The following is a 60,948-nucleotide window of genomic DNA, read 5'->3' as shown; positions in this document are numbered from 1 at the left end:
CAGAGGTCACCTGACGCCTCTTGTGCCATATAGGGCTTTTGCCAACCACAACATGGCCGGCCAGCCAGCCGGCCGCCTGGTCACGTGACGGTACCTACCGCTATCTCAAAGTGATTTATATTACCTGCCACCATTCACAAGAGTGAATATAACTTATCCTCTGATGATGCTGAGACTATTTTGCGTCAATACGACGCTGCCCGCACTTTGCGGCTCAGGTCACACATATTTGACGTCATCAGCGTGAGGCGCGGAGTGTACGGCTTTCGGTACGCGGGGACATGGAGGATAAAGAAGCTTCGCGCGGTAGAAGCGAAGAAGGATAGAAGGGCCGGAAGTCGGGCACACGGTGCGGTTTCTATAGCGACAGGAGCGGGGCGTGCATGTACTTTACTGAGGCCGGCCAGCACCATGTGAGACTACTGCCGGGAGGAGGAGGAGGAGGGCTCAGCACCGCCATGGCTGCCGGCTGCAGGGCAGGAGCGGGGTGGAAGCTGCACATCTCCCGGGAGCTGCGGAGGAGGGACCGCGAGCAGCGGCAGGGCTACGAGGAGCTCATCCAGCAGTGTGAGTGCCGCTCTGGAGGGACTGGGGGGTATTATACCAGCACTGCTGCAGTGACCATCTCCTGGCTGTGCCCCCTGGAACTGGTGGTCTACCAGCACCGTCCCACCGCTGCGGGGCGAATACACGTGTGAGGCGACCGTCACGTGTTTACGATTTGCCTGGGTCATGTCGGTCGTGGATTCCTCATCTGACCTCCGTGCGGAAAATCCGTGGCGGTTATTGAAGCAGCAAAGTGGCTGAGATTCTCTGAATGTCCCCCGCACGGCGCAGAAATGGCGGTGTGGCGTGTAAGTCCGCGGCTCGTCCGTTGGAGCAGCAGATCTGCAGCTCCTGCGAATTCTGCACTAACTGGGGTGGGTTTTGCCCTGCGGATCTGCTGCAGGGACGCCCCGCGATCATTTCCGTCCGGTGTGAACGCGACCTAAGGGTATTTTCTGTGTAGGCCCCGCCTTTAAAAGCGCCAGCAGAATACGTGTCTTGTTTGCCACAAATCTAGGCGTGGCTTTACCCTGTCAGTGAGCAAAAGCCACGTGAAAGTGCGAATCGTCACGCATCGCCAACACGCGGTTTTCCCAGAGAATGCGAGCTTTCTTTATTCTTTCAAAACCGCCTTGCAGAAGTCGCGATCCTCCCGTTTGTGGAGGTCCTTTCATTGTTTTTAATGGGGGACTTCGTACCGCACCACAGGCACCTGGCGGCGCGATGCTGCCCCCGACTCCGCTGAAAACCGTGGGCGGTGCAATGCGAGAGGATGTGCTGCCGTTTTTTAATTTATTTATTTTTTCTGCCGCATCGCTCATGTGCGTGACCCCTTTCAAAGGAAATCTCGCGCAATTTTCTCTCCCGCATGTAGCCGGCCTAAGACCACCCCACACGTTGTGTCAGCAAAATGCTGCGATTTTATTGCCGTTTTCGGACACAGATTACTGCGTCGGGCGGTTCTACCCCATCGTTGTGACGATGTGCGCTTAAAAAGTGCGAAAATGCTGTAAAATAGATAAGGCAGTGCCTGAAAATCGCAGCGTTTTCTAACGTTTGCGCACAGGTCTGCGAGGCCCCGTTGAAATGAATGGGTGCGTTTTACCGGAATTACCGTGGCGTTTAAAACGGTGTGGTAAAAAGTGCATGTATGAGAGACGCCCACCGGTCCGTACCAACATCTGTAATATAGTGCTGCAGATTTTGCATCCGCCTGGTCGTGTGATGATTATTCTGCTGAGGCCATTGCCGTTAGGGAATATCGCTGCCCTGGAGAGGGGTACAGCGGGTAGGTAGGTGGTACATGTCGCATCCACAGGAATGCCGGCACCCAAAATTTCCCAGCAGAACATTGCCCAGAGCCTCCCACGGCCTCCGCCACTTATCCTCTTCCCATGGTGCATCCTGATGCCATCCCACCCACCATCCACATGTTGTGCAAGACAATATGGTTCATCAGACCAGGCACCTTCTTCCATTGCTTCATGGTCCAGTTCTGATGCCTTGTGCCCGTTGCAGGTTCTCTGGGCATGGGCACTCTGAGGGGTCTCTAGCTACACAGCCTGATGCACCGTACTCTGTGTATTCTGACTCCATTCTATCGTAGCCGGCAGTAAGGGACGTCCGTCAGCCAAATCTACCCCAGAACCAGGTAGGTGCCGAGGAGGCTCCATCATGCCTTATGTACCCCTGAAGGAGATGATGGCGTTTCCTGCACCGTACACTGCAATCTATCAGTGGGCGGCCTACAGCTTGGGGGGCTGCAGCCTGGATCGCTGCAAGTTGATAGCCCCCCACATCACATCCTTTACATAGTGGCGGTGGCCTGCGCACACGCGTGCTTCTTCAGGGGGACATGGGCGCTATGCAGCTGACCTAGTGATGGCCGTCTTTGGCTGACTTCCTTTAACTCTTTCAGCCTTTGGTACAGCAGCTCTTCTGTGGGATCGGACCGCACAGACTCGTTCTGACTCCCTATATGCAGCACTGTGCTTTGGGTGCCGGTGTACCGCTTGTCCTTCCTGGGACCACTCTAAGGCCTCTTGCACACCGGTGGATATCTGCTGCGGAATCCGGGGTCGGCGTCCGCACCGCGAATCCACAGCAAATACAACCCATTACTTCCTATGGAGATCCACGGCTTCTAATCAATGTGATCTCTGCTCACAGAGGAAAAATCGCAGGATGCTCCATTTTCGGGCAGGGGCGGCTTTCATTGAAGTCAGTGGAAGCCGTCCGACCTGCAGCCCGTCCGCAGTGAACACTGCAGATAGGTTGCAGTTTACGTCTAGCAACAGCATGGAGGAAAAGAATTTTTAAAAATCTGTACTGCGCATGTACAGAAAAGACGATGACAAAGCAGGTAGGCGCAAAATCGCGATCGCCCATGTGGAACTAGCCTGACTGTGCATGCGCCAGTCTTGGAAGTCACTGCGCACGTGCAAGAATGGAAGCTGATATACATGGAGAACTTCTTTACATCACTTGCAGATAGAGGGGCGGTGTTGGGGGGGAGAGGGGGGGTAAGCCATATGTGGAGGTCCAATCTGAGCAATAGTAGGAAAATAATCATGGGGTTCCGAAATACACTCTTTTCCATGCCAAACCATGCTGCAAATACAACATTGCCTCCTTACCTGCTATGGGCATAGGAGGATAACATCATGGCATGGCCACCATCCTCTCCTGAAAACCTATGGAGCATCCTTACTTTAGAGACATGAGGTATGGGCCTCTGTGTACCCCAAAACCTCAGCTTTCCCGAATACTGGCAGAAACTATGGATCAGAGTTGTCCAAGTCGTATGGTATAAGGGCTCATGTATCCATATGTAACTCCCTCTGAGAATATAAACCTTTGCTTTCCGGCCTCCCTCAGACAGGCGGTCAAAAATCGCAGTGCTGGAAAGTGCTGTAATCGAGCAGCTGTCTGAGCGGTCCAGCTGAAAACAATGGGAGCGTTATAACGCGCTTAGTACGGTTCTGAGAGCGCCATGCCAATCACGGGAAAAAATGTCTGTGTGAGGGTGGCCTTAGGCCGCCCGCGCACGGGCAGATTTCAATTTCGGAATCCGGAGTGGGCATCCACCTCAGTATTCCGCAGCACATACATTCCATAGCATGCTGTGGCAAAACGTGATTTCCTCTACACGAGCGACAATCTATTGTGATTTTTTTTTTTTCCACTTGCGGGGGAGAAATTGCAGCATGCTCCATTTCTGTGCGGACTCTGCACGGACGGAAGCCGTCCGATCCGCGGCCCTTCTGCAGTGACATTGTGGAAAGTTTGCGGATTCTGCCTCATTGCCAGGTGATGACGCGGGAAAAGTAGAGATTTTAAAAAAAATATATACCTGTACTGCGCATGTCTGACAGCTCGCCGCACGGATTGTCCGCTGTACAGACTTCAGGATGGGTACGCGCGGACGCTTGCTGGGCATAGGGTCGGATTCCGCTGCGAGATTCCACATGCAGAATCCGCCCCGCATGTGTGCAGCCGTCCTCAAAGGTGTGGTTTTTGCAGACTCCTCCGTGCCGCAGCAAGTAAGAGATTTACGGTGGGAATCCAATGAATGTCGTGTTCAGAAACTGAATTCACCGCCATTATCAGAGTGTGTAATAACACCCACATTGTAATAGAAGTGCTATGCATAAAATAGTAATCCCGCCACATACTGTCTGTCTTGGAAAAACAAGCACAAGTGGCATGTGCATGATCATGTGGAACCCGGGGGGCAGTACAAGTCAGGAGAGGATTACAAAAGTCTTCACATAGTGCAGCAAACCTTCTAAAGGATTCCACAGCGTTTCCGAAAAACCCTAATGATGCTAAATCCCCAGCACTTCTATTCATGCTGCTGAATTCGGCCTTTGCAATACAAGGGTTAAATTATGCAACTGATCCGTAATTAAAATCCTGGCCAAATCCGCACCACTTAGGGCTCCTGCACACTGGCAAAAGTGATATTGGGATGCGAATGACGCCCCCATATCGCTCTCGCAATCCTTTTTCTTCCATTGATTGCAATAGGACCAGCTGCAGCAGCACCAGCCCCATTGGAATCAATGGGAGCTGCTCGCCATCCTCTGCCACTGCTGTGACAGCAATGGCAGTGGACTTCTTATGGCAAGGATTTTAGGGGGGTGGGGTGGGGGCCTTGAAATATAAACCCTACCCATGAGAATAATCCATGACTAGAAAAAAAGAAAAACATCACCTTGGAAGCATTGTCGTCTCCAGCACTACTTCTAGCAGGTCCCCGGCACTCTTGTTCTCCTTCTCTTCTGTCCGGGATTGAAAAATCTCAGCTGAGCGCTGTGACCAATTGGAGGCAGGGGTTTTTCAATCCCCAGCCAGAAGAGAAGAAGAGTGCCGCGGGCCTGCTAGAGGACATGCTGGAGATGGCAGCGCTTCCAAGAAGATGATTTTTTTTGTTTTGTTTTTGCTTCTTTTTCAACCACCACCATCACTGAAAATCCTCGCTGCAGGGAGTCCCCTGCTATCGCTGTCACGGCAGTGGCAGAGGATTGCGATCATGTCCCATTGATTTCAATGGGGCTGGAACTCCTGCCGCTGGCCCCATTGTAAACAGGGCAAGATCACAAAAAGAATGGACATGCCGTGACTTTGTATTAACATTACATTGCAAGCATTAAAACATGGCACACGTCATGGAGCCTTGTCAAGTCGTTGGCTTCGTAATTTTGCGATTTCTCGCAGCGCTGGGATATCGTGCGATTTTATTGCCCGTGTGAAGGATTTCCAGTGGAATGCCTACATTGATTCGGCCACGTGTGAAGGTGGCGTTATTACCATAGCCCATCCCCGTTTACACGTTACACGGGAGATGTGCTGCTGATGAACAGGTTTTTTTTATTTTCTACTGGCCTATAAATGCTTCCTTGGCCATCTTAATGAGGATGTGTTGGCTGATTGTGGTAATATTCCCATGGGCCGATGATTGGGTACAAGCGCCCCCCTGTCTGCTCACTCATCTCGCTGTGTAATCGGACGGCTCAGCTGGCGTTCTCCTTGTATATAGACGGGGTGTGAGCCGCTGTCCCCGCTGTTATCAGGTAGGATCATTCTCGCTGACTGATGCATGTTTGCACAGCTACGGTTTCCTATTTGGCTTATTCAGCCAGCGCCTCACTTCCTGTGTAGAAGCTCCTCTATCCACAGACAGTGGATGACGCAAGAAGAGCTGCTGCTAGCTCACACCGATTTCATGTTGATGGTTTCTTTTTTTTACAATGATTTGTCTTTTTTTATACTATGTGCGGTTTATTTCACGGTTTTGTTAAAATCCCATCCACCTTGTTGCTCCTGTATTCCACTGCGGCTTTTCTGTGCGCAAATTTACATAGAAAAAACGCAGTATTTCCGTCCCATGCGGATGTACTCTTTGTACTCCTTGGAATCAATGTAGCAATCCCTTGGCAATTGTTCTAAATTGTCTTTCAATAATCTATTGAATCTCTGCACGGTCTGTAGCAGTTTGATCTCACCATATAGAAGTATCACATCCATCTCCTGATTGGTGAGGACCAGAGACTAGTAGAGAGTATATTGCTATTGTTCAGGCAGAGAATCGCCTATATACACTACCCTGCCAAAAGTCATTGGACGCCTCAGCAAGAATCACTCATTTTGGCCCAAATGACATTGGATATTCTCCATGGTGCTCTTCAGCAGGTATTTCCCTTCATTCCTCCTGCAAACATCTGGCAAATTCTTTCAGATATGATGCAGCAGCCCATCTACAATGGGGCAAGGAGTGCTGTCATTGCAGTTAGGCAAAGTAAGAACGTTCTATGGAGTGACAATTCACGCTACTCCATCTTTAGATCAGATGTACGTACCTGAATGTGGAGGTACCTGGGGAATGCCAACCGTTAAGTACAGTGGAGGTTCCGTTATGGTCTGGGCATGTGTTACATGGAACGGTCCCGGTCTATTGGTTTCAGTGACAAGCACCATGACCACGGAGGTGTACATTGACATTCTAGACAATAATGTGCTGCTGACAATGTGGTAATACTCTGGGAATGGTCAGCCATACTTCCAACAAGACAACAAGCCTTGTCACTAACGCGGTTTATGATGGTTTGAGGCTATGGATGTTCCACGATTGGACTGACTACACAGAGTCCCAACCTGAACCTTACTGACCATCTTTGTGATGAACTGCAACATTGGAGCAGGAAATATGAACAGCATCCATCTTCTTTGAGAGAGCTCTCCAGATATTTTCAGGATGAATGGAGGGAAATACCAGCGGAAGTGTATCGGACGTTAGTAGGAAGTATGCCAAGGAGGGGATCTGATGTTATTAGGTCCAAAGGAGCCCCACTAAGCATTAACAGATGGAAATAAATACTACTTTTAATTCTTGCTCGGGTGTTTAATTACTTTTGGTAGGATATGTACCTTATAGCATCACAAGAAACATGGTTCCGCTTGATGGATATATATATAGTGTGTGATATATATCACACACTATATGTTCATCAAGCGGAACCATGTTTCCGTGTGTGTGTGTGTGTGTGTGTGTGTGTGTATATATATATATGTATGTATGTATATATATATATATACATATACATACTCAGAATATCAACTGTTGATGTTATTTCCAGGAGGAGGCAGCAGATATGTGAGCATATAAACTGTTACACCGCTTGGTATTGTGGATGCTATTGACTTGTGGCAGTGAGCATAGGTCAAGGGCATAGAGTTGCCATTTATGCCTTGCTGCTCCCTCAGGCGGAGAGGATTCCTCTTTTACTAATTGCCTTTTGCATTCTCTTCACAGATAACAGGTTGCTTGAAAAGTCCGACCTCCAATCTGTGTTGGCTGAAAAGCTGCAAGCGGAGAAGTATGAGCAGAGCCGCCATGACATCAGGTACAACAAGGGACAAGTGCCGTAAACTTGTGCATGTTGACCATATACACACAAATTGACAATCAGAAGACTGTTAACGATTATCAAAAAGTTTTACCAAAAGATCAGATTGAAATTCTTGTCATTGGTTCCAACAATTTAAGGAATTTTGTAATTTTTTTTTCCACTCCTTACCAAGTAAACTTTATTATATGACAAATATACATACAGCGATGCTTATTGAGGGACGTTCATAAAAGATTTACCAGCGTAATGGAAGCCGTAGATTTTTGTGAAAATGCGAATTTCTGCAAAAATGTTGTTAACGTACAAGCAGTAGATTAGTGAAACGTAGGAGACGGATGGAAGGGCATAGACTGCAGAGTCGGTACTACGCGGGGTTAGTCTATGGCCATGGAGGCGCATAGAGGATGTAGACACACAACTGTTTTTGCATATTGTAGATACATTGCTGCAAAAGAACTAATATGTTTAGTTGCAGAAGCGAAGAAACCTGTACAGCGTGTAGCTCCGGGTTACGTTAGATTAAACCTGTACAGCGTGTAGCTCCGGGTTACATTAGATTAAACCTGTACAGCGTGTAGCTCCGGGTTACATTAGATTAAACCTGTACAGCGTGTAGCTCCGGGTTACATTAGATTAGGAGTCTGATTTAAACCAATTGAATCACAGAAAACACTTGTTTGTAGGGGGGGAAAAAAACCTCTTTTGTAAAACCTGCACCCTGTGTTGTCTTCCTTATAGCCCAGGCCCAGAAGGGATACGACATGAGGCTCTACTCCAGGACATGGCGCAGATGAGGATAAAGCACCAGGAGGAGCTGACCGATCTTCATAAGAAGCGTGGAGAGGTCTTAGAAACTACTTTTTTTTTTTTTTCTTTCTTTTGCTCTGTTTCTATTCATAAATTTGATATGCCGGGCGATTCAGAAAGAATGGTGCAAAAGTAAAACGATTTCTTCATACATGAATTGCCATACAACAGCCAGAATGACATGAGAGGGATATAGAGCCTTTCATATTTTGAATACACCTTGCAGATGTCCAATGTGAGCGCTTTGGTGACACACTACCTAATACAACATATCTTCGCTGCCGTGGAATCGATAACTGAGGATATGTTCGGGGGCATCTGGGCTACTAACTTGACATCTGCCGTGTTACCAGCGGCGCCCAAACACTTGTAAGGTGCAATGAAAACTTGAAGTCCTTCTGTCTTTTCAGGTCATGAAAAACCAGCTTTCCTTTTATCCAATCTTTTTGAATCACCCCATAACATTTTAGACTAAATATCCACAATTTAATCTGCTCTGATTAATGGTTAGTGACTTTTTTCATATGCCAGAATGTATTAAGCACAAAGTCTTCTATTTTCGTATACTGTTGCAAAAAGTATTCAGTATTACATAACCTGCTTTTTAGGAAGCAGTACAGTATATTTATTACATGTGTAGTTCTTCCACAACCTGGGTCTGAGCTATATTTTGTCCGTATAGAAATAGAAATGCTTTCCCATTAATTTTCCTGTTCCCAAGTCGGCTTTGAGCTAAATCCTGTTTTAGAGTTAGTAGTCGCACCAATAAACACATATTGGACTTGTTTAACTATAATAGTTCTGTGTAGCTGCAGGGTGAATGACTATTCCAGCTATTGTTTTCGATCCATTTTCCACGTGCTGTCAGTAATCTCTGTGTTGTTCCTCCCTCTCAGCTAGCTCAGACAGTGATAGAACTAAACAATCTGATGCAGCAGAAGGACAAAGAAATCCAAGCCAACAAGGAAACGTGAGTAAAAGCCTCTCTGACCTTCATTCTTGACATATTTTTTCTAATTTGATGGTGTTTTGAATGCAATAGACATATATGTGTGAATATATAATGCACCTTCCTCTCCATCCTGAGAACCATGTGGGCACCCTCGCCCTTAAATAGGGTATTCCAGTGAAATACTATTGCTCACCTATCATCGGGATAGGTCACCAATAGCTGATCAGCTGGAGTCCGCCGCCCGGTCCCCCAACTGATTAGCTGAGCTGTCAGTGCTGCAATAACAGAGGTTGGAATGGAAGCCTACACGACGACTTCCGTGTAGTGGCCAGCACTTGTAACTGCAGGCACGGCTCTCATTGATTTCAATAAGAGCCATGCCTGCAGTTACAAGCAGCGGCCACTACACAAAGGTTGGCGCATAGGCTTGCACTCCAACCTCTGTTTTGTTGTGGCGCTGATAATATGCGCCCGGTCAGCTGATCAGTCGAGCTCCTGAGCTGCGGACCCCAGCCAATCGACTATTGATGACCTGTCCTGATTATAGGTCATCAGTAGTATTTCACTGGAAAAGCCCTTTAATACACACTAGAAAAGAATTGTCTGCACACAATGACTGTCGCACGCCTAACTACCATATGTATATGCAACCCTCTATCTGTTCCCTAACAGATGATGCCAAAGAAAATGAGTATTGGGCATGTTGAGTTTCAACTGCTGCTCCCTTTGTTCACCCTGGTGATGAGCCCCTGCCATGGGGGTGTCTTGCAACATTTTACTCCCCTCTGCCCATTGAAAACATATAGTACTTTGCCTAATAACATTGAAAATCATTACTTTTACAGGATCGAGGAATATCAGCGCACAATTGCTGAACTCCAGACAGAGTGTCAGGATCTACGGAATAAACTGCAGGAACTTGAGCGTGTCAACCAAACCCTCAAGGACGAGTACGACGCTCTGCAGATCACCTTTAACGCACTGGAAGAGAAGCTGCGGAAAACTACAGAGGATAACCAGGAGCTGGTGACTCGCTGGATGGCAGAGAAAGCTCAGGAAGCCAATAAACTCAATGCTGAAAATGAGAAAGACTCAAAGTAAGGTTATATGAATTTCATGGGCCTTTTGTCTAATGAATTGCTTGTGTGACATGTTACACGGGTTGTCACCTCCTTAAGGTGCTTTTACACAGAACAGTTATCGTTCAGATTCCTGTGAGAATCTGAATGATTATTCAGTGTAAATGCATGCAGCGACTGGACAACGTATGAGAAGTCTATCTCTTCTCGCTCGTCGTTTACCTTCTGCATGTAGAAGGCTGAATGACACATAGTTCAGTGTAAACAGGCAGTTCACTTATGAACGACTGCCTGTTTCCTGTGAATGGAGGTGGCTGGGCCAGAACAATCCCTGGTCCGCTCCATCTCCATTCGTTAATAATGCTCGTTTCTGATTATCGCTATGATGACCTGTCGGCCATCTTTGGCCTGACAGATCAGCCATTGTAAAAGCACTTTTAGCCTTACTCTTCACCTCTGCTTCTTGCCCTGCTGGTAAGTAAGTTCATGCATTTGAATGAGGTTCTCTGAGGATAGAGAGTCCCCGGCTGAGGCCAGTGACTTAGCTGCAGTAGTCCCATATTACAGATGTGGTGTCATCACTGCAGGTAAACAAAGCCTTGCACTGTAATACCCGGGGATTCAATAGCTCAGTATATAGCCTTATTTTAATTATCCTATTCCCACCACCCTTTGAGCAAACTTTGTCCAGTCCCAGCAAACCACTTTAGGACTCAAACTGGCCTCGTCATTAAAAAATTAAATGAACATTAAACGGGTGATGAATATCCCTCCGTTGTTTGGCAGTCTGTCTTTTATGCCTGTTCCGGATGCAAATAGTCTTGTAGAAGAGAACAGAGGGGTTAAAGGGGTTGTCCGAGGAGTAATAAGACCAGTGACCTGTAAAGCAATCTGATTATACTCCCTTGTTTGTTCCCCTCCAGCGCTCTGGTCTCTGTTCACTTTTGGGTAACTCAGTCATAAGGCCATCTAAGTGCATGACCGTCCCGGCTAGAACATTGCTGAGCTAAGGATTGGCTTAGACAGCACGTGACTGAGTTACCCGGAAGTTTGTGGGGACCAGAGGAATTGGAGCATTGGAGGGGAGAGAGCAGCCGAGCATAGTCTGGCTTGTTGTTGGGTGCTTGTTTCCCCCCCCCCCCCCCCCTTTTTTTTTCCCTTTTGTATAATCAAAGAATATCTACACTTTCAGATAACTTGTGACATGTCATAGGGGCTTGTCAAAAGTATTGATCCATAGGGGTCCCGCATCTGGTCACTAGAATGAGAGGGTTACAGTGTTAAGCTGAACGCTGTACCCCGTTGACTATTTTTACTCATTTTAGGCTGCTTGTGGCAGCTGGGATGGCCTGCATAGAGGTCTATAGAAAGTTCTCTAGACCTCTATGGGGCCATCTTCAGCTGCCGTAAGCAGCCGAAAACAACCCGAAAATGGCTAAGGGGACACAGCTATTTTCCTGAGCACTGCAGCGCCCTCATTCTAGCGGTCAGCAGGGGTCTCGGCAGCGAGACCTTCACTGATTAATACTTTCGATGTGTCTCTGTGACACGTCAGAAGTTATTTGAAAGTGTAGCTACTCTTTAGTATGATGATAATGATTCACTAATATAAAGGGGTACTCTTGCTCTGTTTTCAGGAGGAGGCAGGCCCGACTACAGAAAGAGTTGGCTGAAGCAGCCAAGGAACCTGTGACTGTGGAACAGTGAGTAGGATTACTTTGCCCAGGTTACTGTAGATCTAGGAACTGTAGGTTAATGCTTATTGTAATCTCCTACCTTCCTTCATGGGTTTTCTGGAAGAACAAGTTGAGCTGATGTCGAAATATAATGAAACTCGGTTACATAATAATGGTTAAAAAAAGCCGCAGGTCCAGCATGTAATCTTAGCTTTGCTGCGCTGCTCTTTCTCAGTGCTGCCTGCCTAAAGGCTAAGGCCATGGAAGTTATTACTAGTCGTGGGGGGGGGGCACCTGGCTCCAGTTTGTGCTTATGACAGTGGTTACACCTGTCCTGCTTATTCTATGTCACATGACGTCATGCAGAAATAACAAACATGGGGTATTAGTTGGTATTTTGAACAAAACATGCAAGTTGGTAACCAGTGTCAAGGGTCCTCATTGTCTTGCAAGTCCCTACACTAAGCTTACAAACATCACAAAGTGGTATTCAATCTACTTGCCAAATGTACGGGGCCTAAAGGTTTTGATCCAGACGAAGGTAAAAATCCCTGGATCCTATCGGCCAATTCTTGTCACAGGAAAAATTCCTTTTTGACTCCAAGAAAAGGTAACCTGTCTTTCATTCCTGTTAACCGGTGTCTAGTTATTATTACCATTGTATTTAACCAGTTACTGCAGCCATATTAGAATGGTTAGCATTAGATAAGTCTTGTTCTGACTATTTCTATATACAGTATATCATTTATACTGTTGAAACTAAATATTCACATTATATTTAAATTAATGCTGCCCCCCTACTATTATTGAGGTCTCTGACCCTAAAGGAGTTGATCCAGAAGAATAAGGGGGAAAAAACTGGCAATTTGTGTCATGGGAAAAAAAATCCTTCTGATCACCAAAAAAAGAGGAGTTCCGGGCCCCAAATGAGGAAAATTGGCTTCTATCTCATTGTGGGTTTTTCTGCCTTCCTCTGGATCACCATTGAGGGGTAATGGGCCAAAGTGGACATATGTCTTTTTTTTAGCCTTACATACTATGTAGCCCAGTCCCTACAGGTGGTGGTGCCCAGGCATCCATATAATGTTGGCTATTGGGCACTGAATGCCTGAAGAGTACAGCTGGGTACCCGGCTGTGGTCTGTGTGAATCAGCTGCTGATGCTTGAAGCTAGTAAGCATTACGGATGGCACAGATGTGGCAACGCAGAATTTGCTGTAGTCACTTGCAATCGAGTGGCAGGCCTACAGAATAGATGTCACACCCACAGCCAGACTGTAATTGTACAGACTGACATGCCATTGTCTACTGGCCACGATCATGTCCTATTGCCCTACTACCACGTCATTATCATTCATGCACATGGGGTAATTTGGATGCAGTAAAAACTGAATATTTTACTGCAATAGTGCATGCTTTCTTCCAATGTGGTTTTTGGTGCCTTTTTTGCTTTATCCAAGCCGCCCCATGTATATACGTCTTTATTCCTTTGTTACATGCTACTAGTGCCTCCTGCTAATCTACAGAGACTGCAGTGTTCCTAGGGTTTGCTGGTCAGTATAGCATTATGTGCTATATAGACTAACGTCGCTTCCACATACAGATGAGCGACCTTGGCCAACCATGGGTCTACTGACACGCACTGGCTGTATCATAGACCCCTTCGATGCAGTGAGTTTGGGTCAGTAGACCTGTGAGAGACCTTTTATTAAGGCCTCATGTCCACGGCATGCGTGGATTTCCGCAGCGGAAGACTTGCGTGCCAGTGCAGAAATTATTTTTAAATGCTTGCGAATGCGTTTATTTATTTTTTCCCCCCTCGCGGATGTATGCGGGCGCACTGCGGGTCATCCACGTAGAAAAAATCCACAAGCCCACCTCCCTAATTGATCTTACCCTTCAAATCCGCAGTGCATCCGCAATTGTATTTGTGGATCGTCCGCATCCATTGACTTCTATTGAGCCCGTCCAAACAGAATCTGCAAACGGTCCGAAAATCAAATCCACATGCTTAAATTTACTTGCAGATGCCAATGCTTCCCTAAGGGCACTTTGAATTGCGAATCTTCTGTGCGGGTGACCCATGCGGATTCCGCAAATCAAATCCGCACATGGACATTAGGCCCAGGGCTAACTTTACACTGGCGATTGTGATATTGGGCTGTGAATCCTGATATCGCACAGCGGATCACAGAGTTTCTCCCATTGTTTTCAGTGGAAGACCTCACATTGCATCACATGCTCTTAGCACGTAGTGCAATTCTGCCGCCAGCCCCATTGAAAACAATATGCACTGCGATGCGAGAACACGCACAAGATAGAACGTGCCGCGATTTGTTTCCTCCATTACATCGCAGGACCATGCAGGAAAACATCGCTCATGTGTATGACCCCATTCAAGTTAAGGCATCCTAAGAGTAGTGACTGGTAGATACACACTTGGGTCCATAATCCAGAGTGACGCCAGTACTTGTGCAGCAGAAGACGATTGCTGTGGACGCACGATTTGTTCTTATCTGAATGCACCGCTGTATTCATAATGTGCAGAAAACTCCTTAAAAAATCATCAATATATCACACAAGATACAATGTGTTCCCTTGGATGTGGTCCCTATCATCTGATAGTCTGGCACATAACTGTCTGATAATCAGGAATCTGGGATAGAGCTAATAGGAGCGATTCTAACTTAATTCTTTTTAACCACTCTGTAATGTAGTGGCGTATATCTGTAATCCAGCACATTGGCCTGTATGTTAATAGTACATAAGTGTGCATGGAGCATTGGCCAAAGTTTTGGGGTTTTTTTCTGTATTGGTAAGAATCCCCCCACTTCAAATATGCACAGCAGCTATGGTACTCGTAGCATTAATGTCTTTAAATAGTTGACCTATTAAGTCTGCGTGTGTAAAGCCCCTTTTACATGGCGCGATTATTGTGAAAATCGCTTGTTAGATCGTACGGTGTGTACGATAATTGTGCAGTCCGAACTCATGTAGTGAAAGAACGATCAGCAATGAATCATTGATCGGATCTTTGATGCAGACCATTAAATGATTGTTGGTCTCGCATTGCATAGTTCAGTTTTAACTAGGCCATCATTCATCTATGAATGAATGAATGCCTCTTTACTGTGGATGGTGGCGGGCCAACATGATCCCCGGACCGCTCACACTATATGAAATACCCACCAGGTTCCCACCTCCTGCTCATATGCAATGCAGACCTCTCCCTCTTTTAGCTTCCCCTGCTTTGGATTTGGCTATTAACCTCCTTCTGTTTGTCAGTTTGACTTTAATGGTGGTTCTTAACCTAGAAGCTGCGTGGATGTAATGTCTTTGGCTGCCTAACTGCTTGTGTCCTTTCCCGTCCTGCAGAGATGATGATATTGAAGTATTGAATGATAATGCAGAGCCCTCAGGGGACGTGCCTGCCCCTCCAGTCCCGGGACGAATATCCAGGTTAGTTCCCTTACTACGTGTGTAACTAGAGATGGAAACCATGAATGCCTTTTAATCCAGAGTCCAATCATCCAGCCCTTGTTTCTCAGCAACCAACTAGAATACAGTGGGAAATTATTCAGAAATGACAGCTAGAAAATCCTCTTTTATTAGGGTACATTTACACAGGCAAGTGCAATAGCAGTCCTTAGTATATCACCCTTGCAAAACCATGATACGCAAGTGCGATGCGTGTTTTTTTTTTTTTGTTTGTTTGGGTGTCTTTTTAAAGCCCAATTGCTATAATTGGACTTTTCATATTTGTGGAAATTGCACGTTATTCTAAAAGTAATGCCGCCTGCAGATGGGCGGAAATTCCCGCGGAATTTCCGCCCCTGGAAGCTGCCATAGGATTGCGTTAACAAACGCAATCCTATGCAGACGGCCGCGCGAAATCTCACGCGGCAAACAAATCGCGTCACGCTCTATTTCTGTGCGGTCTCGCAGAGCCCCGCACAGAAACGTCACTCCCCGGCCGCTGGCTCCGCTCTACGCATGCGCCAGCTGCCCAGCAGCCGTCACATGAAAGAGCTGGGGCCGCGGGAGAGGTGAGTGCCCGCGCTGCTCTCTATGCAGACGCTTGGGTCGGGTCCTGCTGCGAGAATTCTCGCAGCCGGATCCGACCCGGCCATCTGCAGGCGGCCTAAAAAGAGAAAATCACACTTACATGAAACTCACATGTTCGTGTGATGTAATTTTGCTCCCATGCGGAAGAGTGGCCAATTCCTAAACAGAATCACTCCTATCCTGCAGATACACTGCAAGAGAAAATTTGCACATTTAAATAGACCCTTTGGAATAGGCTCTTTTCCCATGAGGTTCTGTGCATCTCACAATACACAGAAATCGTGCGAGAAAATCGCCTACTGTTAATGCACCTTAATGAAGCATTATGATGATTTGCGCTTGCGTCTTATTTTCTGGTGTGCTACTTTTCATGGCTGCCCAATGTACCCCAAATATCAGATTGCATGATGAATGCTGGCATAAAGGACTCATGTGCCCACTGCTTTGTGTTTAACCTTTGTGTGCCCCTCTAACAAGCACTTTATTAACCAGTGTTTTGTGTTTTAGAAAAGGTCCGATATCCTTGTTTCAGTGCCATAAAATATATGCAAGGCACTGGAAGAAAGCTACTTGCTTTGCCTAACATGGGTGGGCAAGGAATTGCTAGGATTATTAAGAAGCTCTTGTCAAAATTCATGTATTGCGTTCTCCATCTCTGCCTTTTTGCCACTTGTGACAACGGTGCAGATTCATTTTCCCTAGTGTTGTCTTGATTTTAGCCTTTTACTGCAATTTCAATCTGTTAAACTTCCTAAAATGCTGTACCGCCTCTTAGAGGAGCAACCCTACAGCTTGATGGAACTACAGAACACCAATCCAGCCAAAAATGATCATCTGACATGTCATAGGAACATAAGTGCAGGCCAAGACTTGACCTGAATGGCAAAGCAAATGGAATGTGATCATTAAATGATCTTTCATGCAGAAAGAGCTTTCCTATGATGTGACTCTGAGTGCTGCTGGATGGGTATTGGTTCTCCATAGAGTAGAACATTTTGGTGGAGGTTTGAACTCTCTGACTCCACCTATGTAATATTCTAACCTGGCTCATTGATATGCCGGAAGATCATCTTTGAGTGGATTTTCCCGATTAGGTACGTGTTGGTCAAACTTGTTAATGTGTATGTTGGCAGCCTGATAGACTTCTAACAGTTCCATTGGGTGAGGAGAGGGTGTTTAGAATCTAAATCCGACATGACCATCTTAAGAAGAGATGAGAGGTGTGGGTCAGCTTGGAGAAAGTTTATTTATTTTTTTTCTACTTTCCTGTAGAAATGGAGTTTAGTAACCATTACAACTTGTGTCTCAGTCCTTTTTCTTGAATTGGCCATTGGACTTGTAAACTTTTAGTCTTTGCTTTCCGTTCTTGTTTTCATTGCTCCTTTTGACTCCCACATCTACTTACCCACCATACTAATTCTTAAGACCTGATGTTATGAATTCACCCTTTTATATTGGTTTGCTCTGTAGCTGTATGTCATCCCACGAGTCCTTGTCCCATTTGACTGTCATATTGACAACTAAGATGTTTTCAGGTTTGGACCATAATGATCACTTGGTTTATTCCTGTGCTCCCTCTCCCTCTAGTAAGAGACTCTCTCAGCCCGCCGTAGGAGGCCTTCTGGATTCTATCACTAATATGTTCGGGTAGGTTTTCGCCTTCCTATATTGATGTTGCACAGTCTTGGAATTTCCACACATTTTTAGCAAGTCTTGATATGTTGTCTGGATGATGATTTGTGGAGTGCAGCTCTTTGCCGAGAAGTAGCCTGTAAAATATAGTTGGCTAACTGTCGTTAGCCGTGTAAGTAAAGTAATGAGAAAAACTAAGTACGCCGCCTTTGAATTCTATGGTTTTACGTATCGGGACATAACAAAAAGTCTGGTCCTTAGAAGGTCTGAGGGTGCCTGTCCACGGGCGTGATTTCGCCGGCGGTAAACTGCTATGGTAAGCACCGGCCCCATGTTCATGAGCGGAGAATCATTGCCCTAATTCTCCACGGTCAGCCTATCTATTAGATTAGGCCGACCAGCAGAGATTCGTGTGCGGCTCCTGCTCCCGGGACGGCAGCTCCTGTGGCGGAGATCTGCCGCGGGACTTTGCAATGCCCATGGTCAGGGGGTCATAAAATTTAAATAAATTCAACCACAAATGAACTACAGCACATCACAAATTTTACTGTTCCACTGTTTATTTAACAAAAACTTGGTTCAACGTTATCTGAAAAATTAGGTGCACAATTACTGCTTCCATAGCAATTAAGAGGATAAGTAGCAGTCAGATGATCAATTAATCAAGGGCATTTGATTAGAGCATCAACAAGTGTGACCACCTCTAGAAAAGCAGCCATTTTGTTGGTTTTGCTGGTCTGGAGCATTCAGGTGTGTGGTAACGCAATGCCAAGGAGAAAAAACATGAGCAGTGTTCTTAGGGGAACATATTGTTGCTGCTTATCAATCTGAAAAGGGTTGTCGGGCTATTTCAAAGAATTTGGAGTCCATCACTGTACAGTGAGAAACCTTATTTACAAGTTAAAACCATTCACGACAGTTGATGGTCTTCCCAGGGGTGAATATCCCAGCCCCAAGATCAGACCATTCATTGCTCAGAGGAATTGCAAAAACTCGAGCTACATCAAACTCTAAAGGCCTCAGTTAGCATGTTAAATGTTCATGACAGTACAATTAGAAAAAGGCTGAACAAATATGGCTTGTTTGGAAGGGTTGCCAGGAGAAGGCCTTCTCTTTCTAAAAAGATCATGGCTCAAGTTTGCAAAGTTGCATCTGAACAAACCGCAAGACTTCTGAAACAATGTCCTGTGGACAGGCTATATAAAAGTGGAGACGTTTGCCCATAATATGTCCAGTGCGACGTGTGGCACAAACCCTTCATACCAACTGTCAACCACGGTAGTGAAGTGGTGATGATTTGGGCTTGTTTTGCAGCCACAAGACCGGAGTACCTTGCAGTCATTGAGTCGACTGGTATATAGAAGAGTTCATAAAGTAGAGTCAAATGTGAGGCAATCTAGGCAAAAACTAAAGCCTGGATGAAACTGGGTCATATAACAAGATGATGATCCCAAGTGCACCTGACAATCTACATCAGAATGGCTGGAAAAAAGAATCAAGGTGTTGCAAGGGCCCAGCCAAAGTCCATAGCTCAATCCAAGGCAGGACCTTAAGAGAGCTGTGCATAAAAAAAAATTGCCAACAAGTATCAATGAACTGAAGCAACATTGTACAGAAGAGTGGGCCAAAATTATGTGGGAGACGGATAGTTATGCAGGAAACGATTACTTCAAGGTTTTGCTTCTGAAGGTGGTTCTACAAGCTATTGATTCATGGGGTGTACTTAGTTTTCACACACTGCTTCTGCATTTTGGCCTAGTGTTTTTTTAAATAATGACACTATAATTTTATCATGTGTATTTGCTTAATTTTAAGACTTTCTAAAGACCAGATTTTTTTTATGTGCTGATACATAAAACTATAGGATTCAAAGAGGGTGTACTTAGTTTTTCTCATGTCTTCCTAGCACTATTTTTACGTGTTTTACATGTCTACTTGCTGAAGAGCACACCAAACCTCTGAGATCTCTGCACAGAATCTGGTTGTGTTCTATTGGTAGCAGCTCTCCTTACTATCCAACAGTGATGACAGCGTTGTGGTTCAACACCGTTAATTGTCCACAAGTCATTTGTATCATTTTGTTGTGGGTCAAATTAGCTTAGTTGTCCCCACCTTCTCGTGTTTTTTGTTTATTTTTTTGCTTTTGTTGGCTCAACTTTGAGTGTGTGTGACACATAGTATGGTAAATTCACATGCTAATGAACATGTGCAATTACCTTAATATGCATCTGTTAAGCTTTTGTGGGGTTTTTTCAGTCATACCATGAAACTGACTCACAGTAGGGCAGATATACTAATTTTGTCTAATAGCATAAACGTGGACCAGCCAGCCTTATTGGAGTGTTATTACAGTAGATAATGCTGGATGATGAATTTGTCTAACGTTATACCACCTACAGGAGCCACAACTTTGGTGCAGTTTTTGTGCAGGTTGCACTTAAAGCGAATTTCACAAAATGTATAGAAAAATGTACAGGGTAGGAAAGGGTTAAAAACTACTTAAAGGTACCTTTACATGGGGCGATTTATTGCCTGAATAAATGCTGGAAACGGCAAATTCAAGCGCTGATAGTTCTGTATACACGGCACTAACAGTAGTGTTCACTTGTCGGTCACTAAATGCCAAACCGCTATCGGCCCGTGTAAACAGGCTGCTGTTCATGTATGAACGACTGCCTGTTTGCAGTGAATGGAGGTGGATGGGCATAATAGATCTCCGGCACGCTCAGCCTCTACTCTCTGAACGACTAACGCTCCTGTGTGAAAGCATAGTCACCCCGTGTAAAAGTACTTGAAAGGTACATAGCTGTAATGTGAGGTGTGGCCGAGAAACTCGAGACGACTTGCATCAGACAGCACAAGGAGATGCGTCCGTGTGCTGTCTCTTTATGGTCATTGCAAGGTAACAAAAATTAATAGTGCAAAGGACATAACTAATGCAGACAAAAGTAATGGCAACGTTAAGTATGCAGGTTATTGATACAGAACACTCTCGTCAAAAAAATCAAGCACCTAGAAGTCTGCATGCAGTTACATCTCAACATTACAAATATGACTTGTGGCGTGATTAGATGAACTGTCTTGCCACTTAAGGCCCTAAAGGTGGTTCCACCCTCTGCCTATAAAAAGGCTCTCAGAGGCTACTTGTGTGTAGTGACCTCTTCTTCCACTTGTGTAGACCTTGGCACTTGGAGGCTTGAAAAAAGCCCCCGATTAGGGGCTGAAACGTTGCCTTTTTAGTGCTGATTTATGGAGGATTATTAAAGAAATTCTGTAATTTACTGCTGTGCTGCCTGACACTAGACACCTCTATGATGCAACCCAAGAGATTTCTCCCAGTTAACAGTCAACTGGATGGTTGGAATGCGAGAAGCTGGATGGTCAGATCGATGAATTGCCCTTTACCTGGGCTGTTCTGACCGGACTGTTAGGAGGTGTTGGGACCAGTGGATGCATGAGGGAACGTGCACAAGGCAACCGGGCTCAGGATGCCCTCGACAGACCACCAGTAGAGAGGATCGTCTGACAAGCATGAACAGCTCCAACTGTTTCATTATTCGCTATCTAGAGACAGGGGGCACCATCATTACAGGCCCCTGTGTGTGTCGGAACCATTTCCAGGCTCAAGACCACTTGGTCTCAAGGAGCTCATTACGTATACTGCCTTGACACCCACCCACTGTTGCCTCTGTTTGCAGTGGTGTCATGAACGATGAAACCGGGTTATTTTCAACTACAAATCCAGGTTTTGTTTGGGCGCTGATGACTGCTGTGTCTGGAGACCCAGGGTTGAGCACCTCAGGGGTACCTCACACAAGGGGGTCACAGGAATGTCACACTTCTGTGGCTGCTCGTTCGCTAGATTTATCACCGATATAACATGTATGGGACCATCTGGGACCCCAACATTGACAGTCTACACAATCTAGAGGCTCGGTTACAGCAAATGTGGAGTGAAATGTCACGGGACATCATATATAACCTGTACACCTCCATGCCAGTCCATATCATAGCTTACATTCAATCTAGAGACGACCCAGCAGGGTACTAGAGCCTCCATGCCCGCCCGTATCACAGCTTGTATCCAAGCTAGAAGCGGTACAACAGGGTTCTAGAGCCTCTGTGCCCGCCCGTATCACATCTTACATCCAAGTTAGAGGCGGTACATCCGGGTACTAGAGCCTCCATACCTGCCCATATCAAAGCTTGTATCCAAGCAAGAGGCGGTACAACAGGGTACTAGAGCCTCCATGCCTGCCTGTATTACATCTTGTATCCAAGCTAGAGGCGCTACAACAGGGTACTAGAGCCTCCATGCCCACCTGTATCACATCTTGTATCCAAGCTAGAGGCAGTACAGCAGGGTACTAGAGCCTCCATGCCTGCCTGCATTACATCTTGTATCCAAGCTAGAGGCGGTACAACAGGGTTCTAGATCCTCCATGCTGTATCACATCTTGTATCCAAGCTAGAGGCAGTACTACAGAGTACTAGAGCCTCCATGCCCACTCGTATCACATCTTGTATCCAAGCTAGAGGTGCTACAACAGGGTTCTAGATCCTCCCTTCACGTGTTCAGTTCTCCTCAATAAATTGTCCTTTCGCTCAGATATTGTAATCCCTTATATAAATGTTACAATCGCACAGAGAAAGTTTCATTTGATTCTGACTCCTTCTAGGTGCTTGATTTTTCTTTCCTTTTTTTTTTTTTTTGACCAAGAGTGTGTTTTTGTGTGTATGTAAAAACAAAAAAAAAAGAAATAATGGACACCAAGCGCTGTTGGAGCAACATGGCCCCAGTCTATGCAGATTTTTGTTGCATTGAATGGAGTGTTTGTTGTTTTTTTAAGTCCTTCTGTTGCATGGGTTTTTTTGGCTTTTAAAGTTGCACAACAGTCCATACGGGAAAGTGCATCTCAATTGCAACCCATTTCACTGTACATGTATGCTTCTTGGCTACTCACTATGGCCAGTGTAGGTAAAGTAAACAGGAGTTGATTTGTATTTGGTATATTAGGGTTGGGCCATATGGCCTAAAATAACATTTTGATGGGGTTTTTTTTGCCAAAATCATTTTTGATTTTTCTTTTTTTTCAATTTTTTAATTTCTTTAACGAAGCTAAGGAAATACTAAAAAAATATCAAAATACTTTATTTTACATGAGGGAATTGCATGCACATCAATTCCTGAAAGGGAATCTGTCACCTACTATTAGCCCTATCCGATAAGCTTATGGGCTGTAAGTAGGTGACTCATGGAGTCTGGGGATGTGTCTTCTTACCTTCCCTGTTATTTCCCTGTTGTGAGCGCTGGAAGCTGCTGCTCAATGCATTCAGTAGCGAATTACAACAGGAAAGGTAAGTATTAAAATGATATCCACGGACTTCATGGATCACTTACATTCAGCCATATAAGCTAAGCTTGAGGGCTGAAAGGAGGTAACAGATACCCTTTAATACACACAGATTATCTGAATTGCATGGCCCAGTTCTAATAATCGGTATATGTTAAAGAGAACTTGTCTGTATCTGGGGCCAACACATCACCTTCATGCTGTTCTGCAGCTGGCTTTAGCTTTCTGTACAAGCGTTCAAATCTTTATTTAGAAAAGGGCGTTCTAACTCAAAATTCACTTTCCACCTGCATCGTCCCTTGGAAAGGTACTATTTAAAGAATAAAGTGAAGACGCTAAAAGAAGCTATACTCACCGGTTCCATCTCCTGAGACTCTTGCCCTCCCCGTTAGGCTTTGTTTATATTGTTGCAGCCGTGACAAGCCCATATACCCATGTGACTGATGTGGCTTATTGCTGGCTTGAAAAGTGAATGGCAAGAGACCACTGAGGTCAGTGACTGGCTGATCTGGTCACATGGGTAACCCCCTCTGACTTTCCCTTTATGCCCAGACAGGTTTTCCTTTTGGATAGGCTTTTTTAGCAACTAGACAATGACTTGCTTTAGTAAAAGTATCTCAGTTTCCTTGCTCTGGGTCCCTGCTCTGTTTACCATGCCTCGGCGCGTGTCCTGGTTGGATGCCACTAAGATGAGAAGCTTTGTGTGTTGTTTTAATGCTCAAGAGTTAATTTCTATATTATGTGTTGTCTCTTACCTCCCTCTCCCTGCTATTCCTGTGCCTCGGCGACCTATGAACTGTCCTTACAGCTTGTCTGAGTCTCCCCTCTTGGGCCATCATTCTGACACTTCCAGGTGACGCTTCCCTCTCCTCTCACTTTCTGCACTTTGACCCATATATTCTGTAAGACACGATGGTTTCACATCTGCCTCCTTTTTGTTACGCTACAAACTCAGGATTATATGTACACTGTCCTACCATAAAGACACTTGAGCAAGAATGAAAAGTACTATTTATTTATTTTCCCTCCATTCACCCTGCAAATGTCTAGTGATGTTTTTCGAAAGAAGATGAATGCTGTTCATATTTCTTGACTCAACATTCTAGTTTGTCCCAAAGATGTTCAGTAGGGTTCAGGTCAGGATCCTGCAGGCCAGTCGAATCTGGGAATATCCATATCCTCAAACCAACCTAAAACACCATTTGGATTTGTGACCAGGCACGTTGTCTTGTTAGAAGTATTGCTGACCATTCCCAGAGTATTACCACATTGTCATTAGCACATTATTGTCTAGTATGTCAGGGTCCACCTCCGTGGTCATGGTTCTTGTCACTACAACCAACGGACTGAGACCATGCCACGTAAAACATCCTTAGACCATAGTAGAACAAAATGCATTCCCCAGGCCTCCTCCACACCCAGGTACATCATCTGATCTGAAAATTAAGTAGTGTGATTTGTCACGCCATGAAACCTCTTCCATTGCTCAACTGTCCAAAGACTCCTTGCACCATTGCAGATTAATCGATGCAGCTTCTTTGAGAGAACTCGCCAGACATTTGCTGGATAAATGGAGGGAAATACCAGCTGAAGTGTATCTGATGTCATTAGGGCCGAGGGAGGCCCCGCTAAGCAATAACATACTTGCTCGGGTGTTCAATTACTTTTGGTAGGGTAGTGTATTTAAAGCTTTACTAAATGTGATGGTTATACATCTTTCTAATGTACTTTGTCATTGCCTCACCATTTTAAGATTTCTCCTTTTGATGTCAGTTAATCAGAATTGGCCTATATTTATTTACATCCACAGGGTGAGAGAAGTATTTGGTCTCTACTGTTAACGGGTGAGTTTGCTACAATTGTATCCAGTCAAAAAAAAAGTATAATAGCAACAACGTATCACTATAAACAAGAAAAGTATCAGGCTGGAACTCTGTATCTCTCACAGGGCTACTGGATACAATTGTAGTAGACTACCAGCTGTGTGAAGCTTAATGCTTGGTCAGGTTTTCAGTCTCTGGATATGAGAAGGATTCTTTCTAATCGCTGACCAATCTCGAAATGGTGAGGAATTAAGATGCAAAGTATATTCGAAAGCTGCAGAACTCTTTCGGACAGTATAACTGAAGGCTGTCTTATAACTGTATCATGGGTAGGGGGTCTGACTGCTAGGACCCAGGCTGATTATAAATACACGATATATGGTAGTGGTGGGGAAAACCACTTTAAAGAGCTATTACCATCTTAAAAAGTGATGGTATATTGCTAGTCTATGCCATCAGTAAAGGTCCGACCTCTGGGATCTCCACTTTTCCTGAGACTGAAGGTACCACAATGCTGATTTAGCACCGTAGCTCTTTCAGCTTTTCCCCCATGCATACCAGCACCCTGGCCATGTACATTGGGCCGCCGTCCGTTCCCTGCACAGTTGGGTGGCCAGGAGAACCAATGTGCAGGGGAAGATGATAAAAGAACCACCTGCTAAATCAGTGCTTCAGCCCCTTCGCTCTCAAGATCAATGGGGGTTTCACAGGTTTTTGGTCACTATAAGCAAAGAAATGGGGACCTATAATAGTGTATGTGTGTGCTTTTATATATTGTAACCCTCAGCATCTTTCACAAAGGCACCATTTGATTTATTCTGAATGACTGGCTCAGTAAGTGCAGGAAATGTGTAGTGACTTTCCTTAATTTACAAACCACACAAATCTACTTTAGTAGTATAGCACACATGCAGACACTACTTGCCTGCTTGTTGCTGAAATGTACCAGCAGTGACCATTTATGTCATTGGCATTTCCAGTATCTTTATAACTTGCCACATTTCTTCCAATGAGAACAGATTACTACTCTTGTGCTTGTTGGTTACATATTTACAGTAGTTCTTCAGTCCAGATATGTGAAAAGCAGTAATAAAGTTGTCTGAGAACCAGAACAAGCCATAGTGGTCTATTAATGTTACTTAAGGCCCTTCTACATGTAGCAATTATCATGCGAATAGTCCCCAGATTGAGTGGGTTGCACGATTGTGATGCGCACTGTGAATGAACAATCGGTGTTAGGTTATCAATGATCGGAGGTCTCATGCGAACCTGAAAATCATTGTTCACCTCCTGCTGCATTGTTTGGTATAAACAGACATTGTACAATTTGCTGAATAGAAGGCAGTGGCAGAAGGCTAGAGGTGCTGTTAGGATCCAGTGAATAACCAAAACTATCCCATTATTACTCTTATCTTGCCATGTAAAAGGACATTCAAGGCAGATGCAGTATATAAAATATAGACTGGGTGTTCTTGGCATTGGATATAGTCGAACTGGTATGAGAGATGGCTGCTTTTGTCCATTGTGGGTTGTCTACCTATTTGTGTTGCTCATTGTATTTGCTTTCAGTAGTGGGCATGGCTGTCTATTGTATAGCTTTGAATAGTAGTATACCTCCTTTTATATTCCTTGTGCTGAGGCTTAAGGGCTGGCCTTTAATATGTTAATATTGGTGTGTTGCCTTCTAGGAGGAGGTCTATATCTTCTTTTCCAGCCTCACAAGACTGTGTAGATGTTCAGGCAGGAGGGACCCGGGAAGTTCGTGTTCCAGTTACGGCTCTCCACTCATTTGTAAGTAGCTGCTTTTTATGTTGTTGTCTGTCTTATGATGTACAGTGGGTAAAAAAGAAAAAAGTTTTTTGTGGCGTGTTAGCCAGTAGAGCAAAATAATGTTGGTCTCCGAGGAGCAAAATAATCTTGATGATTATACCTTTTTAATGGTTGACAAAGAAATTAAATTACAGCAAGCTTTTGAGGCCAATTAGGCCTCTTCATTACTTAAACATCTACGAAGAAACGTATTCATACACAAAAGAGCGCAGACATGGTGTGATTAATCTGGTAAAGGCGAAGCAATCGGGCCATGTCTCTGGTTTTAACATTTTATATACATATATAATGTGTGTAATATAGACACATGCATTTCTTTAGAAATGTAGTTCTATGCCTGACGAAGAGGCCCGAGTTGCCTCAAAAGCTTCCTGTAACATAATTCTCTTTTTGTTTGTCGTTCGGTAGGTTTCATATCTACGAGATTACTGTTTTGCTCACTGAGAATAACAATATTATGATCTACAATGAAATACTGTAAATTCGCTGCTCTAGTATTGGCCAAAAGGTTTCCGAGGTCAGTGATGAGTAGTAAAAGGTCTGAGGCGCCGGTATTCTGCTACAACCCACTTTTCTCCCAGCAACCCCAGTTGTATCCAGTCACACTGAAGATATGTGTGGTTGGTTTAAAAGGCGGCTGCTGATATAATTGGCTTGTCTCTGCCGTTTATCTGCACAAGGTGAAAGGATAAGCGTTTTCTGAAGCAATCCTACATAGTAAGTGATAAGGAGACCCGGGTGGAGGCTGAATGCTGTGTGCTGCATGATCAGACGTTTTAAGCTGAGACCTCGTGTTTTGCTCAATCCTTGTGTATTTATCCTGTCAGACTGTTTTCTCCACAACTTTACCTCCATGTGTTTTAAAGGGGTTTCAGGACTTTGTGACCTATCCTTGGGATACGTCATCCATATCAGAATGGTGGGAATCTGACTCCCGGCATCCCCATTGACCAGCTGGTCACGTGGCTTCTGTGCCGCTCTGTCCTCTAAGTGAATTGGATTGAGCTGCGATACCAGGCACAGCTTTCCTTTCCCTGATATTCAATGATGTGGCAGCAGCCTCAAAACGGGTGATGGATAAGGGTGCCGGGAGTCCGATCCCCACTAATCTGATATTGATGACCTACCGTGAGGATTGACCATCAACATCGAGGTCCCAAGTAACCCCTTTAAATAAAACTGCTAGTAGGACAGTCGTACTCTACAAATGGTACATCAGCTTCATTTTTTATTTTTTGGTTTCTGTAAGGATGCTCATGATGGAGAGGTCAATGCAGTGCGATTCAGTCCAGGCTCCCGATTACTGGCTACAGGTGGGATGGACCGCCGGGTTAAGCTGTGGGAGGTGATCGGAGGTAAGAAAAAATGTTTTCTGTAAACCCCATTCCAATGTGTTCGTAAGCACTTTTCACTAAATGGAGGGGCAAGATTTGATTTGGTTAAAGGGGTTGTCCCATGAAATTGTTCTCCCCTGCCCATGCAATAGGGGACAATTAGCTGATTGTTGGGTGTTTTACAGCTGCTGATCAGGAGAACAGAGTCTTTAGCATCCCTGAATAAATGGAGAGATGGTTACAAATACAGAGTGTTCAAAAGCTTGGCTGTTTCTGGTTGGTCCAGTAAAATGAATGACGCAGTGGTGTACATGTGCAACCATTGCTCCGTTAATTTGGGGATGCTTCCAACGCCATTCTTCTGATCGATGGGATGTCAGTGGTCAGACCTCAATGATCAGCTGGTTATCTCCTATCCTGTGGCTTTACTCTCATGGGACAACCTCTTTAAAGGGATTTCTAGCTGTTTTGCTGCAGGAAGCAGACAGCTTTGTATATTGTGCAGTGGCTAGGGTTGGTACTGCAGGGGGAGTCCTACTGAAGTGAGTGGGACTCGGCCTGCAGTACCAACCTTGGCCATTGTAAAAATGTACAGCAATGTCTGTCTGCTTCCTGCAACAAAACAGCTAGAAGTGGGAAAAACCCTCTTTTAAGATTATTTGCATGTTAGTATTTTATAAGTGTCTTGTTGTCCGTGATGAACAGTAAAAGGTCTGATTACACTGCAGTTCCCCTGCAGCCCAAACACTCCCAGCAGCCCCTTCTTATACACCAGCATCAAGTTGTGCTTTGTGTGTTTCCAGGAGTTGCTGACATTCTTGGGTAACAAGTATCTTGTATCCAGAAGACTTCGGACTCATGATAGTTAATGTTATCCTACATGTATGTTATTCCTGGGGTGTGTTGTACGGGAACTGACCTTGTATACAGTGTATGACTTCTAGTTTTCAAGCTGAGACAACATAGAATATACGCATTGCTGTAATATGTAATAGTGTTCATCTACAATTGGTACACTATTGTTTCTTGTGTTTACAGATAAGTGTGAGGCAAAGGGATCGCTGACGGGAAGCAATGCTGGCATTACAAGCATAGAGTTTGATAGTGCTGTAAGTACATTGGCCCTGATCTCGCAGTTCTACCTTGGATTTTCATGCATATTATGCCCCTGTATAAATTCAGACCAGACCTCAAAATAAGTACAGACCTCAGAATACAGGCAGCAGACCAGATGCCAAACACCGGGCAGACTAGCTTCACATCTGCTTTGGAGGCTTCATACGAAGCAACCAACACAGGTTTGTCAGAAATAAAAATAGTGCTACAAGCAATACTTCTATATTTTTTCCTTAAAATCTTGGACACAAAGATGGAACCCAATGAACCCGATTATAAGTCCTGGGGCCCATTGGACACCCCCTAGTCATGTGACTGGTCCAGCACTCTGTCAGTTTTAATTTCCTGTTCCTACGATGGAACACAAAAGCAAAAATGAGACTGCAGATACAGAGGGACACCCAACACTTACACATCTATCTTCTCTCCCTGATCCTACTATTCGTAGTCTTGCGGCGACACCTGCGGCTTGTGGACCTATGGCCAGCACAATTAAGATTAACTTGGACAACCGCTTTAACTCATGGTATTGCTATATTTCTTGTATTCTAGGGCTCCTACCTTTTGGCTGCATCTAATGATTTTGCCAGTAGGATCTGGACAGTCGATGACTACCGTCTTCGGGTAAGACCATTTACCATGTCTTTTTCTTTCATTGTATACAGCGATGTCCTCCTATTCTTAGATGTGTAATGTCTGCTGATGTGGGTCAGTGCAGCGTGTCTTACATGATCTGATCTCTAATCCTCCTCAGCATACACTGACTGGGCACAGCGGCAAAGTTTTGTCTGCTAAATTCTTATTGGACAACGCTCGAATTGTGTCAGGAAGTCATGACCGTACATTGAAACTCTGGGATCTGCGTAACAAAGTGTGTAAGTATTCACTAATATTAGTTTTTATTAGGTTTCTTTTAAAGACTGTCTGCAAAAAAAAAAGGTACTTCAACAGAGAAAAAAAAATGATGGCAATTAGTAGTCACTAGCTTACGTCAGCAGTTGACTGAGCTCTCCTAGCAATGCAGATTACGTACAAACAGCTGCTGATTCTGCTTTCTATTATTACGTTCATACTCCTGCTAATAGAGTAACGTATTATGGACATTTTTTGCACTGGTATATATTAGAGATGAGCAAACGTGTTCTTCCGAGCTTGATATTCGTGCGAATATTAGGGTGTTCGGGATGTTCGTTATTCGTAACGAACACCATGCAGTGTTCTGGTTACTTTCACTTCCTTCCCTGAGACGTTAGCGCGCTTTTCTGGCCAATTGAAAGACAGGGAAGGCATTACAACTTCCCCCTGTGACGTTCAAGCCCTATACCACCCCCCTGCTGTGAGTGGCTGGGAAGATCAGGTGTCACCCGAACATAAAAGTCGGCCCCTCCCGCGGCTCGCCTCAGATGCCGTGTGAGTTAGTGAGGGACAGTGCTGTTTGTACCGGAGCTGCTGTAGGGAAAGAATTGGTAGTTAGTGTAGGCTTCAAGACCCCCCCAAAGGTCCTTATTAGGGCCACTGATAGCTGTGTGTTGGCTGCTGTTAGCAGTGGCAAATTTTTTTTCCCTCAAAATCGGCTCTGCAGAGCGTTGCACCTGGCATTAGGGACAGAAGTGCTGCATAGGCAGGGAGAGTGTTAGGAGTGAGTGTAGCCTTCAAGAACCTCAACGGTCCTTTCTAGGGCCATATTTAACCGTGTGCAGTACTGTCCAGGCTGCTGTTAGCTGTGCTGCATTTTTTTTTTTTGCTTCTCAAAATCGCCTCTTCAGACCATTGCACCCTCCATTGATACTGCAGGGAAAGAATTGTATAGGCAGGGCCACAACACAGTTATTATTCATTGAATATACGCAGTGCTGCCTTTTGGTGCAAAAAAACGGAAAATAATTCTATTTGTCCTGCCTCTGTCCGTCCTAACGCCGGTGGACACGTGTCGGCTGCGTGTGCAACCTGTAAAAATCAGACGCACCCAGCTACGTTTTACTCCTGGCTTTGCCATTTGCTTTCCTTAATTGGGAAAAAAAATACCTGCTCTGCCACAGTTAATAACTCTGCTACCCTCACGTTCTGTGACACATTAGCAGGAAAACAGCACAGTTATTAAACTTCTCATGTTCATAGAATATACGCAGTGCTGCCTTTTGGTGCAAAAAAACGGAAAATAATTCTATTTGTCCTGCCTCTGTCCGTCCTAACGCCGGTGGACACGTGTCGGCTGTGTGTGCAACCTGTAAAAATCAGACGCACCCAGCTACGTTTTACTCCTGGTTTCGCCATTTGCTTTCCTTAATTGGGAAAAAAAATACCTGCTCTGCCACAGTTAATAACTCTGCTACCCTCACGTTCTGTGACACATTAGCAGGAAAACAGCACAGTTATTAAACTTAGATTATTCATTCACTAGAGGCAGTGGGGCCTTTCGTTTTCAAAAAAGGGAAAAAATTATATTTGGCCTGCAGTCTTGCGCCAATTTATTAGCTGCCTGTGAAATCAAATCACTGGTAATACAGCATGCTGAGGGGTAGGGTTAGGCCTAGAGGACGTGGACGCGGCCGAGGACGCGGAGGGCCAAGTCAGGGTGTGGGCACAGGCCAAGCTCCTGATCCAGGTGTGTCGCAGCCGACTGCTGCCCGATTAGGAGAGAGGCACGTTTCTGGTGTCCCCACATTCATCGCCCAATTAATGGGTCCACGCGGGAGACGGTTATTAGAAAATGAGCAGTGTGAGCAGGTCCTGTCCTGGATGGCAGAAAGTGCTTCGAGCAACCTATCGTCTACCCGCAGTTCTGCGCCGTCCACTGCTGCCAATCCGAATCCTCTGTCTGCTGCTCCTCCTTCCTCCCAGCCTCCTCACTCCACTACAATAACACCTGCTCAGGAGCGGGAACACTCCCAGGAACTGTTCTCGGGCCCCTGCTTAGATTGGGCAGCAGCGGTTCCTCTCCCACCAGAGGAGTTTATCGTCACTGATGCCCAACCATTCGAAAGTTCCCGGGGTCCGGGGGAAGAGGCTGGGGACTTCCGCCAACTGTCTCAACAACTTTCTGTGGGTGAGGAGGACGATGACGATCAGACACAGTTGTCTTGCAGTGAGGTAGTAGTAAGGGCAGTAAGTCCGAGGGAGCAGCACACAGAGGATTCGGAGGAAGAGCAGCAGGACAATGAGGTGACTGACCCCACCTGGTGTGCAACGCTTACTCAGGAGGACAGGTCTTCAGGGGGGGAGTCAAGGGCATCAGCAGGGCAGGTTGCAAGAGGCAGTGCGGTGGCCAGGGGTAGAGGCAGGGCCAGACCGAATAATCCACCAAGTGTTTCCCAAAGCGCCCCCTCGCGCCATGCCACCCTGCAGAGGCCGAGGTGCTCTAAGGTCTGGCAGTTTTTCACAGAGACGCCTGACGACCGACGAACAGTGGTGTGCAACCTTTGTTGCGCAAAGCTCAGCCGGGGAGCCAACACCAACAGCCTCACCACCACCACCATGCGCAGGCATATGATGGCCAAGCACCCCACAAGGTGGGACGAAGGCCGTTCAGCGCCTCCGGTTTGCACCCCTGCCTCTCCCCCTGTGCCCCAACCTGCCACTGAGATGCAACCCCCCTCTCAGGACACAGGCACTATCGTCTCCTGGCCTGCACCCACACCCTCACCTCCGCTGTCCTCGGCCCCATCCAGCAGTGTAGTTCAGCGCACCGTCCAGCCGTCGCTTGCGCAACTGTTGGAGCGCAAGCGCAAGTACGCCGCCACGCACCCGCACGCTCAAACGTTAACCGTCCGCATAGCAAAATTCATCAGCCTTGAGATGCTGCCGTATAGGGTTGTGGAAACGGAGTCCTTCAAAAGTATCATGGAGGCGGCGGCCCCGCGCTACTCAGTTCCCAGTCGCCACTACTTTTCCCGATGTGCCGTCCCAGCCCTGCACGACCACGTCTCCCGCAACATTGTACGCGCCCTCACCAACGCGGTTACTGCCACGGTCCACTTAACAACGGACACGTGGACAAGCACAGGCGGGCAGGGCCACTACATCTCCCTGACGGCACATTGGGTGAATTTAGTGGAGGCTGGGACAGAGTCAGAGCCTGGGACCGCTCATGTCCTACCCACCCCCAGAATAGCGGGCCCCAGCTCGGTGGTGGTATCTGCGGAGGTGTATGCTTCCTCCACTAAAGCACCCTCCTCCTCCTCTGTCTCGCAATCAAGATGTGTTAGCAGCAGCATGTCGCCAGCAGTCGGTGTCGCGCGGTGTGGCAGCACAGCGGTGGGCAAGCGTCAGCAGGCCGTGCTGAAACTACTCAGCTTAGGCGATAAGAGGCACACGGCCCACGAACTGCTGCAGGGTCTGACACAGCAGACCGACCGCTGGCTTGCGCCGCTGAGCCTCCAACCGGGCATGGTCGTGTGTGACAACGGCCGTAACCTGGTGGCGGCTCTGCAGCTCGGCAGCCTCACGCACGTGCCATGCCTGGCCCACGTCTTTAATTTGGTGGTTCAGCGCTTTCTGAAAAGCTACCCACGCTTGTCAGACCTGCTCGTAAAGGCACGCCGGCTCTGCGCACATTTTCGCAAGTCCCACACGGACGCTGCCACCCTGCGCACCCTGCAACATCACTTTAAGCTGCCAGTGCACCGACTGCTGTGCGACGTGCCCACACGGTGGAACTCTACGCTCCACATGTTGGCCAGGCTCTATGAACAACGTAGAGCTATAGTCGAATACCAACTCCAACATGGGCGGCGCAGTGGGAGTCAGCCTCCTCAATTCCTTTCAGAAGAGTGGGCCTGGTTGGCAGACATCTGCCATGTCCTTGGTAATTTTGAGGAGTCTACCCAGGTGGTGAGCGGCGATGCTACAATCATTAGCGTCACCATTCCTCTGCTATGCATCTTGAGAAATTCCCTGCAAACCATAAAGGCAGCTGCTTTGCGCTCGGAAACGGGGGCGGGGAAGACAGTATGCCGCTGGATAGTCAGGGCACCCTCCTGTCTATTTCTCAGCGCGTTCAGGAGGAGGAGGAGGAGCATGAGGAGGAGGGGGAAGAGACAGCTTGGGCCGCTGCTGACGGTACACCGGCTGATTGCCTGTCATCCTTTCAGCGTGTATGGCCTGAGGAGGAGGAGGAGGAGGAGGATCCTGAAAGTGATCTTCCTAGTGAAGACAGCCATGTGTTGCGTACAGGTACCCTGGCACACATGGCTGACTTCATGTTAGGATGCCTTTCTCGTGACCCTCGCGTTGCACGCATTCTGGCCACGACGGATTACTGGGTGTACACACTGCTCGATCCACGGTATAAGGAGAACCTGCCCACTCTGATTCCCGAAGAGGAAAGGGGTTCGAGAGTGTTGCTATACCACAGGACCCTTGCGGACAAGCTGATGGTAAAATTCCCAGCCGACAGCGCTAGTGGCAGAAGGCGCAGTACCGAGGGCAAGGTAGCAGGGGATGTGCGTAGATCGAGCAGCATGTACATCCCAGGCAGTGCAACAGTCTTTAAGGGCCTGGCCAGCTTTATGGCTCCCCACCAAGACTGTGTCACCGCTCCCCAGTCACGGCTGAGTCGGCGGGAGCACTGTAAAAGGATGGTGAGGGAGTACGTAGCGGATCGCACGACCATCCTTGGTGACGCCTCTGCCCCCTACAACTACTGGGTGTCGAAGCTGGACATGTGGCCTGAACTAGCGCTGTATGCCCTGGAGGTGCTTGCTTGTCCTGCGGCTAGCGTGTTGTCGGAGAGGGTGTTTAGTGCGGCTGGGGGAATCATCACAGATAAGCGTAGCCGCTTGTCAACCGACAGTGCCGACAGGCTAACACTCATCAAGATGAACAAAGGCTGGATTTCCCCAGACTTCTGTTCTCCACCAGCGGACAGCAGCGATACGTAAGCAATACGTAGGCTGCACCCGCGGATGGAAGCTACGTTCTCTCTCACCATCCAAAACGGGGACATTTCTGCTTCATCAATCTGTGTCTAATATTCCTCCTGCTCCTCCTCCTGAAACCTCACGTAATCACGCTGAACGGGCAATTTTTCTTAGGGCCACAAGGCTCACTCAAATAATTTTTCTGAACAATTTTTATAAGTTTCAATGCGCTTAAAAGCGTTGGAACTTTAACTTGAACCAATTTTTCGTTACACTGGGCTGCCTCCAGGCCTAGTTACCACTTAAGCCACATTAACCAAAGCGATTAATGGGTTTCACCTGCCCTCTTGGCTGGCCATGGCCAATTTTTGGGATGTACATTAGTACTGTTGATACAGCAATTTTTGTGGGCCCTCGCCTACAGTGTAATCAAATTAATTTTTAGCCCACCTGCATTACAGCTGACGTTACCTCAGCTGTGTTGGGCAATGCAATGGGATATTTTTATGTACCGCCGGTGGGTTCCAGGGAGCCACCCATGCTGTAGGTGCACACGGAGTTTTTAATACATGTGTCCACTTCTAAAGAACCCCAGTCTGACTGGGGCATGCAGTGTGGGCCGAAGCCCACCTGTATTACGCACGACATTACTACCTCAGCTGTGTTGGGCAATGCAATGGGATATTTCTATGTACCGCCGGTGGCTTCCTGGCACCCACCCAGGCAGTGGGTCCACAGGGAGTTTAACCTACATGTGTCCACTTGTAAAGAACCCCAGTCTGACTGGGGCATGCAGTGTGGGCCGAAACCCACCTGCATTAACCCTTTCCAGTCCACTGTGTGACCTGTGAAGACATTAGGGTTTAAGGCTGTACAGCTCCGTTGTTGGTAGACGTCCGTCGGGGTTCTCTTACTGTATATTGCCAGCCTCTCTGCTGTCGGAGCCTATCCTACGTGTCAGCTCATGCAGTACTGGCTTTAGCCAGCATATAGCGCCGTTGTATAACGGCAGAAAAAGAGTAAGCCCCCTAGGAAAACCATATACAAATTGGATTGGAAAGGGTTAAGCACAACATTACTACCTCAGCTGTGTTGGGCAATGCAATGGGATATTTCTATGTACCGCCGGTGGCTTCCTGGCACCCACCCATGCTGTAGGTGCACACGGAGTTTTTACTACATCTGTACACTTATAAAGAACCCCAGTCAGACTGGGGCATGCAGTGTGGGCCGAAGCCCACCTGCATTAAGCACGACATTACTACCTCAGCTGTGTTGGGCAATGCAATGGGATATTTCTGTGTACCGCCGGTGGGTTCCAGGGAGCCACCCATGCTGTGGGTCGACAGGGACTTCACAATAGGGAGTTGTACCTGCCTGTGTCTATGAATTAAAAAGCCCGGTCTGACTGGGGCATGCAGACACCTTGACAGAATGAATAGTGTGTGGCACATAGGTTCCCCATTGCTATGCCCACGTGTGCAGCTCCTGATGGCGGTGGCACAGGATTCTATTTCTCATTGCTTCTGTACAGCATTGTGGGCTATCGCTCCGCCACTTTTAAAGAGGGTCGCTGCCTAGCCGTGCCAACCTCTGCAGTGTGTGCCTGCGGTCCCTCGTCATGGCAGACACAATTCTAAATAGACATGAGCGTGGTGTGGCATAAGGGCAGCTGAAGGCTGCCCAGGGACACTTTGGTGTGCGCTGTGGGGGGGGAGGGGGGGCGGTTGGGCAGCATGTAACCCAGGAGAAGTGTCAGCGGAGTGTCATGCAAGCAGTGATTGTGCTTTGTTGGAGGTAGTGTGGTGCTTAGCAAAGGTATGCCATGCTAATGAGGGCTTTTCAGAAGTAAAAGTTGTTGGGAGGGGGGGGGCCCACTCTTGCCGGTATTGTGGCTTAATAGTGGGACCTGTGAACTTGAGATGCAGCCCAACATGTAGCCCCTCGCCTGCCCTATCCGTTGCTGTGTCGTTCCCATCACTTTCTTGAATTGCCCAGATTTTCACACATGAAAACCTTAGCGAGCATCGGCGAAATACAAAAATGCTCGGGTCACCCATTGACTTCAATGGGGTTCGTTGTTCGAAACGAACCCTCGAACATCGCGGGAAGTTCGTTCCGAATAACGAACACCCGAACATTTTGGTGTTCGCTCATCTCTAGTATATATGCAGATTTATAGATTTTTTTTTTTTTTTTTTTTTTTTTTTAATTTTCATCTTTGCGTCTCCAGGTATCAAGACTGTTTTTGCAGGCTCCAGCTGCAATGATATTGTCTGTACTGAACAATGTGTGATGAGTGGGCACTTCGACAAAAAGATACGTTTTTGGGATATAAGGTATGTGGGATGCTAGAATGAACGACCATGGTGCTCTTTGGAACATTCTGATGAATAACTTTTTTTTTTTTTTTTCTCCTGCTACTTGTATATAAAACATGTTGATATGGGAAACTCTAAAGTTATCTTAACGTGATTTGAAATTTGACCCATTTTTCTGTTGTGGAATTTAGTGGAAGCCGTGGCTCAAAAAGTCTAATTCCCTGCAGGATAGTAAAAGAAAAATGTAAAAACAAATGTCCATGTTTAAAAGAAAAAAATAACACCATACAAAGATCAATGTTACCCCAATACAGTGACCATTTAGGAGGAAATACTAGGTTTTATACAGGTGCTCTGTAGACTGTATCAGCGATTATAGTACTGTTCTATCCATTGATCACCATGTAACGCAGTATTAAAGTAATAACTCCGTTCTGTGTCATCTGACTGGAGTTGTGTATTGTTTTTCTTTTTCCGTTCGGCCCAGACTACCATAATGACTTTTCTCCTGAATTCGACGACTCTTGCGGAATTTAACATACAGCAATCTTGTTTTCCCAGCACCCCCTTGCATTGTCCATATATCTACCCAATCTCTCCTCCCATAGTACAACAGATATTACTAACCACACAATAATTGCCACTTGTAGTGCCCTCCATGCAGTAGTAATACTCCCATCAATAATAATGCATCCCCTTATGGCCTCATCTGGAATAATGTGTCCCCCTTTAGAACCACATCTGATCAGTAATTGAGTGCCTTTAAGCCTGCAGCACTGCTTCCCATAACTGTGGAATAGGTTGGCAGTGTATAAATGAGGTGATGGAATAAATCCTCCACAGTGCCACCTATTGAAAGGCAGCATTCCTTCGAGTCAAAGTGGGACTTTCTATACAAGTCTTGTTACAATGACTGGGAATCAAAAGCAAAGCCAGACTCCATGTACATACAGCTGTTTCCGGGTTATTGCCCATCATCAGTGTACAGTAGGAGTCTGGCTTTTGCTAGTGAGAGGCCTGGGACAGGGGTCAGAAACGCTCTTTTCTCCTTAGGGAGAGCAACTATATACTATAAACTAAGTGAGGAGACTCAAATGGCCACGCACGCTCCTCTGGGTAATATGCAAATAAGGCAGATGGAATAAATCCTTTCAATAGGTGGCACTGTGGAGGATTTATTCCATCTCCCTTATTTGCATATTACCCAGAGGAGCGTGCGTGGCCATTTGAGTCTCCTCACTTAGTTTATAGTATATAGTTGCTCTCCCTAAGGAGAAAAGAGCGTTTCTGACCCCTAAATGAGGTGATTAATGTGAATATGGGTTTTTCTTGACTCTTCTTTTTGCTATTTTAGAACAGAGTGTATAGTACGGGAGCTGGAGTTACATGGTAGAATCACGGCTCTGGATTTGAACCCTGAGAGGACAGAGCTGCTCAGTTGCTCCCGAGATGACCTGATCAAGATAATAGATTTACGTGCCAATGCAGTGCGACAGACGTTTAGGTGAGTTGGAGAAGGATCCGTTGGCCCTAACTGCTTAACTATCTGAATTCCTATATCGCTTTCTATTAAATGCCCTATAGCAGTGTGAAAGGATTTGGGGTGAGTGGCCGGACAGTCCTGCTCTCACATGTGTTAGTGGGAATTGGCTACTGAAATGCACATCCTGAGTGTTGGGAGGGAGGCAGATTTCGGGATTTTATGAACCTTGTATGTTTGCAGGCGTGTGTGTTTTTCTGATTTAGGCGATGACCACTAACTCAACATTGCTTCAGCGTTCTGTTATATTGTACGAGTGTTTACAACTTCTGTCCGCATTCACTGACCCGGGCCATACCACTGTCGGGTCCTGTATGTTGTCACTTGTTTCATTTTGGTTTTATTCTTGCTATTTTAAAAATATACAATTTTAAAAAAGGGCATGCAAAATCTGTTTTGTGCAGTACTTTGTTTTTACTGTAGTGTTCAATGCAGTTTTCTTATTAAATACAATTTTTCTCTTTAGTGCTCAGGGTTTCAAGTGTGGATCAGATTGGACTAGAGTCATTTTTAGGTAAGCATTTGGGGGGGAAAACCGTTTTGAAGGAATAAGCTGATTAAAGGGCCACTTTTACAAAAACACCAGATTGCCTGCCATACTCTGGAGTTCTCTTTTTCTGTATTGCAGCCACCTCTCTGCAGTGCAGCCACTTGTCCGATCAGCACCGCATTAGCTGAAGGCTATACCATTTTTTTGCTTGCTTGTAGACCGCTTTAATATCATTACGTTTTATATTCCTCGAAATAAGCTGCATACTATAAGTATACAGTCAGGAGGAAAAACTATGATCTCCTCTATTATAGCTGTGTTGTCAGTAACTGTGGCCTTTTAAACATTTTTGTAAAAACCTCTTTATGTAAAACTGCATGCTTAAAGTGTAAAATATGTGGATTGTTCCTTTTAACAGTTCTGCACAGACATATAATGGGAGTTAACCCACAGTGTTACAAAGAGCCTATGGTTTCAGTCCCAGGAAGATGCTGGGGCAGCCCTACAACTAAAGTTCTATATAGCCTTTTAATGCAAGTTTGTCTGTTTGGAGAGTAAAACCTAAAGAACTAGGTTATAAAACCCTGTGCTTATAGGATTCCTTAATAGTACCAGAATACTCCCACATACACTCCACTGTATATTAGTCACTTAAATTTGAAGGAGGGGGATATGGTATCACAGAAGCCCCCTCCTATTGCAAATAATTCCAACTGGCCAGTGTTGTAGGCAGTATACTTCTTTAATCAGCAGACAAAAGTAAAACGTGCACCGAAACGCGTAGCCTATGAGCACATTATTTTTATTTATTTTTTTTTCAAGCCATCTCGAAACGTTCAAGTGAAAAATGATGCACAAAAATTGCAAGGTTTGACACAAGCCTGACTTGTGCCCTTTAACAATCTACACCTTTTTAGGCCACTTTATAAAGAGTTGTAGTTTGTGGAAGGGGGCGTGGCCACCTTTCTCATCTGATGTATGTATAATTTATGCCAGAAATGGATGTAAATTTATGCAAGGAATCTACACCATCTTGTAGCTGACTTTTCTTTTAAGGTGCATGACCGGCCTGAGGTGCATTAACTATGTAGAAGTATGACCCTTTCGTAGACTAGGCACAGCGTACACCTTGAGGATCATATTTAAGACTGGTTTGAAATGCCAGTTTTAGTAAATTCCTTAAAAGGTCCTCCTATGGATACAATAGTTGGGTTTCCCTCTGGAGACACTCGCTCTACTAAAATCATTTGGCCAAGAGCGTTAATATTTCGAATGGAGGTTCAGTCTGTATGCTCACATAACATCATCCCCTCTTCATATTCTATTTCTTCAGCCCTGACGGTAGGTACGTGGCAGGCGGGTCAGCAGAGGGGACTCTCTATTTCTGGAATGTGATGACTGGGAAGATGGAAAAGATTCTTGGCAAGCAGCATAGGTATGATTGGAAGAAATGTCCTCTTTTGTTCCGTTGTCTTAAGACGTTCTTTTAATAGATCTGTTGTGCCTCTTGTGTAACGTAAGTGTGCCTGGTATTTGGTGTCGTATCTTATAGATGGTGTGGTCCTGATTTATCCTCTTTTTCGTTACAGTTCCTCTATCAATGCCGTCGCCTGGTCTCCCTCCGGTGCCTACGTAGTTAGTGTGGACAAAGGAAGCAAAGGAGTATTGTGGTCTGACTTTTGAGCACTTTTACCCAAAGACTCAAACGAGCACTTAGTTGACAAATGGCTGTCAGCGACTGGTTTGTTGTGTACAGGGCACAATTGTATGTACAAGAGATGTGGACTCTACTCAAGAAATCTAGAATGCACAGAGCAGTCAGACTGTGCCCTCAGCCCCGCGGGGCTCTCATCGCTTTGAAGTGAAGGAAATAGGAAGCGCTTTAAATTGCTAAGTGAGGATGCCTTCTGTGTAAAGATCTCTAAATACTGTTAAATGAAAACATTATGTATTATAAGATACATTATAATATATCTGGAATTTTACAACCTGTTCATCCTTCATTAGTCACCCTTGGTAGGGTGGGGGTGGAGGGTTGGTACAGTTAGGGAAGAAATGCGCAGAAAAATCATGGTGTTGCACATAGGAGCAAGCGATTCCAGCTTATGGGAGGAATGGTTTAATCTGGCTCATGTCGGAAGAGTTGTTTCTGCACCAAAGGTTGGCCAACAAAAATACTTTGAACAGCTTTAGTATTGAGCTTTCAATGGCTTTCTCACACAAATTGCACCAAAATTGTCTAACCTACTTTTCCACATGTGTCTTAGACGCTTTCTGATACTTTTATTTTTCAACTTTTCCGAGAAAGGGGCATGGCTTTTCTAAAAAAAAAACAAAAACTGTGTGGCCTTAATGAGACGAATTGCGCAAAAATTTTGGTGCAGTTTTTGGCGTAAACTGCACCAAGTAATAGGTGATATAAAGTTAGACGAGACGCTCTAAAGATACAGAAGATCTATTATTTAGCAGAGTCGCGATAATAAATCTGCTGCATTTAAGGAATGTTTAGTCTACATTTGCACCGTCCAGCTATTAGACAGTATTAGTTAATAAGCCCCATTGTTTCTAGTAAAGTCCAGCCAATAAGTATACACCTTTTTATTTTTTTTACACCCCTTCAGAAATCCCTTGGCCTTTATTGGAAAAGTAGCGTTTTTTGAATGAAAGTGTAGATTGTCTTCATCGTTCTTCTATACTGAGCCATGTGGCTGGGGGTTTTAAATGGCAGATAAACTCCTAATCAGCTAGATCTTACAATAGCCTTTGATGAAAAACTAAGTTAAAGTTTTCCAAAGTATCTGCATTAGCCTAGTTTCACATAGCCGAGAGCGATATCAGGCGGTGAAACTCGACCCAATATCACACCCGTGCACATGCGATGTCCCCGCGGGATGTGATACGTTTTTGTGTCTAACTCCTCCCATCACTTCAGTAAAGTAGCGATCCTCCAAAGGGAAACCTCACATCGCACGCCCTATTCAAAAGAATTGGGGTTCATATTCGTGCGTCTCGCAATGTGCAAATCTCACTGTGAAAGCGGCCTAAAAGTACTTTGGATATGTTTTAATTCCTTTGATACAACGTCCATGCTATCTAACAGGTGCTTTTTGTTTATCGGGTGGTCTAGTACCTGAATAGGACAGTTTTCCTACCATAGGCGTAAATCCTTAAACTTGCACCCGGACTTGCAGATGATGATTGATGCACAACCCAAAATAAAGTGCCTCCACAATAAGTTACTTGCTAGTACTTTATCTAACGGGTTAGCTTTCACTCCTGGAAAATGCAGAATGAGAAGTCACTTAGTTAGAATAAAATGCATACTAGAGCTCTACATACATGGGTTAACTCCTTGCACAGGGTTTGTATGGTGCAGGCTTGGGAGCCTATCCCGCTCCATATACAGCAGGTCTCTGCTGCCTTGTGCTTGTCGTGTACTGTAGTATTGCAGTATACTGTAAAAATGGTCAGGCAATTCCACGTTAAAGTCCCTTTAGGAGACTTAAGAAAAAATGCAGCGAAAAAGGTGTGTCTGGTTTTTCTTCTTTTTTTTTTTTAAAGAAATATGGGGAAAAGGGATTTTCAAATTTTATTCCTAATAACAAAAATATTAATTTGCTAATTCTCTGGCCTTAGAAGTCCAATCTATTAAAATAACACATTATTTATGCCACACAGTGAACACTGTCTGAAAGAAATGCACAACCCCAGAATTGTGCATTTTGGTCACCCCGTTCCCAAGGTAAAATGTTATCTATACCAAACCTACAGAAACCAAAGGTCATCCTGCAAAAAACAAGCCTTCACGCTGCTACATTGATTTTTATTTTATTTTTTTTAAAAAGGTCATGGCGATCAGAAGATCACGGCAGTAAATGTTTTTTTTTGTTTGTTTTTTTAAGCGTTTTTAAAAGTAGTACACCAAAAAACCTATATAAACTCAGTGCTGCTGTGGTTGTACTGGTCCCCAGAATAAAGTTATCATGTCATATTTGCAGCACTGTGTATGCTGTATAAACAAGACCATCAAAAATGGCGGAGTTGTGTTTCTTCATTTCACTCCACTTAGATATTCTTACGAGTTTTTTTTCAGTACATTATTTGATACAGTAACATTAAAAATTACGACTCGTCCTGCAAAAAACAAGGCCACTGACAGCTACGTCAATAGAAAAATAAAGTTATGATTTTTAATTTTTTTTTTTTTTTTTAAAGTGGGAAGGAGAAAAAAAAAAAAGGAGTATCTTGAGGGGTTGGATAAATTGTAATTCATGCATAGTGTGGTAAATATCTGCAGTTCGGCTGTGGATACCAGTACATGCTGCGCTAGTGCAGTTAGTAAAAAAAAAAAAATTTTTAAAAACACATTTAGGGCTCATTCACACAAGGGACCTAATCTTGCAAAAAAAAGTTGCAGCTAACTGTGCAAAAAACACGTGAATGGACGATTTTTCCACGCTGAAGTCCTGAGCTATATTGGTGTTGAAACAACGCTGATGAGCGATGAAGAAAAATGAGCTGCTGTTCAGGGACGAGAGAGAGATCGCCGTGGCAGCCCCGAATTCAACTGGCAACTCCCTTCATTGCAGGGATAAGGGGAATCCCCAGGGCTTCCCGTCATCTCCCCGGGAGTCCTCTCATCCCCGCAATGAAGGGAATTCCCGGGAGAGGTTCCATTCATCACTGTCGGGGACTCCCTTCATCTCCGCAAGGGACTAACAGAAGCTTACAGCAGGACATTTAAAAAGTGAAAACTTGCCGTTCCGGGTAAATGCGGGGCTGCTGCCGCCGTGGGGCTTCCCTTTGTCCACAAGGAAACACTGTTCTTCTGGGTTTCGTGGTGCGGCGGAACTCTCTCTACACCCCCTCTTTTTCCAGCTGCCATAGGAGTCTGTGGACACTCCCACGTTTTGCGTACCAAAGATAGGTCAAGGCCTATATTTTTAGGTGCAATTTTTTTTTTGGCACTGTTAAAATTCCTTCATCTGAACGTTTCCATAGGAAGCCATTGGTTCTAATAGTCGTGGGTTTTTTTTTTGTGTATGCAAGTTAGCTGCGCAAATTCCCTCGTGTGAATGAGCTCTGACTCGTAACCCATGTAAATGACATTTGCTACCAGAGCTAACAGATCAGTTACAACTCTTAGAATAATAACCATCGTTAGAATTCGTTAAATCCAACACCGTTATTATTTTTTACATAACTTCATAAATCACCCAGAAGTCTCTGCTCATCAGAAGCTCTTGAGGCTCCTTGCTTCAAAATCGCTGTAGTGTAATTTATTTTATTACTCCACCTTGGGTTAATGGGCACATTTCCAGCAGATCACTCATGCACGATTCTAATTATGTCTAAGCTTGGCCCTCATACATACGGAAGAGCTAGATGCATGGAGGCACATCCAAGCGCCGAACCTCCATATTACAAAGCTGTAGTTCTACATTATGCCATACAGTGCTTCAATGCACTATGGAGACTTTGCTTTTAGACTATAATAACGCCATAATACAGAAAAGAAAATATTCCGTATGACCTTGGAGGACCCTACAGACTATAAAAAATGACTGTAGGGTAACTGGGTGCTTTTACCATTGCCGGTGTTTACTGCTTGTGCTTAGCCCATTTTTCAAGTGCACTTTTTAAGACTTGACAGTACAAAGTTCCACCTCAGTGCAACGCTGTGCTTTTTATATAGGGTTAAAAAGGAGTGGCAATAGACTCAGAGTATTGCAAACAGTTGGACTTTAAGCTCATAAATTTGATAAGTCACTACTGTGTTTCCACAAAAATAAGACCCTTTCTTATATTAATTTCTTCCCCAGAAGAGGGACAGGGATATATTTTTGGGGGATGTCTTATACTTTCCTAGCAGGCGCCTTCCGGTTCTGTCCCACTGGTCTCTGGAGCTCTGGCGCTTTTGCCTCCGTTCTCAACAGCCAACAGAAGATGGCTTCCTGGTAAGGGAGTTAGTAAAACCCCGCCTCCAGGAAACTATGTCTGTGATTGGCTAAGCCATGGCACTCAAGAACCAATCACAGCCATCACATTATATTTCAAGCCCTTAAATCCCTTAAAATCAGGGTAGGGCTTATTTTCAAGGTAGGTCCTACTTTTGGGAAACACAGTAGATAGTGATAACTCAAACTCTATAAGTTGGACTGTTCCATCATGACAAATGTAAGAGTATGGGACACTTGCACAAGTAATTTACTTGTATAGGCCACACACTAATCGGGTAAGTATACCACAGAAATGATTACATATGGTGTTCCCATAAGCACTGCCGATATGTAACAGGTCTATTCATTGCCTTTTGTCTGATGCATAGTTTTGTTTCAGAATGCTTAGAGGTGGTTTGCAAATAGCATTTATAGTCCTTTTTTTAGGTTTACTTGAAGAGTACCTCCACTGGAGATGGGGGTAGTCCAGTTGCCTAGGATAGTATGGTGCCAGAAGCCTTTTTGGCTAAGTGCCTTTTATAGGAGTGGCATCTGGCGGTATAAATAACTGGGCTAATGGACTTCCCACGTCTCTGATCGCCACTTCTGGTGGGAGAAGGGGTCAGACAAACTCATGAGAGGTATCCTTTTAAGCAAATGGGACTCTTGACCATTGCATAGTAGAGACCTTTAACACTTAATATAGTAAGGGGGGGGGGGGGGGGGGTATGGCTGTCATAGTAAAATGGTAAATGTCTGCTTGGAAGAATATATATATTGCACCTGCTATCTATTCAGGGATCCTTTATTCCAGAGCGTCATCCCGACGGCCCCATTACATATGGAGGTTGCCCTCTGACCCAGGTAGGGACAGGAAGAGTTTAAAAGCACCTCCCTTTCCACCCATGCTTCAGTGTCTTCCTGTCCCTACGGTGGGACAGAGGAGCAGCTCCAGAGCTGCAGGAGATAGGAAGCTGCGGAGGCAAGAAGACTTACCGCAAAGAAATACTTACCGCACGCTGTGCGGCCCCCCTGGAGGGGTAGAGGTCGGGGCCGCACACTCAAGAGTCCCTGCATCCCCGACCTGCGCTGCCGACGGAGCCGTCAGTCGCCCAGTAGCGCTGGTCTCCCTCGCGCGGATCGCATGTTCGGGCCGCCGCTGCTGTGATGGGATAGTTCCTCCTGGCAGGGGAACGGCAGCGGCGGCCTCCCTGGACCTCGGGCGCATAGCGGTGACGTCATCCGGCGTGGTGACGTCACGCGCACAACGTAGGGGGCGTGGCTACCGGCGAAAACCCGGAAATGGCGCCAAATTTGAAAATCCTCCCCATAAAAGCAGGCTAAACTCCATGGAGGTTCCTGCTGACTGCCAGACAAGTGTATGTGAGTATGTCTACCCGCGACAGCTCAGCACGTGAGGGAGAGATTGACACCCTACCAACTGTAAGTAGGCTATACGCCAAAACATGCGCAAATGGTCACTTGTACAGCGGATGCATATATGTTCCCTTTCTTGTTTCCCCTCTCCCCCACTTTCATGGGTAGATGGATAAGGAGGGTCCAAAGAAAATGGACCCGAGGAAAAAATCGAAAAAATGCGTCCTCTGCAACAAAAGGCTCGAGGAGAGCTATAAAAAACCCCTATGCGAGGAGTGAGTGTATTACCGCAAGTAATGCTCCTGAATCCAACGCTTGCACTGCTATAACAGTGAATTGCTCTGCCTTCACAGATGCACGGGGAAAATTCTCGCAGAGGAGAAAGCAGCATTCAAATCCGATATCCGCTGCATGATAAGGGAAGAGCTGCAGGCTTCCATGGCGTCCCTTCCCCAGGCCCAGCCAGGTCCGTCACGGGTCCCTAAAAGACCTAGACAGACCGAGTCGGCGAGTTCGATCTCCGGTGAATCGCTGGAGCTCCTATCCGAAGGGGAATTAGAGGACCCACCGGTTCCCATAGAAGACGAGAAGAAATATTACTTCTCATCAAACGACATTGCGCACCTCATCAAGGCGGTGAGGGAAACAATGCAAATTGAGGAAGATAACCCGCCGAGAACAATCCAGGATGAGATGTTTGGCGGCCTCCGATCTAGAAGAAAGATCATGTTCCCAGTCAACCAGACACTGCAGCAAGTGATCATAGATGAATGGCAGGAACCGGAAAAAAGGATCACTGTTCCAAAAGAGATCCGAAACCGGCTCGCATTCGCTACCGAGGACGTCCGCCTGTACAGGGAAACCCCCAAGGTGGACATCCAGATCGCAAAAGTGGCCAAGAAGACCCTCTTGCCCTTCGAGGACACCTCCCAGCTATCCGATCCGATGGATAAAAAAATCGACGGATTAATGAAGAAAGCCTGGGAGGCAACATCCCTCACCATCGAGGCTAACATAGCCTCAACCTCAGTGGCTAGATCCATGGCGCTCTGGCTAAACAGGCTAGAAGCCTCCATAAAGGATCGGGCCCCCAGAGAGGAGTTGGCCAGCTGTCTCCCCCTCTTAAAAATGGCTACCGCCTTCCTGGCTGACGCATCAGCGGAGACGGTAAGATACGGGGCAAAAACCGGAGTCCTCAGCAACTCAGCGAGAAGGGCACTATGGCTGAAGACTTGGGCCGCAGACATTACATCCAAAAATAAGCTCTGCGCCATCCCCTTCCAAGGGGAATATATGTTTGGGCCCGTCCTGGACAAAATCCTGGAAAAAGTCGGCGACAAGAGTAAAACCCTGCCTGACAGACAACCTTTCAGGAAACCATCCTTCCCGAAGAGGATGCGCCAGCCTCCTCCCGAAGTTAAAGGGAAAGGGAAGACTGGAAGATGGTCGTACCCCAAGGGAGGTCGGGGTAAGGAAGTCCAACCCTCCCCTGAACAAACAGGGGGTAGATTAGCGGGCTATCTAAGCCAGTGGCAAGGGGTAACGTCTAACCCCTGGGTACTCCGAATAATCGAAGCAGGGTACCAAATTGAATTCCACTCGCTACCCCCTAGGAGATTCCTTATAACCTCCCCGGGGTCCCTACAGGAACAAGGGAACCTCATAAAAGGCGTTCAGGAACTTAAGGACCTAGGGGTCATTACACAAGTCCCCGATTACGAAAGGGGTGAGGGATTCTATTCCCCCCTATTTCTAATAAAAAAACCGAATGGTTCCATTAGGACTATATTTAATCTTAAAGCCCTAAATCAATTTATCTCGTACAAAAAATTCAAGATGGAAACAGTAAGATCCATCGTCCCACTAATAGATCGAGATAGTGTAATGTGCACCATAGATCTTAAAGATGCATATTACCATGTCCCAATAACGGCAGCCCATCACAAGTACCTGAGGTTTGCTCTGCGGGAGGGAGACAAGATCCAACATTACCAATTCACGGCCCTTCCATTCGGAATCTCCACCGCCCCTCGGGTATTCACGAAAATCGTTATAGAGATGGTAGCCTACTTCAGGCGGAATCAGATCCGCATATTTCCGTATCTGGATGACTTTTTGTTGGTATCAAGGACGGAGAAGACCATGCGTATAGACCTATCCATGGTCTTATCCACCCTAAACAGTTTAGGGTGGATAGTTAACAAGCAGAAGTCCGACTTGAACCCTGGTACACAAAAGGTGTACCTGGGAGTATTACTAGACTCCCACATCCAGGAATCCCGGCTTCCATCATCTAGGAAGGAAGACCTCACCCAAAGAGTAAAATCCTTCTGTCAGGCTACGGCGGTTTCCATTAGAGAAACAATGAAGGTGCTGGGCATCCTGACGGCTTGCATTCAGATAGTCCCATGGGCACAGGCCCATACCCGGCAATTACAAGGATTTATCCTTGCCAACTGGGACAAACGGCAGACATCCCTGGATAAGAAGGTGAGCCTGTCCGTCCGAGTCAAAGAGTCCCTACGCTGGTGGACCTCACAGAGGAACCTAAGCAAAGGTACCTCTTGGTCACAAGAATCTACCGTACCCATCACAACAGATGCCAGCAAAACGGGATGGGGAGCCCAAGTAGCCGACCAAAATCTACAGGGGATTTGGGACCCCCAAGTAGCTAAACGCTCATCCAATTTCAGAGAACTAAGGGCAATCTGGGAAGCCCTTCAGGCGGCAGAACCCCTTATAAAAGGAAGGCATGTCAAAATCCTAACCGATAATATGACAGCTCTGTCATTTGTTCGTCACCAGGGGGGAACGCGACACCCGCACCTGCAACGACTGGCAACAGAGATACTCCGCTGGGCGGAATCCAACGTGCTGTCCCTCTCAGCGATCCACTTAAAAGGGTCCACAAACGTCGCTGCCGACTTCCTGAGCAGACAGAGCATCCATCCAGGAGAATGGGGACTGAATCAGCGAGTCTTCGACCAACTAATCTGCCAGTGGGGAGAACCGCAGATAGACCTGTTCGCCACGAAGAGAAATTCAAAGTGCCAGGACTTTTACTCGCTGAACCCCAGAGACAATCCACGCGGGGTAGACGCCCTGTCCCAAAGCTGGGACATGGACCTAGCCTACGCCTTTCCTCCCTTCCCACTGATCCCCCGCACCATCAGGAAAATCCAAACCAGCCGGGCGTCAGTCATACTAGTTGCCCCTATGTGGGACAAAAGGCCCTGGTATCCCCTGCTAAAAGCCTTGGCGATCCAGGGTCCATTCCTACTACCAGCCGTAGAAGATCTTCTCCTCCAGGGCCCACTAACATACCCAGGGGTCGAGAAATTGAAGCTAGCAGCATGGATGCTGAAAGCATGATACTGCGTGGGAAGGGACTCTCCCATAATGTAATTACTACCCTAACAAAAAGCCGTAAACCTATCACGATAGCCATCTACGATAGGATATGGAAAAAATTCACAGAATTCTGTAAAATAGAGCCAGGGAAAATCCCAGGAATTGACATTCCCGTAATCCTGGAATTTTTGCAGGCAGGCCTAGAAAAAGGCCTTAGTCCTAGAACCCTTAAAGTCCATACAGCAGCACTAGGGTCCTATCTAGATTTTCCCTTGGCAGAACACCGCTGGGTGCGTAGGTTTCTCAAAGGGGCAGAACGGCTTCGACCCTTTGTTAGAGAAACCTTTCCTACCTGGGACCTAAATATAGTCTTAACTAGCTTTTGCCAATCCCCCTTCGAACCCCTCTCACAACTCTCCTTGAGGCTGCTCACACTAAAAGTTACCCTTTTAGTTGCCATAACATCGGCTCGGAGAATAGGGGAATTGCAAGCATTACAGTGTATTGAACCATACATGGTAATACAAGACGACAGGATTACCTTCAAACTAGACCCAGCCTTCCTTCCGAAGGTAGTGTCAAAATTTCATAGGGAGCAGACGATCACTCTGCCCTCCTTCTGTCAAAATCCCCGTAACGAGAAAGAGAGAGAATTTCATAACCTAGACGTTAGGAGAGCTGTTCTAGCGTACCTAGAGGCCACCCGCTCTTTCCGTAAAAATAATAACCTCTTCATTCAATTTCAGGGGCCGGCAAAAGGAAAGACGGCAACTAAGAGCACCATCGCGAGGTGGATCAAGACCGCCATCCAAGAGGCATATAAAGCCAGGGGTCTCGACCCTCCGGGAAAAATTAGAGCTCACTCCACTCGCTCTCTTTCCTCCTCTTGGGCAGAAAAAGGCCAGGCGTCTGCCGAGCAGATCTGCAAGGCGGCGACCTGGTCGAGTATACATACATTTACCCGACATTACAGGGTTAACGTCCAGTCGGACAAAGACCTGAGTTACGGACGTAAAGTCCTTCAGGCAGTAGTCCCACCCTAGGGCCACGTATAATTTGGTATACTCCATATGTAATGGGGCCGTCGGGATGACGCTCTGGAAGGACACGGATTACTTACCGGTAGTCCCTTTTCCAGGAGTCATCACGACGGCCCATAGTTCCCTCCCCTTTAAGAATAATTTATGTTCTTCAAATGTAAATATGACCGAATAAAGGTAAAATTTGGTTTAGTAAACATTGTCCACCGTAATGATTTATAAGTCACTGAAGCATGGGTGGAAAGGGAGGTGCTTTTAAACTCTTCCTGTCCCTACCTGGGTCAGAGGGCAACCTCCATATGTAATGGGGCCGTCGTGATGACTCCTGGAAAAGGGACTACCGGTAAGTAATCCGTGTCCTTCAGTGCACTTTGTGGTATTTGACCTTGATGTTGATATTTAGGTATACTGTTATCATAGAATTGGTTGGGCAAAGAAAGACTAAACGTTAGGACTCTTGTTCAAGCTGCTATTTTCATTACTTTTAGGTAAATTTTAACATGGCTCAGTCATTTATCTAAAACTGGATTCTAAGCAGATGGCTAACAAAAATGTAAGTGGAGTTCACACTTATTATGGCATAGCTTAGGAACTAGGGATTACAAGTCAAGAGCAGGATCGTATTGCATCCCATGAGATCAGGGAATGAAAGACCTTCCTGATCGTCCAGTACAGGATTGTATCCGTTTTTGACTGAAAATGCCCAAATCCTGCCCAGAACCGTTGTAAGATTGTGTGAGATGGCCTCTGCGCAAAAGTCACAATTTATGTCCTGTTTTAAATGAATGACTTTGTACTGTTAAAGGGAACCCATCACCCCTACATCTCCATAAACTAAGTTAGGGAGCGGCTATGGAAGGCTACGGGTAGCCGAGTGATGTATTTTTTTTTTTTTGTAATACTCTCCCCTTCTCGCACTGTCACATTGCATGAGAATCACACTTGTCAGATCGCCATGCACATGTTCTCCGATATCAAGTCTATGGGAGAGCGTGTGCGTGTATGGCAGTTCAAGAAAAGACAGATTTTCGTGCAGCAGGTGGACTTTAGTGAGTGAGTATAAAAGAAAAAAAAATGCATCACCCAGCGCCATAAGGCTGGTTTCTCACAGGTTGGATTCTCGGCGGAAATCTCGCAGTTTGGCCACAGCGAAAAACCGCGAGATTTCCGCCGGGAGAACCGCTGCTGCAAAACCCGCAGTGGCTTTGAAGCGGCCCGGCCGCTCACTCTTCCGCTTCGGCCTGCGCTCCCATAGAGGAAAGCGCGGCCGCAGCGGGGGAAAAAAAAATGGACATGCTGCGGTCGGCAAATGCGCGCTGCAGCTGCAGCTTCTGCTGGCTTAGCCGCAGCGGATTTGCCGCCCCGTGTGGACGAGATTTCTGAGAAATCTCGTCCACATGGCTAGCTAATCCCCGGGATTAGCAGCCACATGCGGATTTGCCGCGGCGAAATTCCGCAAGGAATTTCCGCGGCAAATCGGCCCCGTGTGAACCCAGCCTAACTCCATAACTTGGCTTATAGTGCTGCAGGGAGGAGACAGGTTCTCTTTAAAGTTTTTGCTTTGGAAGTAACTTATTTTATGATGCCCTTTCCATTGTTTGACAGATAATGCATTACATCGCTTTAAAACAAAAAAGTTGCACTTTGGCTATACAATATGGTGGCACGGAGGGCAGAATGCATCTGTTTACAAGGTAATTCTTGTAAATATCCTACTATCACATTGTACATTCCTTAGGAGTATATATTGTGGGCTGCTTGCTTCTGAAGTCCCCAGTGTGCATCGCTGCAGTCCTGGTCCCTCTGTGCTGTTTGTGGTTTTATTTATTCTGGTCTCCTGGTTTGCAAAACCAACCTTGTAAATAAATTTGATTTTGTCACATAGCTGTGGGCTGTACTTCTTCCTCATTTTGGCATTTTTAAAGTTTATGTATGTATAACTTTTAGGACTTATGCAAATACAGCACACATACAAGTGAATGGTCCCTTACTGTCCCTATATATATGTCTCACACACCCCCACCTCCCCCAATTGTGTTGAGAAAACACAAAAGATGGCATACCTCACCTGATCCCCCTCTGCTCCTGTCCGGCCAGTGCCCAGTCCCCTGCTGCAGCAATGTCACATAAGATTACGGTGGCTCTCTTCAGCCCCTGACAAACTGCAGCGGTTACATATCCCTGTGGTGGGATGTCATTGCTGCTGCACCAGGAAGTGGAGAGCAGAGGGGGATCCATTGAGGTATGTCGTTTCTGAGAACGTTTCAAAAAATTGGAGGGAACTGTATATCCCCTTTAAGCTCTAGTGGAGGGTCCTGGTTGCCAGAATATTTTCTGCTAAACGGGTTTTCCTGGACTATAGTATTGATGAACTATCCTTGGAAAAGGTCATTTATACACGATCAGATTGACCAGAGTCACTGGCGACTGGAAATGGCACAGCGCCGTGCACTATGCAGCAGCCCAAAATGGTACTGCAGGCTCTCTCCCATGCCACTTCAGCTAGCTCTGGAGACTTTTTTTTATTTTCTGGTTCGTGTAATCTTCACAGTCACTATTGTCATCTAATGTAAGAAAAAAATAACTGCTCCCCCTACAGTATAGGAACTGAAGTGTTAAACCTATGAAAGAGGGATCGAATGATTTTGATTGATTGGATTGTAATTAGCACAAGATGAGAAACTCCATTATCAAGCCTGTGGAATAGTAAAGCTGCCTTTTTTGCTCATATCAAATGAAAGCCAAGCTGTGATTGGATGCTGTGTGCTGTGATTGGTTGTTTTATTGCTAGTTTTGATAAATGAGGCCGTTTCTCATGTTGAAATTCTCACTCGCGGCAGCACAGGTAAATGAAGCAAAATGACTCCAACAGCGCGCACAAACACTGGTGTGCCGAAACACAATCAGTACTTTTCATTGAAAGTTCACTGATTTAGTGTACAGAGGAGATGCTGCTAATTGAAAAACAATTAAGATGTGGTTGCAGAAGATTCTTGTGACTGGAAGTATTCATCAAAGTGTTTCCAAGGAGGAGTTGGAAGAAATTTTCCCGGATTGCAGGGAAGTCTGGGTATATTCGATTCTCCAACATCAAAACAATTCAAAATACGACCAAGGAGCGCTCATAGAGCACTGCATAAGCAGCTTTGTATGTATCCTTGTAAAGTGCAAATTGTACAACCACTGAAGCCAGATGACAAGCCCCATAGACAAGAATTTGCTACCAAAATTAGGTTGCCAAGTAAGTGCCTGTTCCCGTTTAGATGATCTGACAAGGCTACATTTCATCTGTCAGAATATGTAAAGCTGCATAATGTGCAGATAATGGGAACCAGAAATGTCTAGGTCGGGGGGGCGTGGCCAAGCAGCCGACCTGACCGGCCGCATGTAAGAGGGGCTCCTGCCTAAACTGACCAAATAACAATCCTGCAGTAATCCTGAGGACTCCCAACCCCGACAGAGCAGCACCGGAGGAGAGGGGGAAGAGACCGGACCCTGAGGTACTTACCCCTGGTGAGCGGAGGTCAGCGAAACCGGAGATAGCGGTGAGCCTGTGGAGCGGGGGGCGCCGCCGTTACGGAGCGTGTGTCACCAGCCGACCGGCGGGCTCTGGACCAGGAGCTGCACACAGCGGAAGGTGAGAAGCGGAGTGCCTGAACCGCCGGCGGGACTGCGGAGTGCTGCGACAACTACCCGACACCGCTGCCAGAAGACCCTGAGGGTGAGCGCGGGAAGCTGCGGCCGCCATCTTGCTGAGAGGATCCTTGTCTGGTGAGCGACTCCTCGAGCCTGCCGCCCCCCTCTGCCGATACAGAGAGGAGAAAAGTCGAGCGCTGGGTGAGGTGTCCGTGGCGCCGGCAGCCATAGCAACGCCGGCGGCGGACTCGTAGCGCCGCGGCTGACACGGCCGCCATCCGGAGCACGGGGCAGACGGGCCCAATAGTGGAAGGCCGCACAAGGAGGCCGCATAGCGGGAGGAAAAGGGCGGGGGCGACCGGCGGCGCCGCGGGGCACTGAGGCGCTTATAAAGTGTCCCCCGGCAGCAGGGATCCGAAAGGAGACCACGGGGAGCCGCAGCTACCGCCACCATCTTGTGGGGCAGGCCCTATCAATAATAACCCGGACCCGACGAGCCTCTACTGAGATAAAGAGGGGAGCGGGCGCCGGGCAAAACAGCCCAAACAGCACAGACAGCCCTACACTTACCAAGACCGACAAACCCAGTACCTGGTGGATTGGGCAGGCGAGCCTGGCGGCGAGAGGCCAGGAGAAAAGACCACACAGAGATCCCCTACCTGAAGGTGACAAGCAACACCAGCAGCAATAACCAGTTAGGTGTGCCAGGGGAGAAGGGGGAGAAAAGGAGCAGCAGTTATTATACCTTATATAAACAAGCCCCTAGAGAGTGGGACCCCCCCTCCCCCACAATACCCAGAGAAAAGACCAAAGAAATAGCCCCAGAGCACCCCCCAAACCAAGGACGTAAGACCTGCAAGAGACCACTATTGCTGATAACAGAGAATAAAGCAGACGCCAAGTGCGTAAGCTCTGCACCGAGTATACGGGTGAATCCAGCACTATAAAATACAGGCAGCAACCGAATACGCCACTAAATACCTCTGACAAAGCAGCATGGGGCCTACTAGGCAGAACGCTACAGCTGATAAATTAAAGGCATTTGCCAGAAATGAAAATCGCAGAGATGCAAGCTCCGACTCCGCGCAGCCGGCCCCGGGGGGCTCAACCCCTCCGACAAAGAACGCTAATCCAAACCCAACAGAAGGGACAGTCCAAACCCTACAACAACTGTCCGACCAGCTGCTGACAGCAATCCAGACATCCACGACTACTCTCACCAGTAAAATTGATGAAGTTAAGATGGATGTCAGTCTCCTCAGACAAGACCTTCAGAACTTAAGAGAAAGAGTCACAGCTACGGAAGATAGAATATCTACGCTGGACGACACTGTGCCCCCAATGTCAGCTGCAATAAGAGATCTTACGCAGAAGGCCGACTATTGGAGACAGAAAGCGGACGACCTTGAAAATCGCTCACGACGCAATAATTTGCGCATAGTCGGCCTGCCAGAAAGAACTGAAGGACAGAGACCGGAAGAATTCTTAGAGAAATGGCTCCGCGAACTTCTCCCTAACGCAGAACTATCGCAAGTCTTTGTCATCGAACGGGCGCACCGTGTGCCAATGAAGCCACCCATACCCGGCGCTCCGCCCAGACCGCTTCTGGCAAAGCTACTCAACTCCCGTGACAGGGACAACATCCTGCAAGCTGCCAGAAAGGGAGGACCCCTACGCCATGATAATGCCACAATCTCCATCTTTCCGGACTTCTCGGCGGACCTCCAGAAGCAAAGGGCCTCGTTCTTTAATATTAAAAGGCAACTTAGAGATCTGCAGCTTCCGTATTCTATGATGTACCCAGCGCGGCTGCGAGTGATTGACGGAGACCGCACCCGATTCTTCTCTTCACCATCCGAGGCAGAAGAATGGTTGATCGCCAGACGAAGACCAGAGAGACTGTAATGTATATCAAACCCTAACCATTATTTTTGCCCTCCTCTAGATGACGAGACTTTCATACCATATACAAAGGGCCCAACAGGGCCGCCTAACTGTGCTGGGGGCTGCTGACCTGGGGGGGGGGGGAACACCCCCTCCCCCCAGAGTGCCCCGGGCAATGGCTACCTCATGCTCGCCTCCCCCCTTCCCCTCCCCCCCCCTAACTATTAATCCCCCCCCCCCCCCTTTTTCTTTCTTATTATTATTTTTTCCCCTCTTCCGCCTTCTTTTCTCTTCCTCCCCCCCCCCCCATCCTCCCCCACCCCTCCCCTCCCCCCCTCCCCCCCCCCAGATTCTCCTGTTCCATCCCGCCTCTCCGGAAGGGAGTCCACCTAACTAAAAACATAAGGCATGGTCGGTTCACACCACTGTACCAATAACCAAACAGAACCACAAGTATAGCGACGATAGAGCTATGCTAAGTTGGTTACCCCGAGTTAAAGTTAGCCACGAATACTAAAGCAACGAGGATATAGCCAGTATTCAAAACCTGTTTAGTTATAAGTTGTTGTAAGAGTTGTAAGTCGGTAGTACGCTACCATAATGTTTACAGAGTATATGCATCAGATGTTCAATGTTTCTCCTATAAATGTACTGAAGTGTGATTGCATGGCGGATGGGAGAGATGTGGCGGGGCGTGATGGGGGGTCTCCCAGCGGTCAAAACGACATAAACAATCTCATCCGGACCCAATTTAACCATCTTCGCCAATGGCTGAGATAACTTTTGTGTCCTGGAACGTCAGAGGCATGGGATCCCCCAGGAAGCGAGTCATGATAAACTCCTTAATACGCTCCTGGCGACCACATGTGCTGTGCCTACAGGAGACCCACCTCACGCCCGAAACCTCTAAATGCCTGCTAAAGCCATGGGTTCAGTGGTCAGCGCACTCACACCATACATCGTATTCCAGGGGGGTGTCTCTATTGATAGAGAGGTCCATCAGATGGGAGGTAGAACAGTTAAAAAGAGACTCAGAGGGTAGGTACATCTTTGTAAGAGCCAAAATAAACAATGAACCATATGTACTCCTATGTTACTATAACCCACCAACAACGTCAACAGCCCTGCTGGCAGAAGGCATACAATTTGCCTCATTCACACCAGATGTAACGACTATATGTATGGGGGACATGAATATGGTCATGGACCCACACCTGGACAGACTCGGGGGGGGTGCTCGGGGGGCGGGAGACGGGGGCCCGACCCGATTGGCCTCTGTGATCTCTGTGGCAGGATGGCTGGATTTGTGGCGAATATTCCACCCCCACCAACAGGAGTTTTCTTGCCATGCAGCCCATAATCATGCATTGAGCCGCATAGACTATATATTTGGATCCCCCTTGTTATTTACCAAAATAGAGTCCATAGAATTTCTCCCAAGAGGGGTCTCGGACCACTCACCGCTCTGCATGGTCCTCAAAAAACCAGGCCCCCCTGCAATTAGGAATCAGCGGATACACCCGTTCTGGCTCTCACTGCTTGGCCCAAATGACCGAATAACAGACCAAATTCAGATATACTACGAGGCGCACGAGGAGAGCCGGGATAGGACGCTGGTGTGGGAAGCCTTTAAGCCATACCTTAGAGGATGTTTTAAGTCCTCAATCACTTTCATTAAAAGAACCGCAGCTAAAGAGGAGGAACAGTTAGCGCAACAATGCCAACAACTAGAAAAAGAATTCATAGCCCGTCCCTCAAATGATAAAAGAGATAAATGGCTACAGGTAGGTAGAGAGTATCTGATGCATCTAAAAGAGAAGGCTCAGAGGAGGCTGTTTTTCACCCGCCAGTCCTTTTTCGAGCTAGGTAATCAGTCTAGTAAACTGCTAGCATATATGGCTCGACAGGAGACTACTTCTCCGGCTATACTAAGGGTCAAATCAACCGAGGACACAGTACTCACAGACCCCCAAGATATATTGGGAAGGTTTCAACAATTCTACCAAGACCTATACCAATCCCAGATTAATTATACTCCAGCAGAACTAGAGAACTACCTAGCCAGCATAGCATTCCCAATAATACAAGAAGCACATAGATCCCTATTAGATGGCCCCATTACAGTGGAAGATATACAGGAGGCAATGGAGGGCATGGCAAAAAATAAGACCCCGGGTACAGATGGCATACCAGTGGAAGTTTATCTTCAGTACAGAGAGGAAATAACACCACAACTACTCTCATTATATGAGGATATATTTGAGAAAGGACGTCTTCCAGAGTCGATGCTAGAGGCTAACATAGTCCTCATACTAAAACCTGAAAAGAACCCGGAGGAGTGTGGGTCGTATAGACCTATCTCCCTCTTAAATACAGACTATAAAATCCTCGCCAAGGTATTGGCTCTCAGGCTGAACCAAGCAATTAAGGATATTGTACACCCGGACCAATCCGGATTTATTCCGGGAATGTCTACGTCCGATAATATCAGAAGAACGCAGGTAATTACGCAGGTGGGACGGAGGTGGAGAAAAGGATGGGCCCTGGCCTCACTGGATGCCGCCAAGGCATTTGACTCAGTGGAGTGGCCATATTTGATGGAAGTTCTGCGGAAATTTGGGTTCGGGGAGCCGTTCATCAGGTGGGTCTCCATCTTATATACTGCACCGACGGCGAGAGTAATGGCAAACGGCATGGTCTCCACCTCCTTCCCACTCCACAGGGGAACCCGACAGGGTTGCCCACTTTCCCCCCTTCTATTTGCGATTGCTATAGAACCCCTAGCACTAAAAATTCGGCAACACGCATTATACAGGGGAATCCAGATCGGTCCCAGAGAAGACAAGATAGGATTGTATGCGGACGATATAATACTCTACATGTCGGAACCCCAGAACACCCTGCCCCTGGCCGTCTCCCAGATAGACGTATTCGGGAATTTCTCAGGTCTACGTATCAACTGGCAGAAGTCTACCCTTATGCCGCTGAGAGAGGAGGACTGGGGGGTGGGAGAGGTATACCATAACCTGCAAATTGTCCCCCAATTCAAATACCTGGGAGTTTACATTACCAGGGACCACACCCAAAGTTTTAATCTAAACATTGCACCCCTAATAACAACCCTGCAACTAAAATTAAAAGCTTGGAGCTCTCTGCCACTATCTGTAGCAGGGAGAATAAATCTTATTAAAATGATAATTCTCCCCAAATACCTATACCGGCTAGAGCATGCAGAAATAACTGTACCACAAAAATTCTTTAAAACCACCAACTCATTAATAACATCGTTCGTGTGGGGAAAGGCTAGAGCCAAACTCCGTATGGAAACTCTACAGAGGCCTAAAGAGCTAGCGGGGATGGCGCTGCCGGACTTCAAAATATACTACCTGGCAGGGCAGGTCCGATATATACGCCACTGGTTGTCGGGCGCCCCTCTCCCGAACTCCGAGCACCACTTGATGTGCTTCCTCTCGGAGGCATCCCTTTGGATCATTTTGGAAAAACCAGGGCTGTTGACGAAACCAATGCTACCCATCCACAGGCTCGCGATAAGTGTGTGGAGGACATGTAGGAAACTGACGGGGCAGGAGGACACCCCCCTGGAAACCCCCCTATGGAACAATAGAGCGTTGCCGCATTTGTTGAACCTCCCAGACAAACAATTTTGGCTAAATCTGGGAATCACTACATTGGAACACCTATACATTAACGGAACACTAGTCTCCTTTGAGCAATTGCAGCAGATATACCAGGTACCTAGAACAGGATTTTTTAGATATCTGCAACTCAGACATGCATTGACTGCGCAATTCCCAGAACCCAGAAGACCCTTCTCCACATATCCATTAATAGGCATACTGCGCACACAGGGCCCTAGGGGCTTAATCTCAAAGCTATATACACACTTGTTATACTCTAAGATCCCTGGTACACAAATGGCGGTAATGGAGAAATGGAGGGAACTTATACCAACACTGACTGATGAGGACTGGGAGACCGCAATGGCCACCTACACCAGGGTCTCGCCAGCCGCGAACAATAAGCTGACTCAGTTATATATCTTACATCAGTGTTATCTAACACCAACTAGACTCCATAAAATGAACAGATCAGTGTCCAGTCAGTGTCACCGATGCAGCGCTACAAGCGCAAACTTCAACCACCTAATATGGGGATGTCCAAGGGTATACACGTATTGGGAAGAGGTCACAGAGTTCCTGACCCAACTGACGGGAATACCAGTACCGCTGGATCCAGCAATGTGTCTGCTAGGGATCATAGATGAGGAGCAATGGCAACATTATGATAAAATATTCCTCACTAAAGCATTATTTTATGCCCGCAAAGTCATAGCGCTGAGATGGATGGACAGGCGCCCTCCGACAGCT

The 60,948-nt window shown here is 46.4% G+C and overlaps 2 protein-coding genes and 2 non-coding genes across 7 annotated transcripts; all 4 read left to right on the top strand.

Moving 5' to 3' along the window:
• Positions 1-227: 227 nt before the first annotated feature.
• ATG16L1 (autophagy related 16 like 1) lies at positions 228-43,156 on the top strand. Of its 4 annotated transcripts, XM_066598244.1 has the most exons (19): positions 228-567; positions 7,361-7,451; positions 8,196-8,301; positions 9,161-9,234; positions 10,062-10,313; positions 11,933-11,998; positions 15,346-15,429; positions 17,623-17,682; positions 23,830-23,874; positions 26,533-26,635; positions 27,924-28,029; positions 29,047-29,117; positions 29,677-29,748; positions 29,879-29,999; positions 37,216-37,321; positions 38,658-38,807; positions 39,310-39,357; positions 40,667-40,768; positions 40,923-43,156. In XM_066598244.1, exons 1-19 carry the CDS (start codon positions 384-386, stop codon positions 41,014-41,016), a joined length of 1,935 nt encoding a protein of 644 aa, XP_066454341.1. In that variant the 5' UTR covers positions 228-383; the 3' UTR covers positions 41,017-43,156. The 4 variants fall into 4 exon arrangements, with proteins under 4 accessions (XP_066454341.1, XP_066454342.1, XP_066454343.1 ...); XM_066598245.1 differs by lacking the exon at positions 23,830-23,874; XM_066598246.1 differs by lacking the exons at positions 17,623-17,682; positions 23,830-23,874.
• On the top strand, positions 27,191-27,463 carry LOC136594592 (small Cajal body-specific RNA 6). The gene has a single exon (XR_010788594.1). It is a non-coding gene; the product is annotated as a small Cajal body-specific RNA 6 (non-coding RNA).
• LOC136594581 (small Cajal body-specific RNA 6) lies at positions 28,698-28,968 on the top strand. The gene has a single exon (XR_010788593.1). It is a non-coding gene; the product is annotated as a small Cajal body-specific RNA 6 (non-coding RNA).
• Positions 43,157-45,992: 2,836 nt separating the features above from the next.
• Positions 45,993-51,237, top strand: LOC136624205 (uncharacterized). The gene is made up of 2 exons (XM_066598243.1): positions 45,993-48,117; positions 49,455-51,237. The coding sequence occupies exons 1-2, from the start codon at positions 47,061-47,063 to the stop codon at positions 51,041-51,043; spliced, it is 2,646 nt and encodes an 881-aa protein (XP_066454340.1). The 5' UTR covers positions 45,993-47,060; the 3' UTR covers positions 51,044-51,237.
• The last annotated feature ends 9,711 nt before the right edge of the window (positions 51,238-60,948 follow it).

Source organism: Eleutherodactylus coqui, chromosome 1 (assembly GCF_035609145.1).
Source record: "Eleutherodactylus coqui strain aEleCoq1 chromosome 1, aEleCoq1.hap1, whole genome shotgun sequence".
Classification (NCBI taxonomy): domain Eukaryota; kingdom Metazoa; phylum Chordata; class Amphibia; order Anura; family Eleutherodactylidae; genus Eleutherodactylus; species Eleutherodactylus coqui.
This window is presented reverse-complemented; position numbering and strand designations above follow the sequence as displayed.

Bases quoted from the DNA above. Each gene is read 5' to 3' on its own strand.
- ATG16L1 (XM_066598244.1), top strand. From the start codon at position 384: ATGTACTTTACTGAGGCCGGCCAGCACCATGTGAGACTACTGCCGGGA. The intron at 28,030-29,046 runs GTAAGAAAAAAT...TTGTGTTTACAG, and splicing joins GCTGTGGGAGGTGATCGGAG to ATAAGTGTGAGGCAAAGGGA. The intron at 29,118-29,676 runs GTAAGTACATTG...CTTGTATTCTAG, and splicing joins GCATAGAGTTTGATAGTGCT to GGCTCCTACCTTTTGGCTGC.
- LOC136624205 (XM_066598243.1), top strand. From the start codon at position 47,061: ATGATAAGGGAAGAGCTGCAGGCTTCCATGGCGTCCCTTCCCCAGGCC. The intron at 48,118-49,454 runs GTAAGGAAGTCC...GTTCGTCACCAG, and splicing joins GTACCCCAAGGGAGGTCGGG to GGGGGAACGCGACACCCGCA.